This window comes from Leopardus geoffroyi, chromosome B1 (genome assembly GCF_018350155.1).
Source record: "Leopardus geoffroyi isolate Oge1 chromosome B1, O.geoffroyi_Oge1_pat1.0, whole genome shotgun sequence".
NCBI classification, from domain to species: Eukaryota; Metazoa; Chordata; class Mammalia; order Carnivora; family Felidae; genus Leopardus; species Leopardus geoffroyi.
The window spans coordinates 104,665,678-104,737,766 of NC_059327.1; the positions used below are offsets into that span (position 1 = coordinate 104,665,678).

Here is a 72,089-nt window from a genome sequence, read left to right on the forward strand (position 1 = left end):
TCTTTCATAGAAAGCGAAGTGCCCTTCTTCCTACAGAGTAGAGCACGTGGAGGTTGAAAGTATTTTTCATAAGAAAAGAATCGTTCAAAGCAACACTTTCCTAAGCTTAATAAAAAGCAGTCGTAGCTGAGAAACTGCAATGATGTCATGCAAGTTTTATCTTGCATAAGCAGCAGAGTGAGGAAATTCCAGAATTAATAAGTCTGCTCGTACAGCTGTGCCTTGAGTTGGAAAGTTCAGGATGTTCTTTTCATACTCACGACTGGACATTTTGCTCCACATTAGCCTTTGTGAGAATAATTGGCTCTCTCCATTTCCAAGCTGGTAAAACATTTATAAATGGGCCTATTTAGAAAATGTAAAAGTTTAAATGGATTCAATAAATGGTCATTTTGACTCAAAATGATTGTTTTTATTTGCCTTGATTCTGTAATAGCCAGTAATTAGTTATTTTAAATTATCAAGTACTTTTGAATATTGAGTTAAGAAATGCAAAATCCTGACTTTGAGAAATGATTGAAGAGAGTGGCCTTTAAACGATAACTCTAGTTATTAATGTGGCTGTAGTTATTATCTAGAGAACAATTGGCCAGCTGATCATCAGGAAATTGGCTTACATAAAATAGGAGACATAATTTCATGATCCGGAAGTCTGTTGAACAGTATAATGGAAATTGAGCGGGTTCCCTCTAAAGTTTTGAAAAGCAGAAAATATTTTCATTTAAAGGAATGGCTTTGGCATATTATCACACTAGATGACTTCTTTCAGCCTTATGGTTTCTTAGTGTCCTACATTTCTTTCCTCTTTCTTTCCTCCTTTTTTTGCCTTTATAGGGGAAAGAAAAGGAAGATGACACAGATTAAAAGCAGAAATGAGCAAATTTAATCAGAATGCACTTTTGCGTTTCTCAAATTTCAGAATTAAACATGCATGTTGCTTGTTTTATTTAGTTCACTTTCAACACAGTCTGAAAGCTCAGCTTCCTCTGATCATGAGTGCCTGAAGGACTTTGGAGGGATACTTGGAAATTGCTCAATTTATAGCTATAGTTTCCCCAACTGAGATAATGGAGATTTATTATTATTTTATCTAATGTAATAAAATAGTTTAAGGCTGAATTTTATTCTGAAAGACAAGACGAACAATGACTTTTTAAAGCATATATTTTAGAGCCAGACTTATCAAGTTCTTTCCCTTTTGAGCTAGAATTAAGCAAATCATCTGAGTTCTCTAAGACTTAATTTTTCTATATACGATTAAGATTACTGGGGCGCCTGGGTGGCGCAGTCGGTTAGGCGTCCGACTTCAGCCAGGTCACGATCTCGCGGTCCGTGAGTTAGAGCCCCGCGTCGGGCTCTGGGCTGATGGCTCAGAGCCTGGAGCCTGTTTCCGATTCTGTGTCTCCCTCTCTCTCTGCCCCTCCCCCGTTCATGCTCTGTCTCTCTCTGTCCCAAAAATAAATAAACGTTGAAAAAAAAATTAAAAAAAAAAAAAAAAAAGATTACTTATAATACCTTTCTCACAGGATAATTATGCAAATCAAATATTTTGAATATATGTTAAAAAGTCTTTATAAAGCCATGAGTATAGTGCCTGGCACTTACTAATCCATCAATAAAAGTTATTTTTATTCTTTTACTTTTTCTTTTAATTTTCTTTCTCCTTTCTTCCGTTTTTCATGTATACCAATCTGGCTGGAAAAGATGCCACAGTCTTTTTACTGTTCTAAAAAGACTATTCTGTTTCTTCAGACTTTGAAATATTTAGCTGTTTTTCAGGTCAGTGGAAACCTAGTCAAAATTGCTTTCAAATTCTCGATTGTGTAGCAACCAGAGTGTGAAATTTTGGCATTTCTAAAGGTGTCAGACAGCTGAACTAGAATTAATAGATACTTCCAGGAAAGGAAGAAATACAATAGTGAACAGAGTTATTCCATCATTTTGTATCCAATCCTAAAAAAAATATTTAGGATTTTCCCTTTTTAAATATTCCTTTATGGTACTGGGGGTTGGTACTGTTATCGCTGGGCCCCTTTTGGTGGTTGACAGAATGGGGATACTGAACATAGAGTTTAGTTATTTGGAGATAGCTGAAATCATGCAATAAAATTTCAATTTAATGAAAAATAGTAACTCATCTCAAAATACTAATAAAAATTAAACCATTTCATCATAATGCATCATAGAATATGACTCATTTTTATTTTTTAAAACATTAAAAATGGACAAAAAAATGGTATGGTGGGAGCCTCACATCTAGCTTATCACAGATGCCAACATTACTATTTTAAAACAGGTAAACACCAAGACATAAGTAAAACTAAGTTATATTTTAAATACACATTTAAAGATATATTTTAAATTATACAAAATCTCTACAACTTCGGTATATGTAAATACAATACTTTGATATTGCTACTTTCTAGGGATTGCATTTTTTCATAAGCAATTAAAAAAAATCTCTCTGCCTTCAAGTCTAAAGCATGATTAAAACAAGCACCAATTCCAACACTGCATACATAGATTCTTTTTTAAATATGTAATGTTGTTAGGTGGCATTGCTTTGACTATGCACTCTCCTGCCTAAATTTAGTCTGGTGCATAGTTTTCTGTGGATGAGACATTCCTTCTTTGGTATAAACATCTATTACAGAACTCTTAACTAAACTAAAATGACAATTGATTTTTATTTCTTTTTTTAGATTTTTTAATTTTTAATTTTTTAATGTTTTTATCTATTTTTGAGACAGAGAGAGACAGAGCATGAGCAAGGGATAGGCAGAGAGAGAGGGAGACACAGAATCCGAAGCAGGCTCCAGGCTCTGAGCTGTCAGCACAGAGCCCAACGCAGGGCTTGAACCTACAGACTGTGAGATCATGACCTGAGCTGAAGTCAGACGCTCAACCAACTGAGCCACCTAGGGGCCCCGGATTTTTATTTCTTACTAGCTCAGTCTTATACACTTCCTCTATCATATTTAAAAAAATCTTTTTGATGTTTATTTATTTTTTTCAATGTTTATTTATGTGTGTGTGTGCGTGTGTGTGTGTGAGAGAGAGAGAGAGACAGAGACAGAGCGCGAGCAGCAAAGGGGCAGAGAGAAAAGGAGACACAGAATCTGAAGCAGGCTCCAGGCTCTGAGCTGTCAGCACAGAGCCCAACACAGGGCTCAAATTCATGAATCACAAGATCATGACCTGAGCTGAAGTCGGATGCTTAACCAACTGAGCCACCCAGGCACCCTTCCCTCTAAAATATTTTAAGACACATCTATATATTAGTTTGAGCCATTCATACCAATATGTTCACATATATCAAGATTGATACGTTACTACATTGCTTTCAGATACTTTTGTGCTTATCCATTTCTTGTTTTCATTTGTGTTTTATAGCATATACTCCCTAGTACTTAAGGACTGAGTAGAATTTAAAGATTCAAGGAAAAAAAGTCACTAATTCTAATTATATTTTCTTCATTTGTATGTATGTGTGTGTGTGTATATATATATATATATATATATATATAGGTATATATAGGTATATATATATATAGGTTATATAGGTAACCTGGTGATTCAAAGCCAGTCAAAAATTACAAGGTAGTTTAGAAATTTTAAGAATGACTAATGAAAAGACTTCATCCAGATGTGCTATTTTATCCTGGTCACCAGAAAGGAAGAACCCAACCCTTTCCTCCGTAAAAAACGTTTGTGCATCGTCTTCCATAGCTTTCATCCATTAAATAAAACTCCAAATGAGTCTAAATATCTTGCACTGCACTTTGATTCTACATCATTTTGAAATTTGTTCAGGACTAGCAAATATTAAAGGAAAAAGAGATGAAACCTTTTGTTGTCAGTTACTCTTCTGGACTTTCTCAATGAAAAGGCTGGATTATTTAGACCGAGTGAAAACAACATTATGAATAAAGACAAGTGAGTTGAAAGTTTTTAAAACAAGATTTCAAATTGTTTATTAGTGTTTGAGATGAGATCGAATTTAAATGTCATAAAAGGAAAATTGCTAAATTGCTATTAAATTATTGCTACTAATGAAGAGTGTAAGTGGATTTGCCAGTAGGTAGAATAATAAAACAGCAACATTTATGGTTCGAAGTTTTTGTGGCACATACAACTTTCTTTTCATAGGTCTTCTGTTTCTGGTACAGTGGTATCCTCTGTAGGTTCAGTTGTTATCACTATAGGAATATTCTCAGATATCCATCCCTTAGGAGTCCTATTAAAGGACCGTCTGCCAGAAAGAGGATTGGCAAAACCCATAAACCTGGGATCTGTTAGGAGTAGTAGCTCGAAATCTGGAACCTTGAATTTAACCATCTTTGATGCTTTTTCAAAACCTCCAAATGGGGTAGCAACTCTGTGGGAAGTGAAAAAAAAAAGGATATATTAATTAATTTTCAAATTCACTTGCCAATAAATAGAAAACAATTTAATTCATGATTTTATGGGCATGTCGTTATGTTATATTCTTTGTATGATTTTCAGGTTTTGATCTCTGAGTCAAGCATTTTTTTTTAAGGACTATGCTTTTAAGATAATAAATTGGTGTAAATTCCTTTGTATGTACTTTTAGTTGATGACTAAATTATCTATTCCTTACACCCTGAACTCCCTGAAAACATTTCTTGCCTTTGTGCCTTTGCTACCAGTGTTTCCCCTGCTTAAGATATTTCTTCCTTGCCTTCTCTCCACCTGTGTCTGTCTTGTGGCCTTTAAGTTCCAACTCCCCTCCAATTATTCCAGCCCACACACCCTTCTTTAGCCAAATTCCTGTAGCATCCATTGCTTTATGTCAGTTATTTGGTGCTTACGATATGGTACTTTGTATTGTTAGCTTTTTTTTTTCATAATATGATTTGGTTTGAGTTTGGGTTTTAATAATATGGTTTGGTATAATTTGTGAATTATAAACTCTTTGAAGACAAATAGTATGTCTTTTGTATCTTTCTAGCTCTACCTCAAAACTCTCAATATTCTGTTTTTCTTTTGAATAAAGACCAACTTCTTATCTTGGCATTCAAGGTCCCACATGAAATTCTAGCTGTGTTTGATTTAGCCATTAATTTATTTATTCATTTAGTGCCAGGCACATTTTCAGTGTTAGGGGTATAGCAGTGAACAATGTAGTCAATGTTTGAGCCCTTATATTCTAACAAAGGAGACAGACAATAAAAAAATAAACATATAGACAAAACAATCAAGACTAATGAGAGCTATGCAGAAAATTAAAGTAGTATGATATAATAGAGCATAAATGAATGACTAGATAGTCAGGGAAGACTTCTCTGAAGAGGTGACATTTAAACTGTCATCTGAGGATGAGAAGTTAGCCATGGGCAGTACAGCTGAAGCACATCAGCATTTCAGGAAGAGGGAGTAGTTAATAATGTTTGGGAAAAGAAAGAAAGCCTACATTGGTAGACAAGTAGGTAAGGGGTTGGTAGAGAGAAGAGAGGACAGAGGGGTGTATTGTACGGGACTTTGTCCAAGTAAGGAATATGAATTTCATTGTCAGTGTGAAGGGAAACACCGTAAAATGTTAAACAGGAAGTAGTGTAACCTGATTACATTTTTGTAAAGTTTACTCTGGCTGCTCTTTCTCTGCAAATAGATTATAGGAGGACAAGAGTGAAAGGAGAGAAGACATTGTGACAATTCAAGTGAGATATGATGGTGGCTTGGATTTCAAGTGTTTTCCATAGATGTAAAGAAGCAGGTGGTTTCAGGATGTGTTGAGCAGAGTCAACAGGATTTTTTGATAAATGGATAAAAATTGTGGGGGAAATAAAGAAACCAAGAATTGGTTTTATGTTTAGAGTTTTAGCAACTGGCTGGTGGAATACAGAGAGGAACAGGTTGGGTGTGTGGGTGGAAAACAATGTTGACATCCTAGTGGAAGGTCAATCATGCTGGTTTGCCCTCTTCTCTTTCATGCATCCTTTGTTCCAGCCAAACTGAATGCATGGCTTGCTCTTCACCTTATTCTCTCCTACCTTTACTCATACTCCTTTTCTTTGTTGGTATACTCCTACACTTCTTGCTACATTTCTAAATCTCCATTAGGTTATAACTGTAAGTTCTTTTTTTTTTAATCTTTTTTAACATTTATTTATCTTTGAGAGAGAGAGAGAAAGAAAGAGTGCAAGGGGGAGAGGGGCAGAGAGAGAGGGAGACACAGAATCGGAAGCAGGCTCCAGGCTCTGAGCTGTCAGCACAGAGCCTGATGTGGGGCTCAAACTCACGAACCGTGAGATCATGACCTGACCCGAAGTCAGATGCTTAACTGACTGAGCCACCCAGGCACCCCTATAACATAAGTTCTAATCTGCTCTTCCAAATTATCTAGTTCTTTAGTATGTTATTTAAGTAACATACATAGCTTTCTTCTGGAAGCTTTCTCTGATCTCCCACAGCCAAGAGTAGTTCTTTCCCCTCTAAGTTTTCATGGACTCTATCTTTACCTCCCATCTCACCCCATTTCTTATTTTCCATTATATCCATTGATATATCTGCTTTATTTTTTGCCAAACTGTACTCCAGGAGGACTGGAATTTTCTCTCATGTATCTTTGTAACCCATTACAATATACTTGTGTAATGCATTGTACCTAGAAGATCTCCATACATATCTGGACAGTGCAACTGGCAAGACTATACAGATTCTCCAATAATGTAGAAATTATTTTAAAGCCTAGAAGAGATCTGATTTTCTTTGTAGCTCAGCCACTCTGTGATCTTTCTTGAATATCTTAATTTCTGTGTGGCAATAGTGAGGGGCCATGGACTCTAGTTGGGTAAGGAGAAAGTGATTGATGGACTTTGAGAGATGGGATGGCTTAACGTGTGGGGCTGAAGTATTATTGAAGGAAAGATGAAGAAATGAAAGGTAAAATTACAATGTGATAGAGAGTGGAATGCTTGAAATTGAGATTTTGAAAGAGACACAGGTATTGGTGATGACAAACTTTAAGAAAAACCAAGAGTGACTGAGGGATTGAGAACGCTATCCTTAAAATGAAACAAAGTCTTGAAAGGGCAGAGAGTTCAGTGGCTCGTACATGGATCCTGAAGCCACAAAGAAGTAAGACAGGAATAGTACTGGGGAGGAAGACAGGGAGCCAGACACTAAAATCTTCAGTGAGGGGAATGTCTACAAAATGAATAGATCACACTCAGATATCACCTCACGCCAGTCAGAGTGGCCAAAATGAACAAATCAGGAGACTATAGATGCTGGAGAGGATGTGGAGAAACGGGAACCCTCTTGCACTGTTGGGGGAATGCAAATTGGTGCAGCCACTCTGGAAAACAGTGTGGAGGTTCCTCAAAAAATTAAAAATAGACCTACCCTATGACCCAGCAATAGCACTGCTAAGAATTTACCCAAGGGATACAGGATTACTGATGCATAGGGGCACTTGTACCCCTATGTTTATAGCAGCACTCTCAACAATAGCCAAATTATGGAAAGAGCCTAAATGTCCATCAACTGATGAATGGATAAAGAAATTGTGGTTTATATACACAATGTAGTACTACATGGCAATGAGAAAGAATGAAATATGGCCCTTTGTAGCAACATGGATGGAACTGGAGAGTGTGATGCTAAGTGAAATAAGCCATACAGAGAAAGACAGATACCATATGTTTTCACTCTTATGTGGATCCTGAGAAACTTAACAGAAACCCATGGGGAAGGGGAAGGAAAAAAAAAAAGAGGTTAGAGTGGGAGAGAGCCAAAGCATAAGAGACTCTTAAAAACTGAGAATAAACTGAGGGCTGATGGGGGGTGGGAGGGAGGGGAGGGTGGCTGATGGATATTGAGGAGGGCACCTTTTGTGATGAGCACTGGCTGTTGTATGGAAACCAATTTGACAATAAATTTCATATATTGAAAAAAAAAATGAATAGATGACCTCAACAATGGCTGAACAGATAGTACATGGTGTCACATGGCATAGAATCTCTGTCTTGTTTCCCATAATTTTGTCTTCCAGTAATTTGCTCCTCTGAAGAGCAGCATGTTTTATTTTATATTGCATCTATATTCAAGATGACTCACCTTATGATATTTTCCCCAAATTGCTGTGGGAGATATGGATAACAACAGGTCACTGATTGGTTCAGTAACCTCAGCCTAAGCTAGTACTCAGCAATCATATCAGTATAGACTTTCATGTCCAGAGTAAAACTGTTACTCTGGAGGCATAAGAGAGATCGGTTTAGAAAGAACTTGAAGAACTTAGATTATCATTCAGGTCCTTTATGATTATTGAACTTCAGAAGGCATAGTGATGATGAAAGCTAATATTTATTGATTGAGTACTATATACCAGACACTTTTTAAAGTGCTTCTCAAACTCTCTTGGTAGGGGAGTCACATTGGGATCTTGTTACAGTGCATCCACTAATCCAGTCAGTCTAGTGTATATCCTGAGATTCCACATCTCTAACCAGTTCCCAGGTAATGCCATTGATACTGGTCTGTGGATCATACTTTGGGTACAAAGGCTTTACATGATTTTTTCATAAATCCTCACAACCTTATAAATTGGTTCTACTTCTATCCCTATTTAATAAATAAGCCTGAGACACAGCTAAGCTAAATGACTTGCTCAAAGTCACCTACCTATTAAGTTATAGAACTAGGATTTATACCCAGGCAGCCAGACTCATGGGAGGCCTGCTTTTCTAGTCACTATCCTATACCACACCTTGACAAGAAAATTCTTAAGGAATATTGGGCCTTCTGAGATCACTTTCTAAGTAGAGATGTGTGTTTAGGAATGTCAACCTACCTGGCTTTGTCTAAGTGATATAAAACCAGGTTGCTGTCACATTCACGATGCAACTAGCTGATTCAATATCCCACATTTTGTCATTTGATTTACTGAACTGAAGGGTCTTTTTGACTCAGATTTGATTTAAACTTCTTATTCTTGGATGTCCAAGATGTCTAAGACAATATTTTATCATTTTAGAAGCTGGCTATTATATAGCAATAGTTTGTTCATTTGAGATTCATTCATTTATTCATGCAACAAATTACTGATAGTTTATTTTGTCTAAACACCCTACCTGTGCTAGGAGTTCAAGGATGGAAATATTGCCATAGGTCTTACAGACAAGTAAAAAGTGAAACACGGGGAAGAAACAACACATCATTGAATATGACAGTTGCTCCAAGGGAAGAGCATCTATGCAGAGAAGCTTAGGGTAAAAGCACCTTAGTCTGCCTGGTTGGTCAGTAACCACTTGTTAAGAAGCCTAGGGTAAGGACCAGCTACATTAATTTGTATGGTCCAATGCAAAATAAAACCTTAGAGATTCTTATTAAAAAAAAATTGTTAAGAATTTCGAGGCAAAGACAGCAAAGTACTGAAACCCAAGCAGAGCCCTTCAAAGCGTGGGCACCCCAGGTGACTGCACAGGCTTCACATCTATTCCTGGGAGTTTAAGAATATGCACATGCTCACAAAACTTAATGGGTAATCATTTCACAGTATATACACATATCAAGTCATTATGTAGTACACCTAAAACTAATACAATGTTATGTGTCAATTATATCTCAGGAAAAAAAAATGATTAGCCATGAGTTGACTGTTTAAGCAGAATGGCTGTTACATACAGGTTCATTATACCAACCTCTCTTCTTTTGTATATGTTGCATATTTCCCATTACTAAGTTGTTTTGCTTGTTTGTTTAAAAACAATATATGTTTATCCATAGGATGCAAGAGGCTGGAGTTGAACATTTCCAGAATTAGGCTGAATTTGGCCAATTCTTAAAAAACCTTAATTTCAGGGGCACCTGGGTGGCTCAGTCGATTAAGCCTCTGACTTCGGCTCACATCATGATCTTGCAGTTCATGGGTTCAAGCCCCATGTCAAACTCTGTGCTGACAGCTCAGAGCCTGGAGCCTGCTTCACATTCTGTGTCTCCCTCTCTCTCTGCCCCTCCCCTGCTCACACTCTGTCTCTCTCTTTCTCAAAAATGAATAAACTTAAAAAAAAATCTTAATTTCAAATCTTAATTTCAGAATGAATTTTGCTCATTTATTTATTTTTCTAAATCAAAGAATAAATGTTCTTCTGCCACTGAAATCTAACATTTGAGTTTGACATTTAATGCATCACTTTTTACCTTTTTATTCAGTTCAGTTTTGTTTTTCCCTCCCAATTTGTAGGTCATTTTCTTCTGTTATAAATGAAAACATTCCATTCTGGTCCACCACCCATCTCCTACCTCCTACCAGTGATCCAGTGAAAGATGGTTGTTTGAAAAGCTGCGTTTTCTTTTCTTTGGCACCAGAGAGACTATATCCTGTTTGTTTGAATGTTTATTGCCCTCAGCATACAAAGTAACGAAAGTCTATCAACAGAGATGTTAAAGAGTCAATGTGAGAGATCATTTGTAAGATTTTTAAGATATCTGTAAATAGTGTCAAGTTTTAGTCAAAGGTAGTGAAGCAAAAATTTCCACTTAAAGATTTGGAATGTTCTGTTAAAAGATGACTGCACACCTCTATAATTCTTGTAACATAAATTCTTCAAACATAGATCTGACTTAAAAATGATTTTTACACTTTGTCATCTGTGCAGTGAATAATAAGCATGTTTCACTCAGATTCACAGTTAATAGATGCTTTCTTGATTATTTTGATCAATCAGTAATAGGGTTGCATTTGTTAAGACTAATAGTGCTTGACATATAATATGCCCATAGTAATTACTGATTATTCTATAAGGTAAAGAATTATGTAAAATGGTTGTATAGAAATTAAAATAAATATTCTACTGAATACACATGCATGTAATACATTTAAAGCCACTTCTATAATCATAGATATATACAGATGAGGAAACTAATATAAGGAGAGTTTAAGTGACATACTCAAAGTCATACAGCTTTTTAAAGAAGAGCTGGAAAGCTCCTTGTTCCTAGTTTACTTTTCTTCACATGTTAAGAAGGCTTAACATAGTATTACTTGAATAAAGCATAATATTTAAATAAATTAAAAATGAGTACAAGAATACAAAGTTGTTTTAAACCATGGTCCATTTTGAATATATGATTAGACTTTGGAGCCAATTCTTACCCAGTTCATATCACTGCTGAATGATGTTAGACTGTGTCTTACCCTTACATGCTTTATTAACAATATACAGGGATCGAGCCCCACATTGGGCTCTGTGCTAAGCCTCTCCCTTCATCTGGCCCTTCCCTGCTCTCTCTCTCTCTCTCTCTCTCTCTCAAACACACATACACACACACACACACACACAATATCTAACAATTATGTATAATAATATGGTGTTACCAAATAATATTATTTTACTCTTTGCAAAGGAATTAGGGAATATTTGGAGACTGCTTATTTCCCTTCCTTCCTGTTGCTCGATTTTATTTTTGCAAAAGTGAAAGAAAAGATATATTAGAAGTCTTATAATAACATTTAGTTAAGAAATAGAAGGGAAATGATATATCTTATTACATTTTATTTTTAAATAAATGTTTTTTTTTCTCATAATCTTGAGTTTTGTTAAAATAAAGTCTTGGTAAATAACCTATAACAGAAAAGGTATTAACCCAATTCGTACCTGGAAATTATTTTAACCTCTCTTTTACATGGTTGGAATGTGTTCTAGACTAATGATGAATGGCTTTTATCACATCTAATTTATAATAGATACCTATTGAGATTATTTTGCCTATGTGATTTTTAAAATTTAGTTGAAGTGTAAGATACACTAAAAATAGTATACAGATCATAAGGCAAAATTTAGTGAATATTATTTATTTTCTAATTATTTGATAGTAGTATAAAAATATCATAATTTTTATGTTGACCTTGTACTCTGTGGTTGTACTAAATTTATTTACTAATTCTGATTACTAATCTGCTGCTTTTGAATTTCCTATGGACATAATCCTGCCATTTGTGAATAAGGATAGTTTTATTTTTCCTTTCCTATTCTTACACCTTTTGTTTATTATTATTATAATTTCATTGTCTAACAAGTGTCAAAAAACAACTTCTCTGTCTGAAAATGTGTATGTAAGTGTGTTTTTTATTTTAACTTTTACCTTTAAAGAATATGTTCACTGGAAATAGAATTATAGGCTGAAAGTTATTTTTTTTTTCATTTTTAAAGTGTTATTCCATTGTCTCCTATAATTCCAGTTGCCTTATTTTTACCCTATCTGTACTATCTGTGCAAAGCCTGATGTGGAGCTTGAACCCAGGAGCCATGAGATCATGAGCCAAAGTCAGACACTCAAACAACTGAACCACCCAGGCGCCCCCAATGTTTTCTATTTTTAAGTAATCTCTACACCCAATATGAGGCTTGAACTCACAATTTTGAGATTAAGAGTTGCATGCTCTGCCAACTGAGCTAGCCAGGCTTCCCAATTTTGAAAACTTCTTAGCTATTAACTCCTCAGATATTGTTCTGGCTTATTTTCTCTCTTATTCCCTCATAAGACTCTACTGGCATTTTTTATTACTGTCCCAAGTGCATCTTCTGCTATTTTACTGCATTTTGAGTCCTTTTGATCATTTTCTGTATCAGTTTATGAATCCACTCTTCAGCTGTGTTTCATCTGCCATGAAGGCTATTTGTTTAATCTTTAAAAAAATTTATCATTAAATATAATACAAATATAGAAAACTGATAAAAATGTACAATAGCTTATTATAAAGCAAATAACCTTGTAACTACTACACATATGAAAAGTTTCTCCAGAAGCCCACATGTGCCTGCTCAATCCCAATCCTCTCCTGATGCTAGTAGTAGTAAATGTTTTGACTTTATGGTAATATAAGTTTATAAAATATAAAAAAAACCTGTCTTTATATGTTAATAACCCACATCTGTATCTCTAAATACTCATGGTTTAGTTTTGCCTGTCTTTTTAAAATGTCTTTTAAATCATTTTTACATATGGATTTTCCTTTAATCTGTTCCTTGCATTTATTTATTGAAAATACTGGATCATTTGTCCCATAGAGTTTCCCACAGTCTGAATTTTACTGATTATATTCCCTTGGTATTTTTAACATGTTTGTCTGTTCTTTGTATTTCCTATAACTTTTATATGGGGCAGAGGGAGGAAGAGAGAGGGAGAGAGAGAGAGAGAGAGAGAGAGAGAAAGAGACAATCTTAAGCTATGAGCTCAGCACAGAGCCTGATTCAGGGCTCAATCTCATGACTCTGATATCATCACCTGCACTGAAATCAAGAGTTGGGCGCTTAACTGACTAAGCCACTCAGGCACCCCAGTCCTTTGACTTCCTCATTTCAGTTATTATATGAATACTTCATTTTATTTTGCTTCATTTTACTGAGCTTTGCAAATATTGAATTTTTACAAACTAGAGGTTTGTGGCAACCCTGTGTCAAGAAAGTGTATTTTTCCAACAGCATTTGTTCATTTCATATTTCTGTGTCACATTTTGGTAATTCTCACAATATTTCGAACTTTTCATAATTATTAAACTTGTGGTGATCTGTGGTCAGTGATTAAGACTTGCTGAAACCTCAGATGATGGTTAGCATTTTTTATCAATAAAATATATTTTAATTAAGGTAGTACATGTTGTTTTACACATAATGCTATTGCATGCTTAATATTTCATAGTATAGTGTAAATATAATTTTATATGCACTGGGAAAACAAAAAATTCATTTGACTCGCTTTATTGTGATAATTTGCTTTATTAACAGTGCTCTAGAACTGAACCCACAATATCTGCAAGTTATGTCTGTATAGTTTCACTTTTGTAGAATTTCCATTTGATTCTCTTTTTAAAAACATTTCCAGTCTGCTGATATTCTTTGTCTTGTTATCTATTTTCTTGAACATATTATTCACAATTATTTTAGAGTATCCAACATTCCAATAATTGGATCTTTTGTGTGTCTGTTTCTTTTGTTTATTATTTTTCTCTTTATTTTTAGTCATTTGGTCTTGTCTCATAGTATGCTTGTCTCATACTATGTCTCATAGTAATTTTAATTGACTGATAAGCATGTGTACAAAAATTGTAGAAATAATTTGAGTCTTGGAATGGTGTTCTCTTCCCTCCAGAGATGATTTACTTTTGTCCATGGCAGGCAGTTTGACATAAAGGAATTGATTTTTATCCAATCTAGGATAGGATATATATCTTATATCTGCTAGGCCTCTCCCCCTAGCAGACCCTATATTCCTGTTTTTGGCCTTCCCAGATTCAAGATTGATAAAGGTTTGCTCACTATTTCTGCTTCTTCTTAGTTGTTGCCAATAAATCAGCAAATGCCTTAAGAGGAAAAGTGGTACCGAATGTTGGGTTTATATCTCTAAATGTCCCTCATATCTAGGATTTTGGCCTTCAAGTCCTTACTTCATTGGTAGCGCTTTTTTTTTTGTTTGTTTTAATGTTTATTCATTTTTGAGAGAGAGAGGCAGAGCGCGAGCAGGGGAGGGACAGAGAGAGAAGGAGACACAGAATCCAACGCAGGCTCCAGGCTCTGAGCTGTCAGCACAGAGTCCGACATGGGGCTCAAACCCATGAACTGTGAGATGGTGACCTGAGCCGAAGTCAGACGCCCAACGGACTGAGCCACCCAGGCTCCCCTCTTGGTAGCTTTTTAATCACTTTATAATAACTAGCTTTTCTACTTATTTTTATGAAGTTGTTCTAATATAAACTAGTCTTCCATAGCTGGAAATAGATTTCCACTTCCTACCTATGTAACTTTTTATACTCATTTATTTAGCAAACATTTAAGACAAAGATCATGATTATGTTGTTTGTTTCTTAAGTAGGCTTTTCAAGCAATGTGTGAAATAGACAAGGCCTTAAACTTGTGTAGCAAGTTACATATACTTTAAGGACAAAAAGAATCTTAAAGCTACCCGTTAGGGATTGCCTACGTATCATCCTATTTTGTTTCATCTATTATTTGACAGTAATAAAGAATCTAAGAATATTGCAGCATTATTTACAACAGCCAATATATAGAAGTAGCCCAAGTGTCCCTCAATAGATGAATGAATAAAGAAGATGTGGAATAAAATATACACAAAGGAATACTACTCGGTCATAAAAAGGATGAGATCTTGTCATTTGCAACAACATGAATGTGCCTAAAGGGTATCGTGCTAAGTTAAATAAATCAGAGAAAATTCACTTATATCTGGAATCTAAAAAAAAAAAAAACAAAACAAATGAATAAACAAACAAACAAAAAGCAGAATCAGACATATAAATACAGAGAGCAAACTGATGGTTGCCAGAGAGGAGGGAGGTTGGGAGCATGCGCAAAATGGGTGAAGGAGAGTGGGAGATACAGGCTTCCAGTTTATGTAATGAATGCCATGTGAATAAAAGTACAGCATAGGGAATATAGTCAATGGTATTATAATAGCATTGCATGGTGACAGATGGTAGCTATACTTGTGAGCATAGAATAATGTATAGAGTTGTTGAATCACTATGTTGTACATGTGGAATTCACATAACACTGTGTATCAACCATGCTAAAATTAAAAAAAAATTATCATTACTTATTTGCTATCTCACAAAATCAGTGAAAGTGACTAAATAAATATTGGCATATGTGTATGAAATGACATTTGTACACATTAAAATGATGTAGATGCACATTTACTTATATCAAATTATGCTCATAAAAGAATCTAAGAATACAGTAATATTAACATTAAGCTGTAAAGTTTTTATTTCTATATTGATGTATATATAACAAAATAAAATTTTCTCAAGTAAAGGAGAAATATTAACAGGTTCTCTCTCTCTCTCTCTCTCTCTCTCTCTCACACACACACACACACACATGCACACACACAATGTTACATTTACAAAAGCCTTGATTTAACACAGGAAACTACAGTTCCTAATTGGATGGTATTGTGTTTGCTGAAATAGCACTCACTTGGTATTTATACAATCAGTAAGCATCTGTTTATAGCCAGCCCAAATGTACCAGTGTGTTTGTAAAACTGGAAAACAAACTGTTCAGCAGGCATGGGGTGGTAAAGCCACAAAATACACCAGAAGTCACACAGCATCTCTAAAGCACTAATCTCAAAAACAAGCCTCAATTATTTCATTATTTTCCATTTTCCCTTAGTGTTTTACTTTTTATAATTTTCTACCCTCCCATTTTAGAAAAAAGTTATATCATTGATTAGAAAGGGCCTCCAATCTCCTTTCCTTGATACATCTCAATTCCTCCTTAAATTCTATGGTATACCTCATTTATGCAACAGAAATATACTAACTACTATTAGTAACATATATAATACTCTTAGTATTACTAATAATGCTAATAAGTATTAATAATGGTAATAATAGTAATAGTAGTAATAATGCTAATGTTAGGTGTAATCCTAGGAGATCTATTACTAATAATAGGCATAATATTAACACCACTATTATAGTAGTGTGTGAAAACTAAGTATAATTTATAAGTACTGAGGAAGGTCACTAATTAAATGCAGGCTTTGTGGTATTCTTTTGTAAATAAAAAAGTTACTCCTTAATTTATTAATTTTCAAATGAATCGTCATTAAGCAGTCTATTAATTGGTTCTACTTTTCTGTGGGTCCAAAACAGCATACTGGAGATATTTTACTCTAAAATGAAAATCAGGGGCACGCTCAGTCGATTAAGTGTCCGACTTCCACTCGGGTCCTGATCTCACGGTTTGTGAGTTCAAGCCCAGTGTGTGGCTCTGTGCTGACAGCTCAGAGCCTGGAGCCTGCTTCAGATTCTGTGTCTCCCTCTCTCTCTGCCCCTCCCCCGTCACACTCTGTATCTGTCTCTCTCAAAAATAAATAAACGTTAAAAAAAATTTTTAGACAAAAATCAAATGATCAAAGAATGGATTATAAGACCATTAAAAATATATCTAAAATAGCCATGGGAATTATTAAAATTGGATAGCAGGGAGAAATAAATATCCATTGTGAATACTATCATGCAGATATTATTTGGCAATAATTTTGGTAGCATAAATTTTGGTTTATCCATGTGCTGGAGTCTTGAACCACAAATCCTTAAGTTACCTTTAATCTGGTTTAAAAAATGTAAGTTGGGACCTAGAGTTACACAGTAATTCTCATTGTCCTATATGTAATTTCTGAAATTCTTGAATAGCATTGTCATTTGAAACAACACATAAACACTAATATCAACCTTTGAATGAGAAATTATTAGTTTTTGGAAAAACTTTTTAATAAAATTATGTTAATAAAAATTTTTTAAAAACATTCTATAATGTGGGAAATAATCTTGATGTTGTAACAGTGATAGTTTCTGAATCACTGCCTTCATTTTTATACTAAAAAAACCAAGATTTGCCATATTAATAATATTGCAAAAATGAGTCCTTGCCTAGGCTTAGGAGTTACCCTATATTGCCATTTTGAGTCTCTTCTTAAAAGAAAATTTCTTTTTCTACCAGAAAATTCAGTTCTCCATACCATGATATAAAAGCCTTGGTGTTACACGCCAACAGCGTCACCCAGGATAATTGGATTACCTGTTAAAGCTCCTGTAATCAGGCAGTTCTGCCTTTCCTTCAGGCTTGAAAAATTTAGGGTATAAAGCCTCTAAAAGCTCCGGATCACCGCTAATGGCTTGTTCCCAGGGAGACTGATAGTACTTAGGGACAGCCGTGGTGTTGAACTTTTCAGGAGGAATTTCCTTCAGTGGTCCAGAATATCCTTTGGAAAAATATAGCAAGAATAAATAAACACAGAGTGCCTAGGATTACAGAACTCCACCTAACATTTTACCATGTTTAATTTTTCAAGCGGGGGTGAATTTACGAAGAATGCGTCCTTTTTATGATCTCTCAGACAACAGTCTGAAACTGTAAGACATTTTTAACCCCTTTAAATTTGTGGAATTTTCAGAAGAAACGACTTTTGTCAACATTTAATTATACCAAATCATACAGTTATTTCTTTCTTGATTATCTTTAGTATGTGTTCAATGAAACTATTCATTTCATTTTAAAAAGTTGTTTCCCTTACATTAATTTATAGTAGGCTTTAGTTACCACAGTGAATGAATTAAGTTAAAATTATATATATTGAGTGCCTACTGTGGTTCAAGTGCTGGGGAAATAGCCATGAAGATAAAACCTCCCTCCTCTGGGAGCTGATTCATTAGAGGTAATACTTAGGTCTTGTCTATCTTAAATCGCTGAGTGATCTGCAAACCGTTTAAGCTTCAGAATGGTGAAGTAATTTGTTTTCACTGTCTTAGTCAGACCCTGATCTTATTCCCTGAGGAGTCCATCCCATGATTACTTTGTTCCTCAAGATTTCTTACGTAACTTTTCTGCTTCCGGTCTCACTTCCTCAACTTCTCGCGGGAGCCGGAAATTTTTTGTAAGTGCCGTTTAAAAATCACACGAATTTCTGGCATAAGCTTTAAATCATGTTCACATGCATCAAGTGACATTCTTCAAGGTATTCAAAGGCAGCTGTGTACTCTCCATCTACACTACCATACTATCTCATTGTGTCGTTTGCATAATTCTCTTTTCCACTATCAAAACCCTTTACCATTTGGTCACTCTTACTTTTTTAAGTTTCTCTGATTCTCTTCTCTAAAATGTTTTCTATTTTCTTACGTGAAATCACACCTATCCTTTCTTTACACTAAAGAGTTTATCTCCTCCAACAAATCTTGCAGTTATTTGTTTGCACTATTAATTTTCTTCTGATTGCCTCCAGTATCTCATGATAATCTTTTCTAATAATCTTTTTTTCTGCTTGCCACTTAGTTACTCAAAGCTCTTTTCTTATATTATACATGCTGCCTAAAAAAATTCCATTTATATTCATGGCTTTGTAGCCTACATATTGATGATTGCACATTTTTAAATCCCCAAGACTTTCTGTTCAACCACCCATTACATTTGTCCAAACAAATATTCCCCTGCCATCCTTTATAACCTGTCTAGACCTATATGTGCCTATTTCTAATATATTTAGCTTCTTCTTCTATACTGGTTACCTTAGTGAATGCTATCACTACCCTCAGATGCCAAAGACAGAAGCATTATGCTAAACTTTCCCTCATTTCCACAACAAATCACTAAGTATTACCATCTGTGCTTTTTAAGGACTTCTAAAATAGTGGCTCTTAAACTTTGTTGCTGAATAACTTTGGGCACATATTTAAAATGTGGATAGTGGGCTCTTCCCTCCAGAGATTTGATTTCGGTAAGTCTCAAGTATGGCTTACAAGTCTTAGGGAAGGGATTTGCAAAAAGAACATTGGGAAACCTTGCTCTAGAAAATTCCCTCTATCTTCTTCATTTTTGTTACCACTGCTTTGGTTTAAGCCTTGACCATCTCTTGCCTGGGCTTTCGCAATAGCCTTCATACTAATCCTTTAGATCCCAACCCTTCCCCCATGTCCCACACTGCTGCCTGACTGACCTTTCTAACTGGAAAACCTGATCCTGTCACTGACTTCCCTTTCTCAGGGTGCTAAGATGGCTCCCCATGACAAAAGTCTAAATTACTCAGCATTGCACATGTGGCCCTAGCCCCATCCAGGGTAATGTCCTGCCATTCTCTTGTCCCTCTAATGCTCCAGAACTTGGGTCTACTCTACCTTGAAGCTTATTGTGTCCCCGTATGATTCCCTACTTGTTCCATTAGTTCCCTGTGCCTGGAATGTTTTTCTAATTCTTGCCACCTGCAAATTCCTATTTTAAGCCTTAGCTTGAAGTTACCTCTTCTATCTAGCCTTTCCTGTCTCCCTCAGAAAAGGAGAGTTACTTTCCTGGTATTTTGCATTTGTATTGTAAACATAACTCCATTATCATAACTATTACATTTTAATGTCCTCTTCCTTTCCTAAAAGTGATCAAATGTCAACCATCTAGAAACTGGAAATTTTAGAATTTTATATTTTTAAAAATTCCTTGAAATCCCACTACCCCAATACAGTTATTTTATCTGTGTGTATTTTGTCTCAGTATTTTTCCACCAATAAACATAATGATCACATAACTATAATTCTAGTATACATTCTAGTGTATTTTATTCCTAACCAACTTTGCTCAGGATACTTTTGAAGTTTCTACATCATGTTTATAATAATTTTAAAGGTTTTATAACCTTTGTTACATTGAGGGATGACAAGGGGTCTAATCTTTTCATATTTTTTTAATATTCCAAGTTTCCCAATTTCTTTTTATAAATAGAATTAACTAATAACTCTTTTCTGATGTGCTGATTTATAGGAAAGAATGTGCATATGTTTGAGCTCTCAGATACATTACATTTCAGCAATGCTACACGATAAAATTTCTTGTTTGATTTTAAAATAATGTCTTTAAGATAACATTTCAGTTCAAAGGAACTTAATTCCTGCAGTATTATGGCACTGTAATACTCTTATTGATTCATGTTTGAGAAAAGTTAGATTTTAGTTACATGGCATGTTAACCAATAAATTTTTTTGCTAAATTAGGATAAACTGAAGTTTGCTTCCTCAATTATCAACCAAGGAGGAAGGATCCATTACTCTTGCTTCAGGACAAACTGTCTGATAACCTCCAAAATCCTCCTTTTCTTAGTCTGTGTTACATAGACATTTCCTAATATTTAATAATTGGATATATAGATTTAAAGAGCTCTATGAGTTTATACTTTTAAACTTTCTCTTTATATTTATTTATATTTATATATTCGTATATATATTTCATTTATTTTGAAATAAATAAAATGCATATATGATATTGAATTATATATGCAGAGGCAAAGTGAGACCACAAATATAATGTGAACTTTTTCCTGTCTCCCTATGCATGAATTCCTTGAGGGTAGAGATGAATTTTTTTTATTCCCTTTGTAATTACATAGTTTATAAAGATGACCACATAATAAAAGTTCTAACTTCGTGCTGAGAGTACTGGATTGAACCAACATAAGCCTTTCTATATGTCTTCTCTTTGCTATTTAAAAAAATAAACAAAAAAACACTCCAAACATTAGAAGGCAAGTAGTTGCCACATAGTGGTTGGAACTAAAATAATATGTATGTATTCTATTATGTCTTAAGGATATAAAGTTGATAAGGAAAGGATTAACTTTAGCTAAGTACAATGGTACCCCACTTATCCTTTGTTTCACTTTCTGCAGTGTCAGTTAAAGGCAGTTATCATGGTCCTGTCCTGTCCCCAAGCAGGTGCTCCTCCTTCTGATATGTGGTCAGAAAGTCAATAGTAGCCTAACACAAGGCCTGCTTCACTCACCTCACTACACGTCCCCATGCAGACATTTCATTATCTCACATCATCACAAGAAGACAGGAGAGTACAGAATAATAAGATATTTTGAAAGAGAGACGGAGACCACATTCACATATGTTTCATTATAGTATATTGTTATAATTGTTCTACTTTATTATTGTTGTTGTTAATCTCTTACTGTGCCTAATTTATAAATTCAACTTTATAGTAAGTATGTACGTATAGAAAAAAACATTGTATACATAGAATTCACTACTGTCCACAGTTTCAGGAACCCGCTGAGGTCTCGGGCATATTCCTGTGGAAAATGAGAACTACCATACTTTATTATATGTTTGGGACTATACTTATCAAACTTAATTCTCACAGCCCTGTGCAGTGAGATTTGTTTTCCTTATTTTACAGATTGAGGGAACTGAGATTCAAAGAGATTTACTTTATTTCCCAGCACAATCTTAAAATAGGCGGGGATGGAAGGAGCTAGGAGGCTGAACCCAGGTCTGTCCGATTCTGAAGCTTGTTTTTCTCCTGTGTGCTTAATGCTGTATATGTAAATCTGTTACCTGCTTTCCTACCATGAAAAAGGCTACTGGAAAACTAAGAACTTTATCACGATGCTTTACTTCAGAATTCTATGCATTCTAATTGTGTATTTGGTCTCCTTCAGTGTTATTTTATTGTGTCTATCAATACTTTTTCTCATTGTGGTGTTCAATAAGAGTGTCAATAAATCTAAGGTCATCAATGACTGGCATTCAATTTACTTTTAAGTAAGATTAAATATGATACAGCTGCTTTACTTACATATTTTCAAAAACTATTGCTGTTGTTTGAGGAGAATTCTAGAATTACTTTTCCTAAATCTACTGTTTATAAAAATATGACATAAGTATTGCTAATTTCAAGATAAAGGTATTTGAACCTTTAAAAAATCTATACATTCTCTTGAGGAAATACTTGAAGGTACTTGCCATCAATTATTTGAAAAGATGTTGTCTAAATAGGTAATTTTTGTGATAGATTTAATATTTCAAAATCTAACAGAATTTCTAAATAACATACACTGTCTGGATAAGGATTTGGTTCTCTTTTAAGATATTAAACAAATATGCAATCTTAAAGAATTGCATTTAAAGTCCTCTAAGAAAGCAGAGAATAATAAAAGCAATCTCCACAAGGTCACCTTACAGGAGGCATCTGTAAATTTGGTGTCTGGATTTAATTCTTGATCAGTCAATATGAGCTTATAGCCATTCATAACCTCAGTTTCTTAATTTGTACAATGAGGATTGTAATAAATGTGTCAGTTATTTTGAAATTAAAGAAGACAATATATATCATAGCACTTGATAAATTATAGTCCTATACAAATAGAATGTCAATATTATTACAAGTGATTCAATTTTTAATATAACAGATGATTGCCAACAAATACAACGAAACTTTTGAAAGAACATAGGAAATGTTTTATATGACTCCTTAGAACTAAATCTTTATGTTCATATTGAACTTAACCACAAAATAGACATATGATAACCAAAGCCATGTCATTTAGATACCATTCATTAAAGGGTCCAAATGACCTGAGCCATATATTTAAGTACACACCAATTTTATTCTATTTATTTTATTTATTGTCTGTAAGGGGACAGTTACCTGGTGCAATGTTTTCTGGATTTGGGGGACTTCGTGGATCCGGGGTGTTGGGAGGAGTAAATGGGGCTTGTTGTGAACCACCTTCCAAGTTGCTTCCATCCAGTTTCCCGTTCTGCATGGCAATGTTGTGCTGTATTTGATCAAAAGTAAACTCTGCTGAAATCTCAAAAATGTTGGACACACTAATAGGAGATACCGTATGTGCAAGACTCCATTTGTATATTTAAAACTTAAATACAGTGCCACTTTCTTGTTTCTTGGGGCTTCAATAATTTATATGTAGTTTGTTAAGTTATTGAATGAGAAATTTTACTGATACTAACCTAGGATCCGTTTTATGACAACACTTCAGTTAATAATAATTAATTGAGGGGTGCCTGGGTGGCTCAGTCGGTTAAGCATCTGACTTCCACTTGGGTCATGATCTCTGAATTCGTGGGTTTGAGCCTGGCCTCAGGCTCTGTGCTAACAACTTAGAACCTGGAGCCTGCTTCAGATTCTCTGTCTCCCTCTCTCTGCTCCTACCCTGCTCGCCCTCTGTCTCTCTCTCTCTCTCAAAAATAAACAAACATTAAAATAATTTTTTGAATAATTAATTGAGCCTCACTATGTGCCAGACACTGTGTCTAAGGCTTGGTATCAATTATTTAATGTACTATTCACAAAGCCCCTATAAGGTGAATCTATTTCATTTTTAGGTCTTTACAAATCTAATATTATAGAGCATACCGGCCAAAGATTTGGCTTAGTCACAGTTACATTACTATTTTGTTTATACTGAGATTTAATTGTATTCTTTAATTTGTCTTGTTTAAAAATTTAATCTAAAATTTGAACTCTAGTTGTGTATAAAAAATATACTTGGAGCTGCATAGATTTATAAAAGGAAGAATCTGGGATTTCTAGGAAGTAAAATGCTTAAAAGAGATGTTCATCTTTTAAGTTTTAGGTGAATTTGTTTTACTATTATAATTTAGGATTTATTCTATGGCACTAATATAGCACCTTTAAAAACAGTTAATTTGCATTTTAACAGAGAAAAAGACATTGTAATAGGTGATGTCTTCAGAAGCAAGGCTAAGCATTATCTCTATAATAAAGCATTGTTGTAATTTGATATGAGAAATATGTGTGTTTTAAGAAGAAGCCAATCTAAGAAGTACCTAGTCATTTTTTTTAACTTTAGAAAGAAAAATTTAGTGAAGAGCATAGCAAATAAAAGCCAATTTTGACTTTACGTGACAGAAGCAGAAAACCTTTTTAAATGCTTTTTCACTTTTACATGTATTTCTAAGATGATCTGGTGAAAAATAATTTTACACTTTAGTACTTAAATAAATTTTATCTTCGTTTTCAGGCTTTCCCCGCCCACAGCCACTCTCCAGGTGCCTTTTACATTCACCTTACTCTCTGCAACACCGTGGATAAAGCTGCTGTGGAAATGAATAGGGCACATATTGGCAATGGGAAGCTGGCTTGTGGAAAGGAGCAAAGACATGAGAGATAATGTTTATTAGGTGAGCACAGTGTCTTGATTACTGAGCAGAAGAGTTGGCATTTTATTCCATAGGCAACAAGGAACAATTTCTAAAGACTAGAATAATGTTATACTCAGAAATATCAGTATTTAGTTTTTTGAATGTAGCAATTATCTTAAGTGTTAGACATTTAAGTCTAGACTAGACTGGTATCTTTTCTCACTTCTGAACCTACATCGCCTCTCAAAACTTTAATTATAAATAAAAAGCCAACTGAGATAAATATAGGAACATCATGAATTTAGAATTCTTTTTCTAAGTACCTGAAATTTGTCCACGAGATACATTTCACCTCAACTTACAAACCATTCTACCTACGGTAATTTAAGAATCATAATACTGATGTTCTTTGAAGACTTCTTCCTGGGGATTATTGAACAGGAAAATCAACTGTGTCTAGCTAGTCATTAATTATCAGGCGACATCCAGTACCTCTATTGTCATCGTTAAATATACAAAGAAAGCCTAATAATAGTTGAGTAGCAACTTACTTTAGTTATGATATAAGCCTTAAATTACAGAGTTCCATCCTGTGTGATTCCCTTCAGGAGAAGTTGAAAAGATAAATGAAAATCTGTTTCTTTTTATTTCAGTTAAGTTGACCCTAAACAAAGTAAAACTAGAGCAGCATCTTACGGGTCATAAACATAGAAGTTATAAACACATGGATAATGTCTATTACATGATTTCTGTTGAATATCAATAGAAATAAAAGGTATTTTTTAAAAAAACATGTTTCTATAATTTTTGCCAAATACATAGAAGTTATTTTTTGCACAAAATAAATATATGTTAGGAATCTCAGTATATTTAGTTTGGTCTTATTTCAGAATTATTTTTTATTGTACACTTCCCCTTTCCCCAGTATTATTTAAGATTTCTAAGGATTTAAAAAAGTCCATAGTTACCAAAAACATATGTAGTCTTCACCATAAAATGGAGATTGTTTTCCTCAATATCATTTTATAATGATTTATAGAAGTTAATTTTAATTATCATGAATCATTCTTCTATTTTATTTTTCCTTAAATGCTTGTTTTCTTCATCCATTTCAGTTTTTGCCTACTGGTGTAAGAATTTGATCAATTCATGAACTAGGGTTTCAAAATTGGCTTTGTAGCAAGGAGTGTATTTTCATTTCTTTTCAAGACAGCACATTTTCTGTTGTTATTTATGTCATAAGGTTTGTGTGGCTTAATTCTGACGGTTTCTTAGCAGTAGAGTAAGCTCAAAGCTGCCGTTAGCTTTTTCATTTTTAAAATGGTACTTAGAATTTGGACAAATGGCATTAAATTACCAGGGAGTTGGCTTATATTTTCATCTAATGATGTCCTAAAGATTATAATAAAATAAGACATTTATATAGAGTTAAATAATTATTTTGACAATATTTATTGCTTGAGGGAACCAGTAAAAGTAAAAGCTCATTCCAGAAAATGTAGTTAATAAATTAGGAAAATGTGATATAAATCATATAAAGATGATTCAAGAAGTAGATAAGTAATAGCTGTTTTCTTTCAATATTACTTTGTTTCTTCTTCACTACACAAAGGCTGTATTTATTTATCTATGAGTTCCCAGCATAGTATCTAGAACACAGTAGACATTCGTTAAATATTTGCCAAAGTATAAATAAATGAATGGAAATAGACCTGAGCCTAATATTGTTTTAAAATTCCCATCATATTAACAAGGCTTGCTCCAAGTTGCAATCTAGTGCCTTGATTAAGCAAAGATATCATTATATAATGTGGTTCACTCTCTCTTCCTCAATGATTTATTATGCAGGTCATTTTTAGAATTAAATACAGATCATTAAAGAAGGCACTTTAGAGAACATTTTAGTCCATTCTCTTATTTTCTAAATGAGAAAAGAGGTCCAGGAAAGCTAAAAAAACTTTTAAGTGGACTCCAAATTGCACAGCTTGTGGGACAGCCAGGACAGAACCCTGGTCTTCTGGTTTCCAGCCCAGTTTCCTTTAATTACACCATGATAAGTGTCAGTGCCAAGAATTCTAAAATTCTGAGAGCTGGATTTCAATCTTATTTATTATAGTGTTGCTTAAGACAAATTAATATACTTCCTTGAACACTACTTTCCTCATTTAGAAAAAAGAGAGAGTAGATTTCAACAGACTTTGGAGTGGGTTATGTAACTCAATGACATACTAGTTCATTGCATACGTTATTATTGTTTATTGCTCTAAGTTACTTATTGGCATTTGATTGTTTATTTCAATATGCTTGTTATAGACTATTTTATTTATTTAATGTTCAACCTTATAGGAATACTGAAAAACTATCAAGGCATATTCTTACCTTTTATGTATAATCAAAACATTTGGCCACAGGATGTTGTCAGTAATTTGAGATACTAGTGATGAAAGAATATATTGTGTTCATAAAGACATTTAAAAACTCATTGTGCCTTCCTCCAGAATTGTAGTTAAGGCATGGACTTAGAGATGTAAGTATAAGTTACGAAAACTGGATTTATTCATTTATTCAGGTGCCTAGACTTGTAGATGACTTTTCAAAGAATTTCCTTAAGCCACCTCATTTTATACTACTCTTTAAAGCTGCTCCTTTGTTGTCATTAATGAAAGAATATGATTATATAATTAGACATCATCAGCTGTGATAGGGATTATTTTAGGCTCACACTGTATTAGCCACATTTTTGGATGTAGATACTGGACATAATTATAGGGTAACATAACATTATATTTATCCATGACTTCAAGTGAAAAATCATCCCTCACAAATGTAAACATTATAGTTCAGTAAGATTTGATGTCTAACCAAATTCATAGTTATAACTAGACTTATTCCATGGATGTTAAATGATGCTCATTAATGTGAAAAAGAAATTATTTTATTTAAGAAGCCCCTCACATTTATTGTTAACCAGGGAAATAGAAATTTCAGGAATGAATAAAAATTTAGTGTTTGTGGGTGTGGATGTTAGTTCTGTAATGTATTTTAGTAATTATAATAAAAGATCTCACTGAAACCAGTCTATTTGTTGTAAAGATGTGAGATGTCCATTCAAAACAACTTATTAGTGGGGGCAGCTGGCAAATGTTTGGGTTGAAATGCACAAGTAAACTTACAGACTTCCCATAGTTACAGGAAGAAACCTTTAGGAAATAAAACGTATTTATTGTAGTCTCCACTACTTCTTCAAATTTAGAACCAATGCTTTATTCCTTTTTGATTCTTCATGACTGGTATTTTATTTTTAAAGCCATTTTCCCAAAACTAGTTGTTTTCCTACTATGAACTTCTTCCTCTATAATCTCCCCATAGAATATATTGTGTTCATAAGGACATTTAAAATATATATAATATAATAAATATGTATATATATATACACATAATATAAATATATGAATAATGTAATATTAATATAATACATAAAACATAATTTAAGTCATTAGTTTGTTCATTTGTTTATTAACTTTAAGCTGACGGAAACTTTTGCCTGAAGAGTTTTGTCGACCTTGGTTTGTTGTTAATAGGAATCAGACTTCCCTACACAATGTGGAATAAATGCTTTGAGTGAGAGGAGCTCAACTGTGTCTGTAGTCCTCAGGCATGTTTCAGTGCCAGGATGTATTCAGCCAATAAAATGCTTATACTTACTTTGTGGAGTGCTGTGTGCTTTGGAAGTGTTTCCATCCCAAGCATTTAACTAGCAGTGATAAGACCATGGAAACTTTTAGTTACACCAACCTCCACTCCCTCTCCCTCCTCTTAGTGAGCAGACCAGCTTTTCAGTGCCAAATTTACAGGTTTGCAGTGTCCCTACTGAACTAAAAAGATACTCATAACATATACAATGCTTCTTTTGTTTATTCACCTCAACTATTTATTATCATGAGAAAAAAAAAGTCTAACAGCATCAATGGGAAAATATGTCAAATAAATATGTAGAACACTTGTTTGGGAATCTGGTGATACATATACACTTAGAAATGCTGCGCATTTATTTAGATACCACATGATCAGGTTATACCTACATTTATTTGTGCTTTAGATTCATACTGGAAATTTTCAAATGTGTATTTATCAGATCTTCTTTGTCGCATCTTAAATAGTCTGGCACCACGGTTACTGAGGTGGGATAATTCTTCCAACATGATGTCTCTGGGGATGCTGACTTTTTTGCCCAGGTGCATGCCATCTACATCTGTAAAACAACATTCATGTGTATGAAACCCCAAGGTAAGCATTTGTAAGTGCTTTGCTAAATTCCATAATTTATTGCCTGCTATGTAGTGGCTTAAATAAAGACTCTTTATTCAAATTGCTTTAGGTTGAATCCTGGCTCCCTTATTTTCTAACTGTATGATTATAGATATGTTACTTATTTTTCTAAGCCTTGGTCTCCTCATCTGTAAAGGAGGGCTAATGGTAATAATACCCACTGAATAGGGTTGATAGGATTAAATAAAATGCTTCATATAAATCACTTAGCAATGGTAACTGGCACATAGAAAGAATGACTGAAAGTTAGCTAATAACACTGTTATTATTTAGTGTTTCCAAATTTAATGAGTTTTCAAACAGCACTGCTTATAGTTGTTTTAATAAGTTTTATTTGGCACTCCACATTTTTATGTGTTGGTTTGAATTATCCCTATCACTCGAAGGCCTACCCTTCCACTCTTGCCATCCATTTCCCCATCACTGTCAAAATACCATTCATTCTGCAGCCACCACCAAGGAGCCTAGTATAAAGTAGGCAGGTGGTGAGTATTGAGTGAAGAATCCTTCCCAACCCAGCTTAAGTGCTATTTATGTGAATTCCTTCACTAAAATCTGTATTCATAATTATTCATGCCTTTTCTGTATTCCCATCACACTGAATCACAATTACTTAATTCCATTTTACTGATTTAATAGTTTGCAATTTTTGTTTTGTTTTGTTTTAATCTTTGTGTCTTCTGTGCCTTAAATATGGGAGATGTCCAGTAAATGCCTGTTATTTTTTATTTCTAGTACTGGATTTTTTTAAAACTCAAAAGAGATGAAATTTTCTCTCTACTTTCTCCTTTAATCAAGAATATATTTCTGTGTCATGCACAGAATACTCTTGCCACTGTACACTGTTGGTAAATGCACAGGAAGAAAAACTGGGTCACTAGTAAAATAAATAATTATCCTGATTGATTGGGATGACATTCTTTGACAATGGGACAAATTAACTTTAGTAGTTGGGCTTTTGGTGGTATTTAGGGATGAAACAACAGAATTACTTAAATTTTCTCCTTATTTTACTTTGGAAAAAAAATCAGTGATGTTACATGAAAAAGAGCTCCACTAATCATAAAACTAATAATATAAAGACTTCTGTTTCTGAGAAAGTGGATATACTTTCCCTATACTTCTGCTAAATACAACTAAAAATCCTGAGCATTATGTATAAAACAAACATGAGATGACTCTGAAAGATGGGGAGAAGAAGGCAACTAGCTAGGGACCTCACAACTCAAGGAACAACATGGTGGTGAATTCTCTGAGTTTTTTTTTAGCTACAAAATCCCAGACTTGGAGCTAAGATGCTAGCAAGCCAGACAGACCAAGTGCAGACAAAAAAAAAAAAAAAAAAACCAACCCTAATAAAAGACTGTTATTGGCAAAAAGACCAGGAAAGGAGCAGCCTAGAAAAAAGAAAACTTTTAGCCGATAGCCATTCTACCTCAGCAAAATACCAAAGAAAAAACTTGGTCCTACTCTCATCAACAAAAGCTAAGTGGGGAGCCTAGAATTTTACCCTTCTGAGGCTGTAAAAAGGTGCCACAATACTCCCACTGGGGTGTTGTCAGAGAAGCCAGGGAAGAAACTGGGACTTTCATTACTATTGGCCAGTAACAACCTTCCCTCCCTGCAGTGTTAGTGGAGACCATGTGGGGATTTCAAATGACCACTCCCCCCCAGGAGTAACAAAGAGTTCTTCCCCTCAAGTTTCAATGGAGGACAAGCGGGAAACCTGTATTACTACTTCCACCCGACGGTGATGAGGTGGCGCTCTCCTTTCCTGCTGAAGCAGTGTTAGACTAAGATAAATGAAAAAGAAGGCTTAAATAAGAGCAAGGGTCTTAGAACATAAAATGAAATTTTCTAAGTTCAAATAAAAAAAATCTCTTATCATACCAAGAACCAGGAAGATCTCAAACCAAATGAAAAAAAGACAGATGCCAACATGAGATGACTGAGATGTTAAGATTACACAACAAAGATTTTAAAGCAGCCATGATTAAAATGCTTCAAAGAGCAATTACAAAGCTCTTATAAACAAATGAAAAAATAGAAAGCTTCAGCAAAGAAATAAAAAGTCATGGCAACAAAATAAAAGATGTAAAGAACCAAATGGAAACTTCAGAACTGAAAATATAATAACCAAAGTAAAAGTTCAGTGGATGGAATCAGTAGCAGAATGGAGGGGAGAATGGAAAAAAAAAATCTGTGAACTGGGAGGTAGAATAATGTAAATCACCCAATAAGAACAACAGAGAAAAAAAAATAGACTAAAAAAGAAAACAAAGAAAGTCTTAGGTGTTAATTGGGCTAGAACAGAAGATACAGCATTTGTATCATTGAAGTCCCAGGAGAGGAGAAGGAAGTAGGGCTGGAAAAGTACCCAAAGAAATAATGGTTAAAAATTCCCCAAATCAGGCAAGAGACATAAATCTACAGGTTCAAGAAGCTAAGAGAATCCTATACAAGATAAATTTATAGAACTTCACAACATTATGTAATCTTCTAAAAACTAAAGCAGCCAGGAAAAATGACAACTTACCTTTAAGGAGGAAAAAAAGGAGAATGACAATGAATTTCTCACCAGAAACCATTAAAGCCAAAAGGAAGTAGCACAAAGGTACTGAAAGAAAAAGTTGTCAACCCAGAATCTGATACCCAGTTAAAATATCCTTCAGAAATAAAGGAGAAATTGAGACATCTTCAGAAGAGGGGAAACTAGGAGAATTTGTTTCCTGGAGTCCTATCCTAAACAATGGTTCAGGCAGCTATACCAAAATACAAGACTAGTGGTTTCTAAACAACAAATTTATTTCTCACAGTTCTAGAGGCTGGAAGTCTGGTGAAAGCCCCCTTCTGGGTTACACACTGATTATTTCTTGCTGTGTTCTCACATGGTGGAAGGGACAAAGTAGCTCTCTTGTACTTCTTTTATAAGGGCATTAATCTCATTCATGAGGACCCCACTGCATAACCTAATCACCATCATGTAATACCATCACAGGGGCATTAGGATTTCAGTATATGAATTTGTGGGGGACCCAAACATTTAGACCATTGCAAGAAGCTAAGGGAAGTTCTTTAAACAGAAGGGAAACAATAAAAGATGGAGCAAAGAATACAGTAAGCAACATAAGAATAAGAATGCAATAAGCTTCCCTTCTCCTCTTGAGTCTTCCAAATTATGCTTGATATTAGAAGCAAAAACTATAAAAGTCTCTTATATAACTATAAATGTATGTATAAGAAAAAGTTAAGACAATTATATTATAAACAGAGGAGGATAAAGGGACATGAAAGTAAGTAAAGTTTTCATACTTGAACTGATAAAGTAACAACATCAGTAGACTTTGAAAAGTTAGGCATATGTAATATAATTCTTAGTGCAACTACTAAAAAACCTATTACAGATAGACTTGAAATCACAAAGATAAATAGAAATGGAAATATTAAAAAATTTTAAGTATTCCATATAAAAATAGGAAAAACAAAGCAGAAATGAAAAACAGAGGCAACAAAAAATAAAGTGATAGAGTTAAGCTCTAACAATCTAACAGTTAAGCTCTAATATACCAAAGGACAAGACTAGTAGATTGAATTAAAAAATATGACCAGACTATATGATGTCTACAAAAAACTCACTTCAAATAAGTGAGTTGAAACTACAGGTAAATTGAAAGTAACAGGGTAGAAAAATATATATCAAGCAAATATTAATCAATGGAAATCAGGAGTGGTCATATTAATATCAAATAAACTGAACTCCAGAGCAAAGACAATTACCAGAGACAGAGAAGGCATTATATAATGATTAAAGTATCAATCCACCAAGATGACCTAGAAATTCTAAATGTGTATGCACCAAACAACAGCAACAACAACAAAAAGAACTAAAGAAGTGAAAGGAGAAATAGACAAATCCATAATTATAGTTGGAGACTTCAACATCCTTCTCTTAACAGGATGGAGCAACAGACAGAAAATCAGCAAGGATATAAAATAACTCAATAATACCATTAACCAGGAAGGTCTAACTGACACTTATAGAATATTTTACTGAACAACAGAATGCATGTTCTTTTCAAGTGCCCATGGAACATATACCAAGGTAGACCATATCCTGGGCCATTAAACAAACCTCAACAAATTTAAAAGAGTAAAATTGTACAGAGCATGATCTCTGATTACAATGGAATCACACCAGAAATCTGTTACAGAAAGTTAATAGGAAAATTTCCAAACATTTGTAAAGTAAACAACATACTTTTAAATAATCTATGTGTCAAAGGGGAAGTCTCAAGGGAAATAAAAAATTCACAGACCTGAATGAAAATAAAAATAGAGTATGGCAAAATTTATGGGACACAGATAATGCAGTGCAGAGAGGGACATTTATAGTACTAAATGCATACATAAAAAAAAGTCTCAAATGAATAACTTAAACTTCCACCTCAAAAACCTAGAAAAAGAAGAGCAAAATAAACCCAAAGCAAGCAGAAGGAAACAAATCATAAAGATAACAGCAGAAATTAAAAACCTGTTAAGCATGGACTTGGCTTTTGAAAGATCAATAAAATTGACAAATCTCTAGCTAGACTGACACAGACAAAAAAATAAAAGACACAAACTACCAATGTTAGGAACAAAACAAGGGATATCACCACAGACACCTCAGATAGCAAATGGATATTAAGAGAACACTATGAAAAACTTTATACATAAATTCACATAAATTTGAAAACTTAAAAAAATTCACCAATTTCTGAAAAGCACAAAGTATCCCATCTCACTCAATATGAAGTAGATAATCTCATTAATCCTATAACTATAAGGCAGCCAAATTTATAATTTTTAAATCTCCAAAAAAAAAGAAATCTTCAGAACTAGATAATTTCACTGGAGAATTCTACCAAACATTTAAAGAATTAACACCCTATGCTACATAATCTCTATCTGGAAATAGAAGATGAGAGAACAGTTCCCAATTCATTATTAAGCTAATATTACCCCAATACCAAAACCAAACAAAGACAACACATAAAAAAGAAAGCTAAAGACCAATTTTCCTCATGCATATAGAAGCAAAAATCCTTAACAAAATATTAGTAATTAGAATTAATATATAAAAAGAATTCTATGCTATGAATAAGTGTGATTTATTTCATGGATACTGGCTGGTTCAATATTCAAAAATCAATGCATTCCATCATATTAACATGCTAAAGAAGAAAAATCACACGACCATAACTTTGGGATCTAGGGCTCGGCAAAACACTGTTAAACTTGATGACACAGGCACAATTCATTAAAGGAAAATTTGATAAATTGGACTTCATCAAAGTTAAAAATTTGTACTCTGAGAAAGATTGTTATGAGGATGAAAAGACAAGCTACAGAGTGGGATACAGTATTTGCAAAACACCTATTTGACAACAAGCTAGAATATATAAAGAACTCTCAAAACTCGCCAGTAAAATGCAAACAATCCAATTAGAACATGGGCAAAAGACATGAAGAGACATATCACCAAAGAGGATGTACACATAGCAAATAAGCATACAAAAAGATGTGCAACTTCATTAGTCAATGCAAATTAAGGAAATGCAAATTAAGACTACAATGATATGGGGGCGCCTGGGTGGCTTGGTCGGTTAAGCATCCGACTTCGGCTCAGGTCATGATCTCAGGGTCCGTGAGTTCGAGCCCCGTGTCGCGCTCTGTGCTGACCGCTCAGAGCCTGGAGCCTGTTTCAGATTCTGTGTCTCCCTCTCTCTCTGCCCCTCCCCTGTTCATGCTCTGTCTCTCTCTGTCTCAAACATAAATAAACGTTAAAAATTAAAAAAAAAAAAAAAAAAAAGACTACAATGATATGTCACTACCAGAATGGCTGAAATGAAAAATAGTGACAGTTCCTAATTCTGGGGAGGGTATGGAAAAATTGGATCATTCATATATTCTTATTGGAAATGTAGAATGGTATAGCCACTCTAGAAAGTAATTTAGTAATATCTGTTGAAAAATGAACATAGAACTAACAGTAATAATGGGCATTTATCCCAATGAAATGAAAGCTCATGTTCACACAAAAACCTATGTACAAATGTTCATAGTAGCCAAATTCTTAATTAAAAACAAAACAGAAACAATCCAGATGCACCTCAATGGGTAAATGGTTAAAAACACTGCAGTCCATTCATACCATGGTACTCAGCAATAAAAAGAAACAAACTATTGAAACATACATAACTGTAGAAAATTATAGTAAGTGAAAAAAGCCAATCTTCAAAGGTTACATACTGTATATACACATATGGTGTCTATATAATTTATCTAGTATTCTTGAAATGAAACAATAGAGAGAAATAAGGAGTAGATTAGTGATTGGTCAGAGTCTCTTAACTGTATTAATGACAATATTCTAGTTGTGACAGTGTATTATAGCTTTGCAAGACGTTACCTTGGGAGAAATTGAGAAAAGTTACATGATGGGAGAACTTTGTATATTTGCATATGAACTACAATTTTCTCAAGAAAAAAAAAAAGAAAAAAAAAAAAAAAGAAAGAAAGCTACCAAGCTATGAAAAGACACGAATAATCCTTAAGTAAAAATTGCTGTAAAGTCTGTAAAAGCTACACACTGTCTGATTCCAACTATATGACATTCTGGAAAGGGCAGAACTTCAGAAGACTGGAAGAACAGAGCAAAGTAAATGATGGTGTTTTATAACAGTTTCCTAGAATTTGTTTGCCAGCCCTGCTGAGTTCTACAGGGAATATTCACCTTCATTTATTTACAAGTGTTCGGAATCTTTGTTACTGTGTGCTTGGAACATGGAAAGAGAAGCTGGGTTAATTTTCAGTGTATTTTTCAGTATACATATACATACATATGCATAGTATATATTGAATATATATATTCACTCATATATATTCTATATATTCTAGAGGGAGTGACAGGGTGGGCTGTTTCAACTTTTTGTTTCTATAATCAAAACAGCAATTCCCTTTAGATCACAAAAGACACAAGAAACAGTATTGCTTATACTAACATAGTGCAATCACTATGGGAGGGGGGAATTGCCTTTAAATGCTTCTCAAAACAATTTAATTAGCAATGAGAGAGACAGAGAGAGAATGAAATAATAACACAAAAAATTGAAATCCACAGATTTTTTTCCATTAACCTTTTCCAGAAATACATATTCCACATAATATAATTATATATTCCAAATAATGTTTTTAAACAAATTTCAGTTTTTCTGAAAAACTTTCAATGGGACATTTTCAGGAAATGAAAAATGCCCCAAGGCAGGCAGCCACTAGAAAATGCAGAGATGACAATCTTCATAGTAATGGAATCTTTCTCCTTACAATTAAGACCACAAGGCTTTTCCATAAAGAAACCAAAACAGAAATGCAACTTTTTTCTTCCTCCTCATTTCTGTTACTGATTTGTGTCATTACAAACAGTTAAATAAAAATAGAGGTGTTAGGATAAAGGACTGACTTATTATTACCTTCTGTACCTTCTAAAATTTCAATCTACGGCATAAGTCTAATTTTGTGACTCCAGACACAAATTTGAGAAAATGTTTTTTATCTTGTTTCCCTTTTCCTAATGGCCCCTAATATTAGCTGATACCACCAACCTTTCTGAAATAGCCACATGACATAATTAGATTCCATCCTGCTGGCCTCTGTATTTGATGGTAGTCTTCTAGGGTGGCTTTGACAGGAGTTGATCCGCTTTGTGATTGATTCAGAAACAAGTATGTGACCTGACTCAGGCCAATGAGAGTAAATATCAGGACTTGTCTCTGTAAATATGCCAAGGATGCTTTCTGTATCCTGCTGCATGAAAACATGGAAGTATATCATCCAGGAAACTTTTGGCAGGTACATGGTAGAGTATTGAGCCATGCTTGGGATGAAGCTCATCCCAAGGAAATCAAAACAAAGACAGAGAAACGGGAGAATCCTTGGTGGCATACTTGAGTTGCTAGATGAAGAAGCTCTACCAGATCACCTCTGAACTTTTCAGATATGTGAGCCATAAATTACCTTTATTGTTTAAGCTAGTTGGCTTCTGACTAAGAACCTGCTGGTGTAGTTATTCTCTCTAGATTTTCACCTCACTGATGTAGGTCCAAAAAGTGTGTTAGGATTGGGGTCATAAGGATGAGTGAATAAGGCCAGCCAGAGAGCCCAGAAGTGGGGGCCTCAAAGAGGAAAGAGAGCAGAGAGCAGAGCTATAACAAAAATGGATATACCCTGGCCACAGACTCATCTGGTTTCTAAGAAACATTCACTCCTTTTTAGCAAAGCACTAGAACCATCATTCAAGCTGCTACAAGGAATAGATGCTCAGTAAGAGCCACGAGGAACTTTCAGGGTCAGGGTGTACAAAGAAATAACCAGCTGATACAGTCTGTTATTACTAGCAAATTTATACCATGAGAGAGGGGAAGTAAGAGACAAAAAGGAAAAAGGAGAGAAGGCACACAAAATAATAGCCCAACCTCTTATTCTTTATGCTCCATTACACTTCCTCTAAGTCTACATTTTCTCCCTTTGAGAACCCATCTGTGACTTTGAGTGACCATCTGACAATATTAAGGATCTCTGGAGCCAGAAGTACTAGGTGATAAGTCAGTGCTACAGCAAGCTTGTATGTGGCTCAGAAGAATCAAATGATAAACTTTCAAGAATTCTGTGAGCCAGTAGTTAACTTCAACGAACACAACCATATTAAAATTTATATAAATAGTATTTAGATAAAGTATATTTAAAACAAAGCAATAAATACTCAAAAAGTATTACTTTCTACTACTTTTTGCCTTTGTCTTTTACTGCTTTTTGCTATTATCTGTGCTCCTGATGTTATTTATATCTATTTGTATGTGAATAGTGGAAATACTATATAATGTATTACTGCACATCTTTTTCTAATTCTGCATTCAACGTTTTCTTGATGGTAGCTTGAAATTGGCCATGGTGGGAATATTTATACCATAGAAATTGGCAAACTCTACAAACCAAGGCATTCTACCCCCTAAAGAACCAGTTTTTAAATATTTACTAACAAAGACCTAGATAAAGGAATATGTTAAGTCAACACATTCTGCATAAAGAAACAATGAAAGGCATATCTAAATTCTCCAAGGTTTTCTTCCCTTCCCTTCCAATAGCTAAATTTATTAGGTAAATGGAGCAGGAGTTCCAGACCGTCTGTGAGTTGGGGAATCTAATATATGAACACTTTCATTACTGAAACTTTCAGAGTGAAGAATACTGTCAACTGAGCACACAGAATTCAAGTTCAGCTGTTCTCTGCCCTTTATCGCAAACCCGTCTGCAGGGTCTTAACAGTGTGTTTAATCTGGATGCCTGATAAATGATATAACTTGTTCAGGATACATATCTTTGCCCTGATGGATTAGAAGGTTGTCTTTGTGACATTAAATCATCTATTGAAAATAATATTACTAGGCATACTTTCCTATTGATGTCATTTATAATCATCCAGAATTTTCCCTTTATTCTTTAAAGATTTTATAGGATTTGAAATATAGTATTTTGCTACTATCTCAATTATTTATGAATAGTTGATTATTTAATTATAATTTGATATAGATACATAACTGGAGGTTCTTCACCATAATCAAATTAATTTCCACAAAAATCCTACAAGTTTTAATCTGCTAGAAATATTAAATAATTGTTACTAATATTCTTCCTCAGTAGTGTCCTCAAATGTAAAATATTTTGTGGTTAAATTAAGATCCAAAATCTTACATTAAAAAGTTCAAATATTTTGGGGCACCTGGGTGGTTCAGTCAGTTATGCATCCGACTCTTGATTTCAGCTCTGGTCATGATCTCACTGTTCCTGGGATTGAGCCCCAAATTGAGCTCTGTGCTGACAGTGCAGAGCCTGCTAGGGATTCTCTCGCTCTCTTCTTCTCTCTTTGCCCCTCCCCTACTTGCGGGTGCACACGCGCTCTCTCTCTCTCTCAAAATAAACATTTTTTATAAGTTCAAATATTTGGTTTTTGAGTATACTCTCCTACTTTTCATACTGAGGAGCTCCATTACTGTGAGTATTAGAAACCAAATGGAAAATTGCATTTTATTGAGAGAATATGTAATCTTCGAAAACATGAACAGTTCCTTTTTCAAACCTTCTGTCAGTGCATGGTCTTATGAACAAAACTGGACTTCAGTTCCTCCAAAGGGAAACATTCTTTTTTTTCCACATTTATTTCATAGGTTGACATTCTGAAACTTCATCAACAATGATGGATTGTGCACAGGTAGTCCTACATATTTAAGACGAAATTTTGATCATACCAAAAGCTACATATTTAGTTAGACCCATGAATCTAGTTCATAGTCTATAAAGATACCACTTATACATAATTGTAGTAAGACAAAAGATCTTTTAAAAATCTACTTCCCCACGATTCCCTGGCAGTTGCCATTCTGGTGGAATAGACAAAAAGAGTGGAGGGAAGTTAATGGAAATTGACTTGCCTTAGGGTGGTCCTATTGATTTACTAAGAAGCCTGAGGCCATACATTTTCTCTGCACTTGTACAGGTCTCTTCTGACTGCTTATAGATGGCCTGTTTTAATTGAATATAGTCCGTAAAATATACTTTATTTTAAAATGTAACAACCATATATACATATTACATGAAAGATAATAGTCCAGACTGTGATTTTGAATAATGCTGGAAAAGTCTACAATTGATAATGTCAGTAATAATTTTCTTTACATTAAAAAGTTGATTTTTAAAACCTCTGAGATTCTTTACTTTCCTATTTTATATCTCTTTGCCTTGATTTGAGTTCTAAGACTATTTTGTAAAGTTTTCAAAAACTTGCCATTAAAATATTATTGTTTAATAACTATAAATTTATAAACATTTAAGGAATGAGATTACCAATGTATTGAATTCTACAATTTGAATTATGCAACCATTTAGGACTGTTTATGAGATGTACTTGTAAAGCATTTTAGAATGAAAAAGACAGGAAGGAATTATGGCTGGATTTATTCACTGTGATTTCAACTTGGGTATTAGCTAAAATTTAGCCTAGCTCTCTGCAGCCACTTCTCTGAAGGGTCTTATTAGAAAATTAAGAACCTATGGCATGCTCAGAAAATCTATGAATTTACAAGATGTTACTGCACACCACTTTTCAAAATAAAACATGCTTTTTTTCTTGGAGTTTTGGAATGCTAATGTCAAAACTGAAACCAAAGAAAACTAATAAACTTGTACACTGAAGCATTAGGTTAAAATCTTTTTCTCCCACATACTTTTTGTATTTTGTCTCTGGTATTTAAGGCCTTCTTGGTGTCCTTATTTTGACACTGATGACTTGGTTAATTACAGTTTAAGATAGGCTGATACAGGAAAAACAAAAAGAATCTTCACAGTCTTCCATCTGAATTTATAGATTTTATACTCTGTACTTTTCAAAGTGCCCTTACAATTTATGTCAATATTATCATCGTCTTTGTTATTGGTGGAGAAACTCAAACACACTGATGTTTGACTTTGGCACAAAGTTCAGTAAATTAGAATCATGGAATTTTAGAATTAGATGTATTGGTTGGGGCGTCTGGATGGCTCAGTTGGTTGAGTGTCCGACTCTTGATTTCAGCTCAGGTCATGATCTCAGAGTTGTGGGATCAAGCCCCACATCAGGCTCTGTGCTGACAGACCCTGCTTGGGGTTATCTCTCTCCCTTTGTCTCTGCCCCGTCCCCCCACTCTCTCTCACTCTCTCTCTCTCAAAATAAATGAATAAAAGCTAAAAGAAAAGAATTAAATGTATCAGCAAATCCAACCTCCTCATGTTCAGATGAGGAATCCGATGGCTAGTCTGGAACCCAGGGCTCCTGGTACCCTATCAACAACAGCACTCCCTTTAGAACCTGGGCTTCCTGTTTTCAGACCACAAAGCTAAACTCTTTTCCTGAAGTCACCAAAACAGTCTGTTCAGTCCTCTTTTGTGTGCCGGGAAAAGCTATTCACCAATCATGAGGGGAAAAATAAAGAACATAAACAGAAAACATACCAAAAAAGCCTTCACAGCACCCCAGTGAAAAAACTGTAGGGTGACTGAAGCAGCCTTCTGAGGCACTGTGGTCTTCCCTGTTTCTGAAGTTCTTCTGAACTGTCTGTTATATCTGTGTGTAAGACCAGGGCACAGCATATGCACAGTTCTGCTTATGGCTATTTTAATTACAATTCTTTCCCCACGCCTCCTCCCACTTCTGGTCAGATGCCAGTTATTCTAGAGAGTCTCCCCTTCTTTTATTCTTATCCCCCCTCCTCTTTTCTCTGTCAACTTATTACTCCCTTATTACTCACAACTCATTTTATGCTTCCCTATCTCTCTTTCTCCTCTCCAGTAGTCAAGTCTCAACTGAGTTTCTGAGTGAGAGAAAAACATGATTTATACTGAAGAATATTGACCAATTAGGGATAAACAGCACAGGGCTGGTGTCCGTGAAACTTTTATAAGCCAAGTTTTCTTTCCCCCACAACTAATTCATGCACAGATAATGGCAAAATATTTTTGCGTTTTTGTCTGTCTTTTAGAATAGCACTTGTTAGATGGCAGCAGCATGGCTCTTCATACTCCTGTAAGAAGCACAGAAGTTTTGTATCACAGCAGTAACACAAGACTACTACCGCTGTCAACTCTACTCCTTCTAACATTGATGATGATGGTCATGATATAATGATAAGGATGGTCAATGTGAAAGTACACAGCCTTAGTGTCAGGGAATACTCTCTATTAATTATTTGTTGGGAGTGTGGTAGATTTGCTGCTCATGCATAATTTGACACCACAAATGTAATGGATTTATACTGAGTAAAAATTTAGGGCATAATCAGTAGAGGCTGGAAGCTATCTACATTTTTACTTCTTCTACCCAGTTCTATGTATTTTAGTCTACAGGGATAGGATTGCTCATCAATTCTTTGAGGTTGATTCTTCTTCAGATGAAATGAGTACTCTGATATAAAACTCTCCTTATTTGATTCTTACATTTTTCTACTGTTTTAATCTCAAAGGCTCACTAGCTATAGTCTCTCCCAGACAACAAGAACTGGAGTGAACTTCCAGTTCATGATAAAAGACAACACATTTAGTCATCTCATTGCCGCGTTTCATTCTCTTCCAGGCTAAATGTTTTTGAAAAGTGATGTAAAAAAATAAAGAAGTTATAACACACAACAGAAAAAAGTCCTGATGCACAAGGGGAAAAGGAGGTGGGAGAAGGACTTGAAAATATCCTTCTCTGTTCAGTTTTATAAAGGAAAATGCAATCCAAGTTTGATTTACTTAGTCTTATTATTAAGATAAAAACAGTTGAATGTTCTATCTTAAATTATCCAGATTTTTACTGCTGTGATGTATTTGAAAATTTGGAGGATTATTCCCAAGAAGGCTTCTCGGCAGTCTATGTCGCATCTCTGCATCCAGGATATTTTCCTAGCTCCAGATCTCTAGATGCTGTATCATATACAAATAGTAAAGTTCCACATAAGATATCAGAGGAAATAAGAGAGGAAATAAAATAGGGAAATTATTTAAGCTATTTCTTAACGTACTACAGCTATTTTATCTGAGATGAGTTAGGAAAGTCTGTGATCATCCTGTGTTATCTGGATACTTGACCTCCAAACAAAGGCAGAGCATGTGACTCCACTTAAGGGGGCTGGAAATCTACCCGTGACTTGGGAGGAGGCTTCCACAGACTTTTCATGGCCAGGACCTACTGGTGGTAAGATAATAGTTTTGAGGGTCTTTTCCCCTTGAGATATAGTTGTATTTTTTCTTTATATTTCATAAACATAAAAGTTATGTTGTAAGAAAAAGAAAAAGATATTCTTACCCTTGTAGGTCTATGGCAGGACTAACATAGAGTAGAATCCAACACATGATTTAAACTGGGAATACATTAAATGGATCAATTGATTAATTATTGTGCTGCAATTAGAAAATAACTTATCTCAGCTAGTTGTAAGGTAAATAATTTATTCTCAAATTCAAGTGTTCACCCCTTTTTCCTTATTGATCAGGAAAACTATAAAAACAATTTCAAGTAAATTACCTGAGGCAGGAAATATAAAGAAGCACAAAAATTTAAAAGGAGTATGAGTTTTTGAACTGAACTGATACAAGTTCAGTTCTGGAATCTGGTTCAGAATTATTCTCACTGTATTCCAAGCTAGTCTAACATCATAGTAAAACTAAATTGAATCCAGTATGGTAATTTTGTATTGCAAAAGATAGAAAATGAAACTTAACAAGACTGTTTAGATACGACACTGTGTGGGGAGGGGAGTTCAAAAACAATCTTTGATTCTATTCAGTGTGAGTTATGGAAGGTAAAATATGAAAACACTATACTTACCCCTGTACCCAGCTGCCCTCACCAGATATCATGCCTTTGGGTCTCGATAGTGTTCAGGTGAAAGTTTACATTCCTTATCAATGGAGGGGAAATAAGGAGGCATTCTGAAAACCCCATAGATATATCTGGAATGGCTCAAATCAGCCCTTAAAAACCTCTGAATACTTTACCTATTCACTTTTAATTGATACTATCCTTTGCTCATAAAGTTGAATTTCCTTTATAATAATCAAAATGCAATGTATAAAGAATTGCTTTCCAGAGTTATTTGCTAGAACTTAAGGAAAAGGAGAGTAGAATATCATCTTGTATCTAATTTATATTAAATTTTGGGGGGCCATATGCTTTGAGACTACATAAACTTTACATTTCCTTAAAAATTATAAATAAAATTAGATTTCTACAGAAAAATGTCTTAGTAAACCAATTACTAAATATGAAGACTGGTTTCAGAGTTGGAGAAATTCACAACATGGATTCCAACTTAAAAGCTTTCATACAAAAAAGATAATAGAATATATTTTGAATGTTTTATGCAGTATAAGGTGAAAGAAATCAAGATATGTCATGCAAGTTGGACCATCAAGATAAATATGAGACCTGGCCAAAAAAAGGAATTGAGAGGGATATTAATTTATAATGTGAAATGTGAAAGGCAAGCCAAACAGAATGTACATCAGCTGTCAGATTGCTTCATTCCTTTAGAGCAGTTGTTCATCTGAAAATAGCTTTCAAATGAGAAAGGATGACTACAAAAGGATTAGTTACCATAGGCTTTTCTACACCCCCTAGAGCTCCAGGTTTGTTATGACAGAATAGCAAGGATTTAAAGGAAGTAAACTATAGAATATTAAATAACATCAGGAAGGATCTATGTTAATGGTGAGCTATGTTAATGCTACAAAGGATTTTTATTGATACCATTTCCATGGATTTCCTTCATGATGGCTGATGCTTGCTGTTTTCTCTGCTTCACCATGGTATTATGTGAAAGCATGGTTTTTTGTTCCCTATAGAAAATAAAGGAACATTATTGAAACATCGTGAAGAACTTGTCTAGAGTGTTTTATAATCATCCTTTTGAAAGACAGCATCTTTGTTCTGTATTAGGAATTTATCATTGCTTCCTACTGAGTGACTTTAATATGTATTCTCTATCTAGTGACAGAGCATGTTACTCATTGACAGGCAAAGTTACACTGTACAGAGGATAATACTCAGAGTTTCAGGCCCAGTCTTATCTATACACTTGTACAATGGTCACCAGGCAATGAGAAACAATGAGAGAGCTGCCTCCTTTCCCCTCCCTCTCTCTTTTCCACAGTTTATTTTAATTTGTCATTATTTCCTTATTGGCCTTCACTTGTACCAGCATCACAGTACATCAATTCCAGCAAACTGTAAGAATGAAGAAAGGACACTAGATTAAACCAGGACACTTTGGTGGTGACATTTTCATATTGACATCAACAGCTGCCCTTTAAAGCAAAGAATGCCCATTTATGAGTCACAACTCTGAACCTCCTTGGACAACTGACTAATAAAACATTTTAGGAAACAATATACTCACCTTGTTCTTAGACTGTGCTTTTCAGCAGGGTTGAATCCCAATTTGTGGAGGAAAGAGTGGAGATGGAGTATGGATGGCACTTGGGCCCGATGGTTTTTATCCCTGAGCCTGGGACGGCATGGTCCCTAGCTCTGACTCAAACTGGGGACTGAGCCTTTCTGAAGAGACTGGCATCCAGCTGACATCAACTGACTATATATAGCACCAAATACTTCAGCTACTCATATCTTCCTGGCGAAAGGGAGGAACAGAAAAAGATTAGGTTTTCTCCATTGTGCTTCTAGTTTGAGAGATGGTTGAATGAACATACAGAAAGTTTTTATGGAGCACCTTCTCTTTGAGAAGATAGTAGCCAAAAGGGATTTTGAAAACTTTTTTGACATGTAGATCTCATGCTACCTCTTAATTGAGGCAGCAAGAGACACATAACATGAATGAGAACAGAATGATAGATCATTAACTATTAAAATGAAAGTGTGGACAATAATAGCTACAGAGTTTCAAGAATAAAGAAAGCAATGTGGAGCGGAGTCATCCCTTAAGCAGGAGTGAGAACAGATGCTGGGTTCAGAAAAATGGGTAATATTTGAATGCTGAGGCAGGTGAGCACTTTGAAATGGTGTGAAAGTTGAACCATGAAGCTATTTGAGTAAAAGCTTAGACTCATAACTGGGTCACACTTTTTGAAGAAACCCTGTGAGGAACAGTGCCTACAAAGTTGACTAATCTTTGCAAGGTCTGGAGTCAAGGAATCCTGTTTGGGAGAATGACAGGATAACAAATTTTGAAGGTGGGCCTTGTTGGCCTCCTTGTTGGTCTTTGAACACAGAAGAAGCATGTTCCCATTTCTGGGCTTTTGCTTTTGCTATTTCCTGCTTGCTGTAACATGCCCTTCGTCTATGCACATGGCTCACTCTGTCATGCAATCAGGACTTTGCTCAACTATTGATTCTTTACAAAGTTCTTCCCCAGTCCCCATGTCTAAAATATCACATGGTGCCACTCTCTGTTCCCCTAATTCGGCTTCATTTTTCTTTATATTTTTGTATTAAAATTAAAGTCGAATGGAAGTGAAAGAAAAACCCCTAAAACAGAAATTTTAAAAAGATGGAAGTTTGTTTTTCCCCACATGTAAACTTAGTCCAGAGGTGATCATCTAGGATTAATGTGATTGACATAATCAACAAGGGCTCAATCATCTTCTAATTTTTTGCTCCGTTTTCCCTAAAATGCAGGTCCTTTGGGCCTATGTGGCTGCTTCAGCTCTAGCCAGCATGTTCATATTTCTGTTAGCAGAAAAAGGAAAAAGTAATGAGAAAGGCACACTATCTCTTCTTTGGAACATGTCCTGATGTTGCTCAGATCTCTTTTGCTTATATCCATCTATCCAGAACTTAGTCAAATAGCCATACAGAGAACTTCAAGAGAAGTTGGGAAATGTAGATTTTCTTCTGTGTGGCCATTTGCCTGGCTAAAATGTAGAGGTTAACTTACTGACAAGGGAGATAAATGGTTATAATATCAACTCTCAAATTTTGACACTAGAACATGTCAACATTATTTTATCTATCTAGTGTCTCTTTTTCCTACCAAAAATACAAGGAACTCCATAAGGGCTTGGGCATCAAGAATTGTGTCTAGTGTGTGGCAGGCACTCAATATTCATTGAATGTATGAAAAAATGAGTGGGCTGGAGATTAATTGTGGAATGCATTAAAGGTTTGGCATGATTTTGGAATTCCCTTCCTGTTATGTCAAACACTTGGGGAAAAAATAGAATTGTAATACACGAACAGTCACTTGAATATATGATGGTGGCCATGTACGAAAGAAATTGTTTTGTATGAGATTGAAATAGGTTATACATTTTGGTGACTGAGCATGGGATCGATGGTTCAAGGTAGTAGGTAGTAGACTTAAGCTGACCTATTGCAATTGCTTCTAAGCAAATGTTTGTATTGAAGATTTTAATTAGACACCAATGAGAAACCATTTTGCTGGAGCCAAATCAATTTAAATTCCCTCCTAAGATTCTCCAATTGCCCTTAAATTCCTAGCTTTGGCATTTATTATAGTATGCTATTAGTTAAGTCTCTTAAACTCTTAGTTTTCTTATCTGTAAAACGGGGATTACAGTTTCTACCACATTGTGTCATGAACATTTTACATGTAACAACAATTTCAGAAACTTCTGATACTTAATAAAAGTTTAATGAATGTTAATTTTTGTCTTTTACTATTATTATTCCTGCAATATGAAAGGATTAGAATAATCAACTGCATTATTCAGTAAAAAAGAATATATTCAGAAAGCCCCAGTTTTCCTATTTGGTCACCTTAATATGCTTCCAATTTTCTGTTATGTGGTTCTACAGGTTGAACTGGTGTCCTCAGTAGATAATAATTGTTATGTTAATTTTGGCTTCCAAAATGAAAAATTTTAACAATTTTTAAAGTTTTAAAGAATATAATGACTTACTTACTTATTTTTGTTTATTTTCCAATTATACTTAACATTGTTTTGCCTTATTTTTAAAGCTCATTTATACATATCTTTGACAGCTTTCTGGTGTCTGAGTTATTGCTTGTTCTCAAAAGAAGAAAGAACAAATCACTGGTATTGTAACTTTTAGGCAGTGTATGCTATCCATGTGCCCCTTGGCAAGGCTAAATTTTAAAAAAGGACATTAAGGGTTATATTAAAGCATTTTAATATGGTCCATTCTGAAAGCCAATGCATTTAAATTTTAAATTGAGTCATAATGTCATCTGCACAGAGATCTGGCTCTAGATTAAACTTCCCTCAAATTTGTCATATTGTGATCTCCCTTTGTCCTCAACTCCAACTTTTCCATTCCCAAGACCCAGGACTGTCCCCTTGCCACACATACACACACACACACACACACACACACACCGTATACTAAAAAATGATCTCTCCTACCCTCAGGATCTCCGTACTTACACTTGCCTTGCCCTACTAATTATTCTTGTCTTTGATGCTTCTTCCTAACCCTAACATAAGCAGAGTAGACTTTAAGTTTCCCTCAATGCCCTAAGTATTTTAGATTAATTGGAGCTAACAATGACAGATGAGATCTTTTCTTGTAAGCAAAATAATGGGATCCTAATGGTAGAGTCTGGTACCTTGGGAGACTAGTGAGGAAGAAGTTTTTGGCAGAACTTCTTAATGCCCCTGTAATCAAACTATTTCTTTTGCTTGGGCTTCCAGTTGTGTTTCCAACTCCTTCACCACTTGCTAAAAGAGAAAAAGAGATTAAATAAGGTGAGTTTCACTGCCAATATACCACCTAACAAAAATTCACACCATGAAGACCCATGAAAGGCAACCTTATTTAGCCAGTGCAGTAAACATGAGCCCTTTAGCCAAGTGGTAAACAAGGTCTACATTGATCTTCCTCTCACTGAACACTTGTTTTTTAGTTCTGTGTTTCTCCTTGTCCCATTTTCAGTCTATATTAGGTGACTGTGGGCAGTTAGAGATTAGGGCAGGATCCGGGGGTGCCCAGGATGTGAGAACTGTCTGCTAGATGGGCAGACAACATATCACCATTATTGAGGTTCTGGTTGGATGCACACATAACCCAAAAAGGGCAGCTGCCAGGCTAGTGTTTAAATGACAAATCCAATAGGATGATCAGTTATTTACCAGCCTTTAGGGCATCATATATGGTGCTAACCCTCAGAAGAAAGAAAAGATAACAAATGTATAAAAACTTACAGCTGGTAGGGCCATCTATGGGCGCGTGTGTTTTGGTTTGTGCGAAAGGCTTATCCATTCTCGATGGCTAACTGGTTTGCCATATTTTCACAGTTTCTACTTTCTTACATCCAGGAAGGTCCAGCTTGCAATCAGTCTTATTACCCAACCACAGCAAGGGCAGAATAGTTGTAAGCAGTGCTGTGCTGATCACCCCACTGGCCAAGGTGAGACAGTACAAGACAAACAGATGAGTTTGCAATTGGTCTCACTGTAGTATAGGCTTGAGGGCATTTACAGTATTTAAGCAGAACTATTACAGCCACCATTTAGTTAATATTTGCTAGGCATTGCTCCTGTTTTACAGATGAGGAAATGGACATTCTGAGAGATTAAGTAAAATCCCCCACGCAACACCATCTTTGTAAATTATAGAGATGGGATTAAAAATTTGTTCTGTCTGAGCCACAGGCTTCTGTATTTTCACTATACTGTGCAGAAATCTCTGTCTTCCTAAGATAGAGGAAGATATCTCTGTGTGGATATCCTCATAACAAAAATAAAGAAGCAGAGTTGAAAATTGTCAGATTAATTATTTCAATGTGCTCCTTATTGATTCCTTTTAGAATGTAGCATCCCAACACTAGGTTTATTTTGGCTGGGGTACTTTTTACTTGTAACATTTGTGGCTCTTTTCCAACTCATGTTTTTCTCATTTGCAAACTTGTACAGTTCCTCATGGTGTCTGTTCTCAGGGTGCTTTCCTTTCCTTCAGCTGTGCAAATACTAAAGTTATTAAAATGCTGAACATAAACAAATGGAAACATGTGCCATTTGCTGTGTAGACCTCTCCTTCCTTTCCTGGCCAGTAAACCACACACTCAAACACACCACCTTCAGGGCCAAAAATAAGAATCAAATCCACCTCTATCAAAATAGTCCATTTATAGGCAAACCAGTGTTTTACCTGTCTTCCTCCGAAAATTTATTTCTTTTGCTTAAGCATTTCCTTCTAGGTTCTTAAATTAAGACTTAAGGTAAACTGGGGTGAAAAGGAGAGTTAAACAGAACCCGATGACCAGCTTGTCAAGGACAGCTAACGTAATAGGGCTGGGAACTTGGAAAGAAATAAAGTTTCATATACAGGAATATTAAGAAACAAGTTGCCAAAGCAAACCCGCAAATCATTTTTTTTTCCTTTGCTTGCATAATCCCAGCATTTATCCAGAACTTTGTCACATTTCCTTTCATGATTCTAGCCAGCCTGTATTTTTCCTACAGTCTATGGAAGCATTTTCTTTGACAGTTCTCTCACCTGCAATAAAATTTACCCCTGCTTCTATATACAAATTTAGCGTGACCTAATTAAATAAAAGTTTATTAAAGAAAACATGAAGGTTTTTAAAGAATATAGAGTCAACAAATGTAGTGACAGAACCTGGATTTCACAGCCATGTATCACATGCTAGAGTTATCAGCAACATTGACCATAAAATAAGGACAATCATAGCATCGATGTTATAAAGCTGTTACAAGGCATGGTGCTTATCACAATACCTGGCTCATATTATGTGTGTAATAAGTGCTAACCATTATTATTATTATTATTATTATTATTTATTTCTTTTTTTTTTTTTTTTTTTTTTTTTTTTTTTACGTTTATTTATTTTTGGGACAGAGAGAGACACAGCATGAACCGGGGAGGGGCAGAGAGAGAGGGAGACACAGAATCAGAAACAGGCTCCAGGCTCCGAGCCATCAGCCCAGAGCCCGACGCGGGGCTCGAACTCACGGACCGCGAGATCGTGACCTGGCTGAAGTCGGACGCTCAACCGACTGCGCCACCCAGGCGCCCCATATTATTATTTATTTCTATTGTTAATATCATCATCATCATCATCAAAAGTTTTTAAAATTTTTTTTCAATGTTTATTTTTGAGAGAGAGAGAGACAGAGTATGAGCAGGGGAAGGGCAAAGAGTGAGGGAGACACAGAATCTGAAGCAGGCTGTGAGTTGTCAGCACAGAGCCTGATGCGGAGCTTGAACAGTAAGATCGTGCATGACCTGAGCCCAAGTCGGTGCTTAACCGACTGAGCCAGCCAGGTGCCCCCTCTAAAGTTTAAAAGTAGCATAAACATGTGAAAGGATGACAAACAAAATATGGAAGTCACCTTAAACAACAATAGCTTAATCCTCATTTGCCAATGAGATACAGAGAAGTTAAATCACATGCTGAAGTTTACACAGATAGATGAAATGGAATGGTTCCTTAACTGAGAAAGATGGATATGACTTGAGCTGTGGTATTAATACACATAAGTAAAGCATGTGTGGATCAGAAGAGGAATTGCTCAGAAATAAAGTATCCAGAAATGAACAGAGAAGGTTCTGGTGAACTTGATAAATATATATTCCATGTGAGAGTGATTTATCAGTGCACCAGAACCTAATGTCATTAATAAAACCTGAATTGTATAAATAACTCTCCATATTCTGAATCTGCTCACCATCCAAATGTCCAGTAATCTGCTGGTTTCCCATGTAGTTTGCCTAAATCCAAACCCACCTAGTACTTTTTCTCATTAAACTATGACACATTTTAGGAGTAAAAAATTCAGTGCCTAGTAAATATTTGTTGAATGAATAAGTGAGTAAAAATATGAATAAGAAATAGTTAAAGAATTGGAAAAGAACCAGGAGAGCAAAGTTCAAAAGAGAATTTCCAGGCACTGTCAAGTTCTACAAAGAGATCATAGAGAATGACATATGAAAAAAGGTCATTGGATTTGGCAAGAAGTAGGTCTCTGGCAGAATAGAGACATCTTTTTAATGTGGTAGTCACAGAACCCAAATAGAAAGGATTTAAGGCAATAATGAGTAGTTAGGAAGTGTAAGCTGCAAATGGAAACTATTTATTTGAAAGGACTGATCATGAACTGAAAGGGAGAGAGAGATCAGTTGCTAAAAGCAAGTTGCACGTGGATACAATGCACATGCATGCATGCTTTGGAAGAAGAAACCTGAACATGTCTGGAGATAAAAGAGAAACGAATACTCGATTTTAAAGTAATAAAAATTCTGATAATTTGAGATTTCGAGTTGTTCACATCATGGTAGAGGTAGGTCTCTGATGGTTGATTGTTGGGAGAGATACTGGTAGAAGGAAAGAAATATGTAACATACAAGGTTTAACAGGAAATGTGCAGGAGAGCCTGGGTGACTCAGTCATTAAGTGTCCAACTTTTGATCGCAGCTCAGATCCTGATCTCAGGGTCGTGAGTCCATTGGGTTCCATGCTGGGCATGAAGCCTACTTAAAAAAAAAAAAAGGAAATGTTCAGTGAGGTTTGGTATCAGAGCCAGGTGGCGCCATCAGGAGAGTTTCCAGCATGCCATCACCAGGGTAAATTTACAAAGGACCAGTTCTGAGCAGGTCCAGACATGCCAGCTTCCCAGTTTCATTAGTCTTAGCAAGGCTGTGTCCCATCAGTTTATGAAATTATGTTTAAGACAGTCATAAGTGACCTCCTAGCTGGCTGATCCCGACTGCCCTTCTCACCTTCACCCGTATTTCCAAATTGCAACCAGAACCCCAATTTTGGTGTCCTACAAACAGCATAACACTAACATATCCCAAACTGGACTCATCATCTTTCCTCTCAAATGAGCTCCTCATCCTGAATTCCCCATATAGACACGCAGGGAATGACAACATCACTACCTACACTGCAGACCAAGCCAGGAATCATTATAGAATCCTCTTTTTTTCCTTTCCTGCTTAAAATCTAACCAAGCACTTAAATCACTTTTAGGTTGGGGAATGGAAGTCTACCTCAACCTCCATCCCTCTCACCTGAAGGAGGAAAGGAGATAATAACCTGAGTGTTGTCTCTCAAGACACAAATCTGGCCAGGTTGGGTTTTGACTATAATCATGGTGTGCTGATAGGTTATACAACCAAGCATTGTTTCATGTTTTGCTCTCTATTCCAAGCGCACAGCAACAGTTGTAAGGCAACTTCAGTCCTAGCTTCCTTGTTCTACTCTCTTTTTTTCATTTCATACGAAATGAAATCATTATATTAAATCATCATATTAAAGTTATGTTTGGGCTTGAGGTTGATGGGTTCTTAGGTCTCTACCCACGTTAATTGTTTTGGAACCCAGAATTTTGCTCACAGTAGGTTGTTTCCTCTACCTGATGAGCTCTCTTACTTGGCAAGTTTCCACTGATTTTTCTATAGCCTCCACCTACAGTTTCACCTCCTTGTAATCTTTTCTGGCCTTTCTAAGTGGAGTTAGTGAGTGTTCTTGGGTTACTTGCTCTTCTGGGTTTATATTGTGTTGTGTTTAGGTGTGCAATGTATCTATTATGTATTCAATTTCTTTGTTCTAACAAGACTCTAATGTTTTATTCCCTAGTCACTTTGTAATCCCAGTGCTTAAGATAGTGATGGTATATGGTAGTCAGGCTGCAAATATTGACTGGATAACATCATATAATGCGTGGCATGTAGCAGGAATGTAAGGAATATTAGTTTCTTTCACCACTGATAGCTTAACTGTCCATTCTCCATCTTATCTCCTGATTCCATGATATGCAGTGATAGGTCAAGAAGTGACGTTGGTTAGGAGAACTTTAGCTCCTTTATTTCATACCAGTGCTCTTGAAGCTGAAATAGTGTGCATGCCATGCAAACATGACCTCAGTACAACTCAAATAAGCACGTATATCTTCAGTCAAAAATGCGTCTTCATTATTACCTCTTTCTTAAAAGGCTTTTCTTCTTCTTTTTTTTATTGAAGTAATAGTTGACACACAATATTACATTAGTTCAGCACAGTTATTTGACAACTGTATACATTGTGCTGTGTTCACCACAAGTGTACCACCACCTGTCACCATATAATACTATTATAATATGAAAAGCTTTGTTTCTTGATTCCAGAAAACCATATACTCCTGGTTTCCTCCTCTGTTCCTTCTTAGTTTCTTCATTCAACAGATATTTATTGAGCAACTAGCATGTATTAGGTACTATTCTAGGTACTGAGTAGTAAATAAAATTTTAAAAATTCCCATCTTCATGGAGTTTACATTCCAGTGGGAGAGATAGGCATAGGACAAGATAAACAAGTAAAATATACCATATGCTAGATGATAAGTACCAAGAAAAACAATAGAGAAGTCAGGCAGCATTGTTGGCGGGAGGGATTTTTTCAGAATGACCGAAAAAGTCCTCATTGAAAAGGTGACATTCAAATAAAGATCCAAAGGAAAGGGAGAAGGAAGTCATATGCATATGTTAGGAGAAGGAAATTCCAGGCAGAAGGAGCAAGTAAAGGAGCAAGTAAAAGGTCCCAAAGTGTTAACATGCCTGGCATATTTGAGAAAAGTGAAGAGGCTAGGGTGAAAGGCAAAGAAAGGGGAAAAAGAAGTCGGGAGATTGGTCAGCAGTAGAATGGTCTTCTATTTCCACATGTCTATCACTTAAGTGTCTTTCCAAAAGGTAGCTAGACCCTTTAAAAGTTAAAATCAAATTTAACTCCTTTGCTCAAAATGCTCTAATGGTTTTGTATCTTAGAGTAAAATCCGGTCCTAAGAATAGCCTAAAAATATCCTCCACATTCTTACCATCTGATAACTCTCTAACCACATCTTCTATTCTGTCTCTTGCTCTTACTGCTCTAGACCGCTATGCTTTTTTTTTTTTTTTTTTTGCTTTGCTCAAACATTCCAGGTTGTTCATTCTGCCAAGAACACTTTCTTCCAGATATCTATGTGGCTCTTGCCCAAACCGCTTCAGGTCTTTACTCAGTGCCACCTTCTCAGTAAAACATTCCTTGTCTACCCTGTTAAAAAAAAATATAACACTTCCCTCCAGAATTCTGCAACCTCCTTGATTGCAGATTAATTTTCTCCATAATACTAATCACTGTCTTCCATATTAATGTAAATGCCACGAAGGCACAAACTATTATGTTTTTTCCTTTGCTGGGCTTCTAACACCAAGCATAGTATCTAACACATTTTGGCACTTAATCCACTTTAATAAATGGATAGATGGATGGATGAATGAATGCAGTAAACATACAATTTAAACAAAAAATCTGCTTGCTATGCAAATGTTGCTTCAGTCTCCTCTACTCTCTTCCCTCAAAATTTCCTCCTTAGTGAAATGCTGAAACAACCATAGAGGGTACAGTAGAAAGTGCATGTGGTTGGGGCTCACAAGTCATATTGAGGGCTTATTTAGGTCATACCTATGGTAGGCATTTACAAAATGAGTAAAATGTGGTTTTTGCTTTTAAGGATTTCATAGTCCAATTGAGGATAAAGTTGTATACATTGCAACTTGCATAAAAAGAAAAAAATTTAATGTAAATACTCACAACTTTCCCTTTGGATGGCAATACCCAAAGAATTTTTTGAGCATAAGGCAGCAGGGAGCAGGGGATTTGAAACTTGCTTGATTTATGTTAAAGAAGAAGAGCAGTGCTTCAAGAAAATGTTTCTTCATCGGAAGGAAGGTCAAATTGGAAGTGAAGGAATTGGATAGTGACCGTAAGACAGATGGAGTGCGATCAAGCAGTAGTATGGGTTGAGGTTGTGGCAGTAGGGTGCATGGGAGGGGAATGAAAAGAAAGATTTTGGAATAGCTTTGGAATATCCTTTGGAGGAACCAAGTGGATAAAGAAAAGTTTTAGATATTTGTGGGTCAATCAAAGGAACTGTCCTTTCCTCTAGAATATTTCACTTTTATGATCAATTTTTCTTTTTAAGAACACCCAGATGACTTGGCTGCAAATGCACCTCTAAGAAGCTGAATCAATTCATCTAACATTGCTATTTGGTTTGGAAAATACCTTGTTTCAAAATGGTAATTTCAGTTTTGCCTAATCACTCTACAGGAACTAATTCTGACTACAAGTAGCAAAGAAGTTCAGAGGCTGTTCTTGGTTTTTATTAAACCATGCCATCAGTGTAGAGGAGAATATTTGTTAGAGGAACTATTACATCTGTAAAAGTACAGTTGGAATCTATGAATCTCTACATGTATAGGAAACTCCTTTTTATCTCAGAAGCACTGCATTTGTACTTTCATTAGTTACTCTCTTGAATACTTTCCTCTTTTTTCCTCTTTTGTTACTTTCCTTCTTTTGAGGGGCTGAAATTTTATGTTAAGTCATTTTTACACCATAAAAATTATAAAATTTCATTAATGTTAAATATCTTTCCCATACCCCCCCCCCCATCTTTTTATGCAGGGGCTTATTAACTGATTGATGAACTGGGCCAAACAAGGGCTAGAAAGACCCTTTTCTACCTTCCCTGTTAAGGGTTCTCCGAGTGGGATTTCTGTATCACATAAGTGGATGATTTTTGGATCAATTGGTGGGTGAGGATATGTTATTAAAAAATCTCCCCAATTCATTCTTATAATTTCCAAATTGAGCATTATCAAAGAGAATTGACTAGAACGCTGGGGGTCTGAGACTATTGGGGGAATAGTCCGAAGATTATAGGCAATTCTAAGTACAGGGTGAAGCATAAATAGAGGGAAGCATTGTCATTATCGCCACCACTACCATTATCATTGTAAGAACTATCACTTCTATACTCTTTATGGTATATCAGAGACTGTTCTAGGTGTTTTGTATAAATTAACTCATTTAATCCTCACAACATCCTAGATAAGTGCTATTATTATCACCTCTTTTTTGCAGGTAAAGAAACAGAAACATAGAAGACTAAATAACTTGCCCTTGCTCAGAAGCTATGTTGCCAGGATTCAAACCCAGATTGTCTGGCTTCACTGTTTCTAATGGTAATGAGGCTCCAAACCATCACAATTAATATCTCCTCATTAAATTTAAAATCTTGAATATCTTTTACTCTTAGTGAGATGTTTGTTGCCTTATGTATACTCGATGCTATAAAAAACTTGATGCTTTAGGAATAAAGCCATTAGCGAGAGAGAGAGAGAGAAAGACAGAGAGAGAGAGGGAGAGAGGGAGGGAGAGAGAGAGACCTGAATAACTAATTTAGCTGATTCGGGGACAGATTCTGCTTCCTATGTGCAGAAAATTTACAAAACCGTCATGAATTGGAAACCATCATTTTGGAAACCTAGGAGCCAAACATAAATTCCATAGGTATTATCTTTCCACTCCTTGGAACAAAATTCCTTTACATGCTCTATGCCAAACACCAGACACCTGGTTATACAAAGGTGAATAAAATACAATCTCTGTTCTTTTTTCAAATCAAGGGTACAGATTACATTCTAGAAAGGAATAGAGATTAGTTATCTCATAATTACACTATGGTGGACTATAATAAGAGCCATCGTGAAGACAGTAGAGGCACCACTAAGTTTCAATCACAAAAAGGCCCTCCTCATAGAAGATGGGTTTCAAAAGCATGCTTTTTGCTTTGGGGTGATGCAGCCCTAACCACCTAATTTTCAGCCCCACTTCCCCCCTACAGCCTTATTCATACTGCACAGTATCTGTGGGAACTCTGTCACTGTTGGAGTTTTTCCCACTAGTAGTCCACTCATCTAGAGGGGAGAAGGGAGCTCCAGGGGAAAAGTTAAGGGAGCACAGCTAAGAATTCCTCCTAAGACTATAGAACACTCCCCTCTTTTCCAGCTGCTGTGCTACCTCAGGGTTACAGGGCTGCCTTTAGGAGGCTCCTTTATGTGGATAACACCACTCTTTCCTTGCACATTTGAGCCATGAACAACATGGGTTTGAATTGCATGGCTCCACATATACGTGGATCTTTTTCTGATAAATACAGTACAGTACTATAAGTGCGTTTTCTCTTATGGTTTTCTTAATAACATTTTCTTTAGCTCATCTTATTGTAAGACTACATTATATAACACTTATATGAAACATGTGTTAATCAACTATTTATGTTATCAGGAAGGCTTCTTGTCAACAATAACTAGTAGTTAATTTTTTGGAGAGTAAAAACTATATGCAGATTCTTGACTATGGGAGACGGAGAGGGTTGATGCCCCTAAACCCACGTTGTTTGAGGGTCATTTGTACATTTCAATGGTCAATCCTGTAGTGAACTGCAGCAGTTGAAGTGTCTCTGTGTGAAGAAATTTAACTATTTCTGTTAGGCAACAGACTATGAGGAAATATTTCACTTCTTAATAATTTGTTCTTTACCAAGTTTTCTAAACAATTACAGAAAAAAGATGATTTTTTTTAGTAAATATGTATTTACTTAATGTATTTATGCATATGAGTGACTCTGTGTATTTAGAACACTTTTTCTTTCAATGGTCTATTTCCCCCAATTTTATTACTAATATAAAAGTTATGGAACACAACTTTAAAATGAATACCTATGAGTATATTACCCAAGTTAAGAAATAGAATGCTTTGGAGTACCTGGGTGGGCTTAGTCAGTCTTGATTTTGACACAGGTCATGATCCCAAGTTTGTGGGATTGAGCCCCATGTTGGGCTCCATGCTGGGCATGGAGCCTGCTTGAAAATCTCTCTCTCTCTTTCTCTCTCTCTCTGACTCTCTCTCTGCCCCTCTGTTCATCTCCATGGCACACACATGCACTGTCTCTGTCTCTCTCTAAATTAAAAAAAAAAAATAGAATGCTATCAATGCTATTGATGCCCATATCTATCCCTTCTATCTTCTCCCTGCTTCCCTGCCCCTCCCCAAAAGCACTCATAGTAATAAATATTTTAAGTCATTTCCTAGGTCATCTTCATGCATTTTCCAGTGAGGATGTATGCATTGCTAAACTATGTAGTTTGCTTTGGGTTATTTTTGAACTTTATTAATAATTATCCATAGTCTTCTGCAACTTTCTTTTTTCCCTGAAAAAAGTTGTTAAGATTCATTCATGTTATGGTATAGCTGCAGGTTACTGATTTTTCACTACTGTTTAGTATTCATTGTATGAATATACCACTTGTACAAACACTTGTACATGTCTCTTGGGAACACTTATACAAGAGATTTTCTGGAGAATAAATCCAGGAGTTAAACTCATAGCTTATAATGATTATGCAAATTTATCTTCTTACTAACAGCCTATAAGAGTTCTACTACGTTTTGCATCCTCCACAGCACCTGGCGGGTTAGACTTTACCGTTGTCATCAAATAAGTGTAAAATGTGGTTTCATTTCTATTTCCCTGATTAGTAAAGTGATGTTCTGCTCATCCTAAGTTTATAGGATATTCATTCATATTTCTCTTTGAGCAATGTCTAGTCTTCTCTTGGTCTCTTTTTCTATTGAGTTCTTTTCCTTTTTCATCTTAATTTTTAGAAATTGTTAACTAGCCTGGCAACTAATCCTTCCTTAGCTACTTGTATAGCAATTACCTTTCTGCTTTGTTTTTTCAACTTTGTTTTGACATCTTTTTTTTTTATAGCTTTGGTTTAAACAAAACCAATGAATGCATCAATCTTTTACTTTATGGTTTATGCTTCTTCTGTCTTTTCTAAGCTGAAGTCATAAATCTATTTTCTTCTAAAATTTACAAACTTTTGCTTTTTCACATTTAAGACCTTATTCCATCTGAGACTAACTTTGTGTGGGGTATGAGGTAATGATCCAATCTTATTTTATGCCCAAATGGATAACACTTGTCCTAGCTTCAACTGTAGAATAGTGCATCTTTCCTAGCTGAACTAGAAATTCAACACTGTCACATATTACGTTTGTATATATGTTTAGGTCTGTTTCTATGACAACCATTATTTTTCATTAGTCCATTAACCTATCTCCATTTCAATATTGCAGTCTTTTAAATTTTATAACTTTATAATGAATCCATATTTGGTAGGGCAAGTACCCTCTCCTTGTTCTTCTTTGAGAAGATTTTGGCTCATTGTGGGTCTTCCACGTACATTTTCAAATTATCTTGTTCATGTCGAGAACTATGAGAGCAGTGAGATTTTGCCATACTTGCAAGCCAACACATTATCTTACCACAGTTTCATACATAGTGGCAGAAGATACGAACTCCTGAGTCAGACATAAAGGACTTTACTTAAGGCACAGCAAACAGCATGAGCTTCATGTTTGCATCAATTCTTCTTGTTTCCAGGTCCCACAGGGCAACATGGGTGGGTTCAAATGGATGTACACATATGCACTGAGTTGCATTATAGGTGAGACGCCCTGAGCTTAGGGAATTTGAATCTTTTAAAAACATGTTTATTTGTTCATTTTGAGAGAGAAAGGCAGAGAGAGAGAGAGAGAGTTTGAAAGAGAGAGAGAGAGAATCCCAAGCAGGCTCCGCACTCAGTGGAGAGCCCAACTGGGTCTCAGTCTCATGACTGCGAGATCCTGACCTGAGCTGATATGAAGAGCTGGAAGCTTAACCATGGAGCCACCAAGGCACCCCTGAATCTTAAAAAAAAAAATTTTTTAATGTTTATTTATTTTTGACAGAGAGAGAGAGACAGACAGACAGAGCATGGGGGGGGGGGGGGGGGGTGGGGGGAGGAGCAGAGAGAGAGGGAGTTATAAAAACCGAAGCAGGCTCCAGGCTCCAAGCTGTCAGCACAGAGCCAGACACAGGGCTTGAACTCACAGACTGTGAGATAATGACCTCAGCCAAAGTCAGACACTTAACCGACTGAGCCACCCAGTATCCCCATAAATTGACAGTAAGTATGACTACTTTTTGGTCCAGAAGAAGACACCGTATATTCCAAGGCTTTTCACTCCACAAACATTCCTGATAAGTAAATCCAGAACAAAAGGTCATCAGTGTCTCTTAGCTTTTAATTTTTAACACATTCTTTTATTTTTAAACTTCCTGCTGTATCTGCAGTATTTCCCCTTTTCATTCCTAATATTGTTGATTTTTTACTTTACCTCTTTTTCTTTGAATCAACTTTGCTAGAGGTTTGTTAATTTTATTAGTCTTTTCAAAGACCATCATTTTGTTTCTCTTCTATTACATACTTGTTTCTATTTCTGTGCATTTCCATATTATTTTCCTCTTCCAACTTTCTTTGGGTTTATTTATTATTTAATTCCAGTATTTAAACATTTCTATTATACACTCTCTCTTTAACTCTTGAGTTTCCAGAATTGTATTTAAAATTTTGCAAACAGAAAGAATTATTTTTAGTTCTTATTTTATTTTTAATTTCTGGGTTCTTATGATAAGCTATCAGCTACAACAAACAATTGCAAATTTCAAAGGGCTTACCACAGTACAAGTTTATTTCTTTTTCATTGAAAGTCCATCCTGAATATTTCCACATATGACACAGAGAGTAAGCTTCTTCCCTTTTTTAAATTGCCACAATCTCAACGTGCAGCTTTATATGTTTTGGATACAGAAGAAGCAAGAGTGTAGAAGACTGCACAGAATATTCTGTGCTCAGGCCTGAAAACACATGCATCACTTCTGCTTACATTCCAGAGAACAGAACTAAGTCTTCTAAATATAAAAGGGTTTATAAAACTGTTTATAACTCTATGCCCAGGACTGATAGGAAAATCAGAATCCCCACCACAATTTCTAATGTAATTACATTATGGTCAGAAAATGTGTTCTGTTTGATACCAATTCTTTCCACTTATTGGATGCAGACCTCTTTATATATCATTGAAATCCACCTTGTTAATTTTATTGTTCAAATTATTTGCATCCTTATTGGTTTTTATTATTTTTTATTACCTCCATTTTATCTTTTATTGCAATACATTTGACATACAACAGCATGTAGCTTTAAGGTGTACATGTTGAGTTTTTACATTTATGTGTTACAATATGATTGCCCAACTGTAGTGATAGCATCTTTATCATGTCATGTAATTATCATTTCTTTTTTGTGTGGAAATAAGACCTAGTCTGTTAGCAAGTTTGGCAATTATAATACAGTATTGTTGTCTATATTCAGTACACAGATCTCTAGGACTTATTTATCTACTGACTGCAACTTTGTTGGTTTTCTTATCTACTCTAAGTATTAATAACTAAAAGATATGTGCTAGATATTTCCTACAACCTTGATGGGTCTGTCAATTTCTCTTTATAGTTCTTTTTATTTATATGTTATTTATTTTGAGGCTACGATATTAAATGACAAATTTATAAATGTGATATTCATTTGATTATATCCTGTTATTTTTATTTTTATAGTTTTCTTATCTATTGGTAGTATTTTTTCCTTTAAAGAATATTTTGTCTCATATTAATTATGTCTATATAACTTTCTTTTGGTTAAATTTACCTGGTTGTCCTGAAACTCTGACTAGATATATTTTGGGCTTCCTATGTTTTCCTTGTGTCCTCAATTCTTTTAAAAGTATTTCCCATCTTTGTATTTCTATTGCTTTATTCTGTGTAATTTCTTATTTTGCCTAAGAATCTTCCATTTTATTAATTCTTTCCACTATTGTATCTATCAGCTGTTCAATCCCTACAGTGAACATTTGCTTTTAATTATTGTACTTTTATTTCTAGATCTATTTTCCCAAATCCACCTAATATTTTGCTTATTAGTCAGGTTTTACCTCTCCCTCTTCCCTTTAAAACTTATTTAAACATATAAATTTATTTTCTAATATATTCTCTGTGTTTGTATATTTCCAGGATCCGAGTTCCTATTGTTTATAACTTCTGTGACATTGCTTGTAGTGGTTTTGTTTCTCATCTGTTTTGTGATTTTTCTTTTATTGTAAACTTTTCTTCATGATAAAACACAATCCTTTGGACTCTTCTAATTCATTCCTCCAGTAAAGATCTGTGTTTCTTTCTGGCACATGTATGAGGACATTATAGCTCTGGATGTAGTTTAAACGGGTTCAGAAGTGAAAATTTTTAGCTTACCATTTTCCATATCCTGTAAACTGTAAATTTTAATCCTAAATCCATGGCTGAAACTTCCAGTGGCTACAAGTTCTCAGTAGAGATTTTGTCCATATTTAAATCTTTTAGACAGTTTTCTTTGCTGCTTCACAGTGAAAGTTGTTTATTCAATTATTTTTTTCTCTTGATTTTTTTTGAGAGAGAGAGCATGAGCATATGCACATGCATGCAAGTGGGTTAGGAACAGAGAAAAAGAGGGAGAAATGGAGAGGGAGAGGGAGAGGGAGTGGGAGAGACAGAGAGAGAGAGAGAGAGAGAGAGAGAGAGAGAGAGAATTCCAAGCAGGCTCCTCACTGTTCACTCACAGTGCAGAGCCTGATGCAGGGCTAGGACTCACGAACCCACCTGTGAGATCATGACCCCGGATGCTGAACCAACTGAGTCACCCAGGTGCCCCTATTTAATTATTTCTAGTGAACTATTTTCCTGTGTACATGGCTTTTCCTGAGCATGGATGTTATGCTGGAGGATATCTAATGGAGCTCTCTGCTCTGGGAAAATGCAAAATTCTAGGCATCCTGGATATATAGGTTCTCCCAGGGTGCCCAACTACTTCTCACTTACTTCCCTAGGCTCATACTCCTGATTAATTCCTGGCAACCTCTGTCATTTATTTATAAAGTGCTTTCAGTATTTTACCTAGCATTTTTTCAATGAACTAAGAAAATTCTAAATGAATGTCTTTGTTATTTTTCTAAGAAACACTTAAATAGAGCTGAAAATAGTACAGATATTTGTGGGAGAGATCATCATTTTCCTAATCTATTGCCAATGCTGGGTGCCTCTGTGAATTGGCAGATCCCTTCATATGACTCCACCAGTGATCAGAATTGATGAATTCTTCTTTTTTTAAGTAGGCTCCACACCCAGCATGGAGCCCAACGTGGGGCTCAGACTCACGACCCTGAGATCAAGACTTGAGCTGAGATCGACTCAAATGCTTAACTGACTGAGGCACCCAGACGTCCCCAGAATTGGAGAATTCTGAATGGCACATAGATTGGAACTGCTGTTCGTACGAGGCATGTGAGTACCCAGTGCTCACTTTCCCACTAACTTTGTTAACCTCTCTGGTGTAAAGCCACCCTTTGGGGCTTAATTTTTCTCATCTCTAAGTTGCATTGTTTTATCCAGGATATCTTCTCAAACAGTATGGGCTACAGAGATTCTAGGAGATACCGAGCTCTTGGACACCCACCTACTGGCAGCAGGAGCTCCTTGCCAGTCCCCTTTAGTCTCTACCAGTCACATCTCTTTATCCCAGTCTGCCCCTCAAATACCATTTTCTGTGTGCACCCTGCTATGGAAAAGGTTAAGAAGTATGGTCTAGAAAATCTTCTAACAGTGTCTCTGTCTCTAAAATTCTTGATTCTAAAGCTAATTTTTAGAAGTGATTAACTATTAATGCACTTTTCTTTTCTGGGCACTTGCTCAGTGAATGAGAGTATTGTATCCAAGAGAGAAGGGAGGGTGGGTTTTACATAGAGTTACTTTGAACTGAAATCTTCAAAAGGAGTTGCATATCTTTTCGAATGAAGAAAATCCCAAGAATTTGGGGCTAAGTGACTTGTTCAGAGCCAGTAGTGCCATTCTAGGATAATAGTTCTGGTGATTTGAACAAGCAAAGGCCCTTGATGGATCCTTGGACACAAATCATATTTTTGTATAAGTAATTTCATTGTGCTTCTTCACCTCCTCACTTGTTTTCCCATGAGGACAGTATTATAGAGACAGCTTACATGACTTCATATCCTTTCTTTTCTTTTCTTTTCTTTTTTTTGTTTATATTAAGTAGTTTATGCCTTTGTTGTACTTTGTTTTTTCAATCACTCCGTTTCCCTGGTGTTTTGAACAGCTTGAAGTAACAGAGGCTGATTTAACTTCCCAAAGACTCATATGTATAAAACCTATGAAAAATAAGGATTGGTTTTATTAATACCTCAAAGCATGGGTCCCAACATGCTCTACTTCTGGTTGCTTCCAGCATGATTCTGAGTTATGCTGTAAGAAGAATGTTTAGCACTCAGCAACCCAGAGTTCAGTCTGGCCCAGAACTGAACTGCATTCAGTCTGGCATTGTTTACACTGAGATGTAACATGTTTTTAAAACAACAGATTCCTGTCTCCACTCCAAACCTAGCAAATCTGAACCTCCATGAGTGAGGGTCAGAGAATTCAGTTTTACAAAACTTTAGTTTTAGCTTTTGGCACTACTTCTCTGGAAACAGCTGAAAGAATAAATCACTTGGCTGAAAAATGGAGGAAAGTTTGAAAAGGACTTTGTATAAGATATATTTGTCCTTGAAGGATGTATCAAATATTTGCCTGATGAGGAAGACTGGGGCAAAATATTTTGGTCAGAAGGAATGGTATAGTCAAGAGTGAGACTCCATGACGTATCTTTGAGAACTGTGAATTGTCTAGTGCGACTAGAACAATGGCCAATACAAGAGGTAAAAATAACAGAAGATGAGCCAGGAAAGTAAAGTATATTAGGACTAAACTGTGAAAAGCCTTGAATGATAAACAATTGAATTTTATTTTAGAGGCAATGAAAGTCATCGAAAGATTCATAAACATGAAAATAATGTAGCAAGATTTTCATTCTCTAATATAATCATGGCAGCAATATGGAGGATAAATTCAAGGGAAAAGAAGTTGGAGACCAATTACAGATTATTAGAGTAGCTCAGAAAAGTGATTATAAGGCAGTAGCCAAGGACATGGAGAAATGGGGCATGGATTTGGGATTATTCATTTACTCAGTAAATATTTGTTGACTATTTTATATGTGGTAGGCCTTACGCTAGCTGCTAAAAAAAGAAAACAAACTATGTTCTGGGACAAATAAAAAATATGTAGTGTATGTGTGCGTGCACGTGTGCACGTTTATGTGTATGAATAGAAGAGCTATCTTTAAAGTAATGATATTTTCTTTGTGGAAGAAATATGAATATTTTTCCCTTTTTATTAGACATTATTGAATTTTCCAAGGTGCCTTCAATGAGACTATCACATTTTTAAATTTTATAATTTAAAAACGTATATATTGTTTTGCCTCCCAGAATAGTAGTGAGAAGATAGACGTGTAAGCAAACAACTATATAGCTATAAGGTGATTGTTATAATACAGAGATGTTGAAAAATTATTGAAAGCATGTGAGCACTAGCATCTAAGCATGCCTTCAAGAGACAGAACCTTCATGAAGGAGGCAGCATTTCAAGTGAAGCTTGCAGGATTTGTGGGAGTCCCAGAGAAGAGATACTCCAGACAAGGGGAATGACATTGGAAGATTAATCTAAGTGAATAGGCAGGTGTTAGATTCTGAAGAGCCTTGTATTTTTTGCAAAAGTGTTCAGAATTTATCTCACACTCCATTATGAAAACACAAGCAGGAAAAAGACAAGCAAATGTGCATGCCATGAATGCCATTATGGCAACAGTACAAAAGTTAGGTTGAGTTAATGTGGACTGTGGGGTAAAATTAGAGGCAGGCAGGAAGATCAGTAAAGGAACACTTGTGATAGTTTAGGTGATATTTGACAGGCAGTAGTGATTGGATTGGTTAGGTAGTGTGTGTGTGTGTGTGTGTGTGCACGTGCGCATGTGTGACACATGTGTTTGGTGGGTAGATGGTCAAAGGAGCAGAAAGAATTTATGAGGTCTATCAAATTACCTTTTTTCTCTCAAATGAGGGGATAAGGGTATTATTCACCATAATAGGATATATATGATTAAGAAACTGGTGGAAAATTAGAGTGAGGTTAGGTACATGTGGGATATCCAAATGGAAAATTTTAGCAGGCAGATGTATATATGAATTTAGATAAGAGATAAAGAAGTAAAAAGTCAATAAGATTTGATGATTGCCCTATATGAAGTTGGAGGGGATGGTTGTGAGATACTCAAATACAAGATAAAGAATGTGGAAAAGATTTAAAAGGAATGAAATACTGAGTTTGAACTTGGACATGTTATAAATTATTGAGTGATTATTAAAATGTGAACTCTCATGATGCTCCAGACTGCCTGGGTTCAAATCCCAGCTCCAGCACTTGCTGAATGTATCCCCATGAATAAATTATTTACCCTCCATGTGGCTCAGGTTCCTCATCTGTATAATAGAATTAATATTAGTCTTAACTCATAGAGTTATTGCAAGAATTTAATGAGAGTTTGTAGAAGGCACTAGAAGTAGTATCTGGAGAATATGTGTTAGTTGTTATTTGGAAAAAGAAAGGATTTGGGTCTTAAGTGGTGAAAAATGCAGCTATGAAAACTCTTCTTGAATGAAGAAAACATTCTTTGTTGGGTAGTTGCCATAGAGAAGGATAATCTTTCTATCTGTATTTTGGTCCATGTATCAAAATGATGCAAAACAAATAGAATTTTCAATAGAAATAATAATTGATATTCAGTTTGCAGTTCAGAAATAGAAGATGATAAGACAAAGAGCAAATTTGTAGTTGTTCCTCAAGACAGTACTCTGTTGTGTCCATCATGACCATGAGGCTTTCTAGCTCTTTTCCAGGCATGGTAGATTATTTTGGATCTCCGGGCAGGGTAGTTTGAAGACACACTTCTCATTTAATGTCCTTGATCACTGCTCCCTTTTTCTTATGATTAAGTATTGCTGATGCAGAAGATAGCCACCAAAGGGAAGTGGAAGCCTGGAATATGATGCTGTTTAGTCATATCCTCTCAATTGGTATGAATCCTATTGATTATATCTTTTTGTTTCTTAAGAAAAACTGCAATGAAAAGGTTGCACACCTTTGTTTGTATGTTATTTGATTCATGTTTGTCTCCCTCACTAGACTGTAAATCCACAAAGGCAAGGGTTTTTGTTTTGTTTATATCTATTTATTTTGAGAGAGAGATGGAGAGCGAGCAGGGGAGGAGTAGAGACAGAGACAGAGAATCCCAAGCAGGCTCTACACTGCCAGTGCGGAGGCTGATGCAGGGTGCGAACTCACAAACTAATGAGATCATTACCTGAGCTGAAATCAGGAGCCAGCTGCTTAACCGAGGTGCCCCATGAAGGCAAGGGTTTTATCTTTTTCTCCCTCAACAATGCATCCCATAGTGACTGGAACACAGATGTTCAATATTTTGTTGACTATATATAAAAAAAAAAAAAAAAACCTGCAAAAAAATGAGCAGTCAGGCTTTCAAGGTTTTATTAATCTTGTCTTCTTAGATGTGAGAGATAAATGGATTTTAAGAAAGGTAGGTGGGGGGTGCCTGGGTGGCTCAGTTGGTTGAGCGTCTGACTTCAGCTCAGGTCATGATCTCACGGCTTGATCTCAGTCTCATGATCTCACGGGTTTGAGGCCCATGTCTGGCTCTGTGCTAACAGCTCAGAGCCTGGAGCCTACTTCGGATTCTGTGTCCCCCTGTCTCTCTGCCCCTCCCCTGCTCATGCTTATGCCTCTCTCTCCCTCTCAAAAAAATAAACGTTAAAAAAAAAAAAAAGAGTCAGGTGGATAAATTTTTAAGTTTTTTTCCCTGAAAGAATAAATGAGTCATATGATCTGATTTTTTTTTAATTTTTTAAAAATGTTTTAATTTATTTTTGAGACAGACAGAAACAGAGTATCAGCAGGGGAGGGGCAGAGAGAGAGGGAGACACACAATCCGAAGCAGGCTCCAGGTTCCGAGCTGTCAGCACAGAGCCCAACTTGGGACTTGAACTCAAGGACTGTGAGATCATGACCTGAGCTGAAGTCGGGCACCCAACCGACTGAACCACCCAGGCACCCTTGGTCTGATTATTTAAATACCTACCTTTTGTAATGATACGGTTGCCAGCTTTTCAGACTCTTATTCTTAGAAGAACTAATATTTTTGGGTTTATATTGCATAAGAGTCATTGTTCTAAGTACTCTGCATATTTTAATTAATTTAATGTGTACAACGGCTCTGAGGGTAAGGTAGGTACTATTATGTATCATTTTATAGATTAAAAAATTGAGAAATAGATTAAGCAATTTGAACTAGTAAGCAGCAGTTTGACTCAAAAGTTTACGAGCTTAATCCTGATGGTCTAGTGTATATTAGTTACTTTAAAAGAATTGATGAAAAATCATGATAAAAGTATTTTTTAAACTTTTTTTTTTTAACTTTTATTTATTTTGGGGACAGAGAGAGACAGAGCATGAACGGGGGAGGGGCAGAGAGAGAGGGAGACACAGAATCGGAAACAGGCTCCAGGCTCTGAGCCATCAGCCCAGAGCCTGACGCGGGGCTCGAACTCATGGACCGCGAGATCGTGACCTGGCTGAAGTCGGACGCTTAACCGACTGCGCCACCCAGGCGCCCCAAGCCTAAAGTGTTTTTAAGAAAAATCAAAATTTTTATTTGATCTTATTTAAGGCCATTTTAAAAACCAATCTCTCAATGTTATTATTCACTGAGAGAAGTTTTGAAATAATTAATTGTGATTATATCACAGATTAGTACAGTTTATCCCTTTTGATCTTTTGTTTGTTTTTAAAATTCACAATACCCTTTGGAGGTTAATCACTTTGCTCTGCTATACATTGGGCATTAATAAAACAATAGTGTTTAGAATATTCTAGAGCCATCCTTTCCAAATTGCTACTCCAGTTCAGTGAACTATGTTTCCTTCCTGGCATAGTGATTTTCTGGAACTTACTCTGAAAGCAAGAACAATAGATATGCCCTGAGTTTGTTACAAATCTGAGAACTAACTATGGGAGAAAACCTATAAATGACATATATAGAAAGGCAAATAAATTAAGGGAATGGACAAGGGTAGAGAGCAAGGTAGTAGCAGTAGCTAAAAAACTAGGACACCTTCCTTCTTGCTAGTTTAATCTTCCTGAAGAAAAAGTCTAATCACTATGTTCTCGAGGCCAGAAGAGCATGCCTTTTGGCTAGGAGCCAAACTGTAGAAACATTTGCTGCTTTTCATCCTTGAGTTAAATTTTGTCTACAGTGAAGCAGACTGATAATGAAAGAAAAGCTGGTTAATGAAGTAACATAAAGTTGGTGTATTTATTTATTTTTTAACTAGGCCGAAATTATTCCTGGTGTATTGAGAATCACAATGGTCTTACAAGAAATAAAGTTTTGAGCCCTGAGTTTGGAGCTACATTCAGTCATATAGACAAGTGACAGGCATCGCAGCACATGGACATGAAAGGTGACAGTGGCTTTTTAAGTTGGTGCTGTAGTATCCATGCATATAATCACTCCATAAACTCCCTCATTTTGTATTGTGAATAGGACAATCCTCTTTTTCACATATACTTCTCCGAATGCAATCTATCTTATTCTGATGGCTATTTTTTGTATTTGCCATATCTCCCATACCAAAATTGTGGTTGTTACATGTGGGGAAAGTGAGGTATTATAGCTGAGGGTAATGAGAAATGCACCATTCAATGTCCCGGTCCTCCTATAGGTAGTCTTATATATGTCTTCCTAAAAACTGAGGAAATTTCCATTTTCTTATATTTTGTTTAATTTTCTCTTTCTCCCCTATGTTCTTACAGTATTTAACTCATGCTTCTGATATGGAATCTGCTATCTGATATGTATGTTTTGTATTTGTCTCTATTGCTTGCTAATAGCCATCATATTATATTCATCTTTATGTTGTTCTCTAACACCCAGCAACATTACTCCTTGTACATAGTAGACATTTAACAATTGTGAAATTAATTGATGAGATGTCTCTTTCCGTATATTTCCATATACTTTCTCCACTTCTATTTTTTTGCAATACATATTTTCTTATATTTTACTTCTCTAAGAAACAAAATTAGATTTTGTTATTTGAAGAATGTCCTAAATCCTAGATAATTCTTTTCTTGATGATCAGTGTAGTAGTCAACTAACAGCAAGCTCCTGAGACATTTTTAGAACCATACCAGAGCAGGTATTTGTGAGTCCAGATATACTTTAGGAAGCAAAGTCATCATCAGTTGATTATCACTTTCATGCAAGGTTTGTCCTGGTCTTGTTCTTGTAAGGTCCTGCAAGCCCTGTTCTTGACTGGCGTGTTGGTTAGCCTCTAGGCTGTGCTAGGCAACTGGGGTGGTTATTGATGGCGATGACGATAGCTATGGACATAGTAGGCGCTGTACTTTCCACATGAATTATTTCACTGAATCCTATGGTGTAGGCATAAAGAAGGTAAGTGATTATCCTAATATCACACATTAGCCTATGAGAGAGCCTGGCATTCAAATGCCCACAGTTTGCCTCTAGCCCTTACACTTAACCATGGCATATTCTGTTCCTGTCAAGTTTCCCTTTCTGGAAAAAAAGAATGAATTGAAATGATAAACGGAAATTGAATTTTCTCATGGAAATAAAATTAGTATAGGTGATTATTTTCTATGAATGTTTAATGATCCTTTACCTGATTTTTATTAGAAGTGACTACTAATGTATTTAACCTATTAATTAATGTGCACAGCAAGTACCAGTGTATGTAGGTGAATTAAACAGGGTGACTAAGTAAGAAACATTTTAAATTATAATAAATGTATACTATTTCATTATACTGTTTAGAAGAGTTCTTATCTTCTTAATCTGTGCCTTGTTTTCTAAGAATCAGAAGAGGAAATAATTTTTATTAAAACTATGTAATTCAGAAAGGCTTCTTTGCGGGAATATTTATAAGCATTCTCAAGGAGGATTTTGTGAATACTTGGGTCACTTTGTAGATCTTTGAAATTTTCCCTTTCTTTCAACAAAGCTTCTTACAGAAGATCAAATTCTTAATTATTATATATCTTTCAAAATGAAGATCTTTCTATTCTTGACTCGTTACTTCATTATCACTCATAACGTTATCTTGGACACCTAGCTGAATTTTTAATTATTTGATTCTTTACCACAATTTCACTATACAGTTGACCCTTGAACAATGCAGGACTTAGGGGCATCAACCCCCATGCTGTTGTAAATCTGTGCATAACTTTTGGCTCTCCCAAAGCTTAACTGTTAATAGTTTATTGTTGACCAGAGGCCTTACCAATAACATAAAGAGTCAATTACCACATATTTTGTATTTTATATATATATATATGTATATATATATATTAAATGTTGTATTCTTATAATAAAGTAAGATGGAAAAAAGAAAATGTTATTAAGAAAATCATAATGAAAAGAAAATACATTTACACCATTGTATTGTAAAAAATCTGCATATAAGTGGACCTGCACAGTCCAAACCTGTGTTGTTCAAGGGTAAGCTCTACAATGTATTTTAACCCTGGAAGTTTTGTCATTAATGGTGTTCAAACTGAAATATAACTCAGATTGATTCTGAATCCAGAAACATAAAGTTCCTGATCTTGCTTTGAAATCCTACATTTTGTTTTCTGATTGTATATAATACCAATATTCAAATGGGTAGTTTTGTCCCTCAGGGTGCACTTGACAATGTCTTGAGATATTTAACTGTCAGGACTTGGGGTGTTACTGGCATTTAGTCAGTAGAGGTCAGAGATGTGGCCAATCATCCTCTAACCCACAGGACCCCTCCCCATTCTCCAGTTATCCCATCCAAAATGTCAACAGTCCTGAGGATGAAAAACCTAGCTTATAAAAACTCTTATTGGGAACATTGCTTTGCTCTGTATGGAAAAGGTAATAGGTCTAATTTATAAGAGAACTTATACATTCAAACAAAAGTTGTGCTTCAATCAAAGAGACGTAAAGTGA

The 72,089-nt window shown here is 35.4% G+C and overlaps 1 protein-coding gene across 2 annotated transcripts; it reads right to left on the reverse strand.

Annotated features, from left to right (window-relative positions):
* Positions 1-3,941: 3,941 nt before the first annotated feature.
* MYOZ2 (myozenin 2) lies at positions 3,942-44,946 on the reverse strand. 2 transcript variants are annotated; one of them, XM_045468946.1, is made up of 6 exons: positions 44,782-44,946; positions 44,133-44,221; positions 28,531-28,700; positions 22,971-23,100; positions 17,577-17,760; positions 3,942-4,378 (listed from the first exon to the last, which is right to left on the reverse strand). In XM_045468946.1, exons 2-6 carry the CDS (start codon positions 44,206-44,208, stop codon positions 4,144-4,146), a joined length of 795 nt encoding a protein of 264 aa, XP_045324902.1. In that variant the 5' UTR covers positions 44,209-44,221; positions 44,782-44,946; the 3' UTR covers positions 3,942-4,143. The 2 variants fall into 2 exon arrangements, with proteins under 2 accessions (XP_045324902.1, XP_045324912.1); XM_045468956.1 differs by lacking the exon at positions 44,782-44,946 and adding an exon at positions 42,690-42,744.
* Between the last annotated feature and the right edge of the window lie 27,143 nt (positions 44,947-72,089).

Excerpts from the sequence above, each read along its gene's own strand:
- MYOZ2 (XM_045468946.1), bottom strand. The coding sequence starts at position 44,208 with ATGCTTTCACATAATACCATGGTGAAGCAGAGAAAACAGCAAGCATCA. Across the intron at positions 23,101-28,530 it reads AATCTAAAGCACAAATAAAT|CACAACATTGCCATGCAGAA; the intron begins GTAGGTATAACC and ends GATCAAATACAG. Across the intron at positions 17,761-22,970 it reads TCCAGAAAACATTGCACCAG|GATATTCTGGACCACTGAAG; the intron begins GTAACTGTCCCC and ends ATTTTTCCAAAG.